Here is a 71,909-nt window from a genome sequence, read left to right as displayed (position 1 = left end):
AGTGTAACTATAATTCCACTTTAGAGGTGGAGAAACTGAGGTTTGTGGCCTTAGGAAACTTGCCCAGGTCTGCATGAGTCCTCAGCCTTCTCCACTTGCCCATGCACTGCTTCTACTGTCAAGCTAATGTTTGAAAATAAAAGTAAACCAATAACAACCTACCTTAGCCTAACATAAATTTAAGCCCACATTTTTTCTTTCTCTCTCCTGAGATGTTAGAAATGGATCTCACTGTCTGGGTTTTGCTTTCAAACAGAGAATTAAAAATGTTTCCCACAGAATTCTGATGCTTTTCTCCAGATGAAATATTTGGTACCCTGAAAAGGTATTTGTTTGTTTGTTTTTTGAAGACAGCCTCCAATAAAAACTTTGACTAAGCCTGTCTTTCAGCTCTTTCCCAAGACAGCTCCTCTGGGGAACCCATCTTTGGAGGGATATGTTGGAAGGATTTCCCAGGACCTTCAGAAGGAGTCGAAGTTCTGGAAGAAAATTGTCTACCCACTGCATGGAAGGGGATTGGAAGCAGGCTTCATGGGCGGCAGCCGGAGGTGGAAATAGACAAGGGAGTCCAAAGTCAGTGTGCAGAAGGTGAGAGACAAGTGGAGTGGCTGCTGTCACCAAACACCTAAAAATATGAGAGTGGCTTTGGGACAGTGGAGGACGGCAGCTGGAAAGACCTTGAGGACAGTATTAGTACAAATCTAAAGGGTCTCAAAGAGGCTGTTCGCAGAAGCCTGGTGTCCCTCGAGAAAGCTAGCCATCAGGATTAAAGAAAAATGAGGGAACTGTTATTGGCAACTAGACAGAAGAGGATCCATTATGCAGAGGCGGAAAGTTGAGCAACACTCTTGTCTGCAGTAATGGGGAGAACAGAAAGCGCACCCTTTGAGTTGGGTGATCTATAGCTAAGATTTCCAGGCAGGGTTAAAGGTCACCCTGACGTCTTCTTGCTGTAAAATTTGAGAGGAGAGAGAGAAGCTCAAGGGAACAAAAAAGTTAAATATAAAGGACACAGACTCTGCACAGCAGTTTGGAAGGTCTCCTGCTTCTCCAGATGGAAATCAATGTGAAATCAAGAATAGCTTCTGGAAAAAAATAAAATTCAGGGAATGGGCAGAAAAACATGGTGTAATGACAAAATTGAGAGTATGACTGTAAAGTCCTTTGATAAGCCCTTGGAAAAATTTAATGTAATGCCTTAGAGCATTTTGTTCATTCAAAACCAAAAATGAAAACAAAATCCAGGACTTTTAAGAATCCTTGGTAGCTTTGGCAGAAGCCAAAGGGAGAGAATGATTTATCCCCAAGAGGTTTGTGGATGTGACTTTTTATTTTTCTAATGGCATGAACTGCAGTAAGATTCATAGGAGGTTTCCAAAGGTTTTAAGAAAATTGTACAAGCAGAAACACCACTAGCTTGGACTGAAAGAGACAGAGAACATACCAGAAAAAAGAAAAAGAAAAAGGTCTTTGGACCCCCAAACTTTTACAGGCTGAAAATAATCTGAGAAAATGTCTCAGCTGCAAGTATAGGTTACCTTTTCAGGAAAAGGAAGAATGGCTGTTGGGACAGAACCAAGACCGCAGCAGGTAATTTCCAGGGCTTGGTCTCTCATCAGGGAACAGACCACACGTTCCCATCAGATTTCAGAGTTGCTTTAGACCAGGGACTCCCGTATGTCTCCTGTTTCCCCCCTTTTTGAATGGGAGTGTCTCTAGTGGTTATTCCATGCCCGTCCCACCACTGTGTGTTGGGTGTAGGGGAGAGGGCAGGTAACTTGTCTCGTTAGTTCCCGGGTGCTCAGATAGAGAAGACTGCCCTGGAGGGAGGGTGTGTCTCCTGGGACCGTCCAGCACAACCTCCTTGGCACTTTGCACACACTGTTCCCTCTGCCTAGACTTGTCTTCCCTCACCTCCCCGCCTGGTTCATTCCTATTTGCACTCTAAGATTCAGCTCAAAATGACCGCTCCGCGAAGCCTCCCCAGTTTCATCAGCTAGAGTTAAGAGCTATGTTTCTGTCTTTCTGTAGGATTTGCTATGGCTTTTGTCACCCTGAACTGAAATGGTTTACATACTTTCTTCCTCCCCAGCTGGCCCATGAGTTCAAACGTGGTAGGGATTGTGTCTTATCATTTTTGTTGTTTATCCAAACTTATTGCAAAATTAACACGGAAGCTCAACCAACATCTGACATTAAAGCAATAAACAGGAGGCTACAGGTGGCCTAAACGCTTCGATGAAGGAGAGTGAGTGAAGAAAACCGAGGCCTGGAGAGGAGTCCTGTCCTGGAGGCCAGTGTCACCGACTTGGCGTTTGGGAAATCTGCACGCACTTCCCAGGTGGTGAGCGAGCCCAGGAAAGAAGTAGCTTCATCCTTTTTGGGGAGGGGCTGGGCACCTTGTTCTCCTTGACACGTAATCAGCGACTTAGAACTAAGTGCTTTCAGCATTTGGCAACACATTAACAGAGCGTGAAGGGGGATCCGGGGATTCTGGAAATCGGAGCATCAGATTCCTAGAGATCATCTCAGACCTAAAATCTTCTGTTTGGAGAAACCACCTTGGAAACTTCTGTTAAGATCTATGAGACTAGAGACTGACTGTGGCCCCTTGTACCTGCTGGCACGTAGCAGGCACTAATTTTTTTTTTTTTTTAATGGTTGATTACCGGCAGATGTGAAGAAGGAAGAAGGGAAGGGGATGTTTTGGAAATTTTCTAATGTTGCTTAAACGGGTAGCGGTTTTTAAATGAATGGTGTGCGTTTATACACCAGTGGGTATGATACATACAGTGGGTGAGTTTATACCTACAGTGGGTATGATATCGTAGGGGAGGTTTTATACCATCAGGACAGTGATATCCAATGGCTATGTCCCTCGGACCTTTTTCCAGAAGGCCTCCTTCATCTGGATGGGACTCTGTCCTCCCCTAATTCTTAGTAATACTCCCTCTGAGAGAGTCTGAGACTCTCATGTCCCCTGTCGTCATGGAAACCCCATCTGGATTCCAGGGAACCAGAGTCTTGAGGAGAGATGATTCATGTTGGGCCCAAAATAAGATTTATTGAAATGATTGATTTTTCTGTTTCTCCCTGAGAGAATCTCAAGGTCAAGACCTAAGAACGATCACAAATACACAAATATGTATCTCCTCAACTCCACAGAACTTACACAAAGACAGTGCAGGGGGGCCACTTGTGAGATGCATCTTAAGAGGGGCTGGCAAGACCTCTCCCCAGCCCCTAAATCCCCCTTCAGCACAAAGCTGCCCCTGGCTAGGTCAGTGGCTTTGTGAAAAGGAGAAAAGTCGGCCCTTCCTTCAGGAGGACACGGCTCTGTGCCAGGGGGCGTGGCTTGGTGAGCAGAGTGCAGATGGGGTTACCGTCTCACTCACCCCTCAGCTTCAAGTTCTACGTCAACAACAATCTACACAATCGTAAAGGAAACTCCTATCGTCATGGAGTCCAAAATTCCATCACGAGGATCCATTCTACGTACCTGGATGAAAGCATCGTTCCCCACGTCATCAAGTGTGGACACCCCCAGATACTGGGTACCCATCCAGCTCCTGTCGGCCATCTATCACTGCATTCTCTTTACCAAACGACAAGAAGCAGTGGCAGAGATGGGGAGGGGACACCAGGCAGAGACCTGAGCTGTAGAAGATCCCAGGGGAAAAGACTGGTTTGTGGGAGGCCCTGGAAGGCCAGGAAGGCCGAAGTTCAGGAAAGGGGCTGGGAGCAGTGGGCTGGGGGGGAGGGCAGCAGGGCCAGACCACATTCACCTATTTCTTTTTTTTTTTAATAAATCTTTCCAAAGTTTGAAATGTTATTTTTTAATCTTTTTTTTTTTTTTTTTTGCGGTACGCGGGCCTCTCACTGTTGCGACCTCTCCCGTTGCAGAGCACAGGCTCAGCGGCCATGGCTCACGGGCCCAGCCACTCCACGGCATGTGGGATCCTCCCGGACCGGGGCACAAACCCGTGTCCCCTGCGTCGGCAGGCAGACTCTCAACCACTGCACCACCAAGGGAAGCCCTTTTTTAATCTTTATATTTTTTCCAATATTTGAAAATTTGCAAAACTTATTTCCTTTTAATCATTTTAATGTGGCTACTAGAAACTTCCAAATTACATACGTGGCTTGCGTTATATCTCTATTGGGCGGCACGGGTCTAGAACTCAGCTCAGCTCCTGGCACTTAGCAGATGCCCGTAAATGTGATTTGAAATGAAATGTGCCACAGTTACCTGGCTCAGAGCTGACTGCTGCGTCCTCTTTAGACAGTGCTGCTTTTTCTTCGTGGCTATTGTTTGCTCTCCTCTGTCCTTTTCTCCCCCAGAGTTTTATTGAGATATAATTGACATGCATCACTGTGTAAGTTGAAGGTGCACAACATAATGGTTGGACGTCAGATATTGTGAATTTTGTTCTCCTCTTCAAAAATTCATAGTTGCGGGCTTCCCTGGTGGCGCAGTGGTTGAGAGTCTGCCTGCCGATGCAGGGGATGCAGGTTCGTGCCCCGGTCCGGGAGGATCCCGCATGCCGCGGAGCGGCTGGGCCCGTGAGTCGTGGCTGCTGGGCCTGCACGTCCGGAGCCTGTGCTCCGCAACGGGAGAGGCCACAACAGCGAGAGGTCCGCATACCGCAAAAAAAAAAAAAAAAAAAAAATCATAGTTGCTTAGCACAGAAGATCAAGCCAATAAGCAAAAAGATATTTCCAGATATTTTTTCTTTAAGTGGAAAAAATCCCCACGTCCCACTCCCTCATCCCCTTCTCTGGGAGGGACTACGACCTCTCAAGTACAGTGAGATGGCTGGTTATACAAGGAGAAAAGACAGTTTATCGAATTTCGATCCTTTCTGTAGACGTTGAAATCGATTCAGAATTCTCAGTTGTCAAAACTCCAAATCCTTCCCTTTGAAGCCCCACGACGGCTTCAAAGTATCTATGAGAAATAGTGCAAGGAGCAGAGTAAGTAGTTAACCGTCTTCTCTTAAATAACATTAAATGAATAAAGCTTTGAGGTCAGATTAGGAATGCAGAGGAAATAGCAATCTGGGGAAAAATTTAGCGTTTCTTTTTTTTCTGAATCACAAGGAAGAAGAAGAAAATCTCACATAAATTAAATTTCAGGTTTTCAGAAGTCTGTGACGACTCCTGGCAACAGGGAGCAAAGTTCTGGAGTTAAATGGGCTGATAAGTTCACCTTCGCTTCCGAATTCTCTTCCCCATGTTTTGCATATGTAGTTTTACCCAACACGTGCCTGGGCCAGACACAGGAGCCCTGCCGTGACGGTGCTGGACCAGGGGAAGCTGGGCTTGTGGGAGAGGGGATCACCGTAGCTGGGATTTGGGGGAAGAGGTACAGGCAAGAAGCGGGTGTAGACAGGTGCCAGAGGAGACTGTGGTTTTAGGCATTTGTTTGTTTGTTTAATTACTTGTTAGAATGGATTGCATTTCTTTGCCCAGAAGAGGTACAGGTTTGAGATGAATTTTAGATGTTTTTAGAACAAAAATGTTACTCATTTTTTTTTTTAGCTTCTGTTATTCATTGAATCTTTACCAGTAACTGACAAGCTAATTTAGTATATACTGTTCATTTTATATGTTCTCCACTCTTCATAACTTTGATCATGTTAGATTTTCCACCAGAAATATTCACCTACATTTTCTATCAAGATGCCTATAAATCTATTCAGTGCTTCAAAGCCCAATTCAAACAGCCCCTGTTCTTGAAGACTGTCTGATTTTCCAAACATGATAATTTATTTCTCCTCTAAACATTCAGAGTTTTTTTAATATCTACTGTGGCGATTCCTTCTTACTTTGAATTGCTGTTATTTGTGTGCTTTTTTCCAGCTGCTCCGTGGCATGTGGGATCTTCCCGGACCGGGGCACGAACCCGTGTCCCCTGCATCGGCAGGCGGACTCTCAACCACTGCGCCACCAGGGAAGCCCTGTTACTCATTTTTGAATCTTCTGTTTTTGCCGTAGCTGTGCAACCAAGCTGGAGGAAAAGAAAGCGCGAGGAACTCCCACCAGACTGAAACCCTTTTTGTTGCTCGCATGTCACAGAGCCTTCATTCTGTTCCTGAGGAAGAAATAGTATCCAGAAGGATTCCCGAAAAGCTGGACAATTAGGTAAATATTTTTGCTCAAAAAACATGCCATTTGGTGCCACTTTCCTTGATAAATTCTTTCCCCTGTCAAAAAGGGAGCAAAAAAAAAAAGTAACCCTTCCCCTGAGATGAAATCATAATGAATAGAAAGATACAATCGGGTTTTTATAGTGTTACAACAGTTAAGCATACTAGAGCTTGAAGTCATTAAGCTTTTTCCATCATATTTTAAACTTTTCTAAAAATAAAAAAATAGAGCTCAGTGTAACATCTGTTCTTTAAAAGGATACCCTGTTATTGAGGAAGGAAATGAGACAGTTGGTCCCTAATCACGTTGCCTTAATAGTTGTAAAAGTCACACTTTTACAAAAGGGATATGGGTTATCTTAACCAGCTTCATGCAGAGTTAGCATAATGGCCATGATATAAGACAAGCTTCATGGAAAAACTGTCTCCACTCTTTTCCCCTTATTTCTAAACGCACTTGATCAATATGATACACTACAGTTGATCACAGCAGACCTTTAGATAAACAATTGGCCATGGAGGTAACATTATGGCCGTAAACCACATGTACTTGTGTCTGCTCAATCTTTTACACCATATGATTCATTCATTCATTCGTTCATTCACTCAGTACACATGTGTTGAGTGCATTGTATGGAGAAGAAATAACTTAACCCTAGAGGATCTGAAGCCAACTTCCCAGGTGAAAAGGTTTTTGATCAAAGTCTTGGAGATTACACGTGTGGCAGAATGGCCATCCTGACAGAAGAAACAGCACATATAAATACACGGAAGAATGAGAGCACATGCTATGTTCAGGGGGCAGCACTTAGCTTCAAGTGAGAGAGGCCAGGATGCCCGCAGTGGAGTGGGCTGCACCTGGATTGCAAAAGGCCTTGAGTGCCAGCCCAACGGGTTTATATTTTACTTTTTAAGAAACAGATGATATGAAATGGACCTCCAGTCAGGTAAGCTCCCCTTCATCTCATATTTCTCCATATTCTCTGTGTTCTAAGCACAAAGCAATGAAAGACAAAGTATGAAAAGAAAAAACAAACCTAAAAAGATATCGCCAAACTCAAAAGGAAGAAAAAATATCTTTCTGGATCACTCAAAGCAGTGAGGAGGGATGAAGCCATGGCCTTGCAGGCCACAGTAGAAAGGAGCCTGGCTCTTTTGGGGTAACAGAAGCTAAGTGTCCACGCAAAGGATGGTGGAAGCAGGCTAACTGTCCAAAGACAGGGTCTGACTCTCCCAGAAGGTATACGATGAGGGAGGTGGGACCCAGGCTCCCAACAAGGAACTGATCCAGGTTCTGTGAGTGACTCTGCAATGTTCTTATTCTCACTGTGGGGCAGGAGACCCCAGGAAACCATCATAAACCTGGCTGTGGACTGAGGGTGCTGGGTGGAAGAATCCACAAAGCTTTTCAACTGGATGCAAGAGAGAGGGAACAAAACAAAAAGCCTCCCGTATAAAGTGAGCGGGCAAACTTTCCAGAATATACATAGGAAGTGAGTGCTAAGAAAAACAATCAACAAAATCAATAATTCACGCCAACTGAAAATAATTTTACAAAGCAGTCTGATGAAGGCTTAAATAGAAAGTTAAGATAATCAAAGAGATGAAAAAGAAATTTCGTTCATTAAAAATAAACAAGATAATGAGAATTCATAATTCTGTACTTGCAGTTGGATTAAAGGCAACAACTGAAAGCAGAGATTATCAAAATGAACGAGAGAGAAAGAGAAAGAGATCCAACCATATACTAGTGACTGGAAAAATACACCTAAAGCAGTATCAGTCCAAAAGACTGAAAACAAAGAGTGGTCAAGAGAGAAGATAGATCATTCTAATTCCAAAAGAATGTTGAGCAGCAATATTAATATTAGACAAAATGGAATTTATGGCAAAAAAATAAGGAAAGAGAGAGACACCATATAGTAAAAAGTGAGTCATCTGCCAGGATGATGTAGCAACCATGACTTTGCATGCACTGAGCAACATGGCTTCAAATGATACAAAAGGGGGAAACTGATCATTTTATACAAATAATAGGAGATTTTTAACATTCTTCCAATAGAAAATGATGAATTGTAAAAAAAACCTTGTAAGACTATAGAATATTTGAAGAAAATATATGTAAATTTATTTAACAGCTTTATACAGAACCCACACACACAATAAATAAAGATTATAATTGATTTTCATGTTAACATGGAACATTTGCAGACTTGACCATGTCACAAAGAAGATTTTAACAATTTTCCAAGAATTTATATCATACATGTTTTCTGATCACTATGCAATTAAATTCCATACCTACAAGCCAGGGAAAGAGGGTTTTGTTTTGTTTTGTTGTTTTGTCTTTTTTTGTTTTTGTTTTTGTTTTTGTTTTTAGTAAGTGGAGAAAAAAGCATGTCTGGTAGCTTAAAAATGCTCTCCTAAATAACTTTTGGGTTCAAGAAGAAATCATAAAGTCCAAAATAATTTAAACTAAGAAAAAAGGAAAGGATTACATAAACACATGTGATGCAGTTAGCGTAGACTTATAAGGTTCAATTAAGACCTAAATTTAATTTATAGAAAGAAAGAAAGGTAAAAAGTAAATAAGTCAGGGCTTCCCTGGTGGCGCAGGGGTTGAGAGTCCGCCTGCTGAGGCAGGGGACATGGGTTCATGCCCCGGTCCGGGAAGATCCCACATGTTGCGGAGCGGCTGGGCCTGTGAGCCATGGCTGCTGAGCCTGCACGTCCAGAGCCTGTGCTCCACAACTGGAGAGGCCACAACAGTGAGAGGCCCGCGTACCGCAAAAAAAAAAAAAAAAAAGTAAATGAGTCTACAGTCAATCCAAGAAGCAAGGGGGGTAAAAAACAGGAAGACCCTAAAAAGAGAAGGAAGGAAAAAATAAGGGTGAGCTAGAAAACTAACAATACAAAAGATCGATAAAATTAAAATTTGATTTTTTGAATAAAAGAAAAAGGTCTAGTGTGCATAATAAAGAAAAAGGCACGAAAAAACAATACCAAGAACAAAAAGGGGAACAGAACTATATTGCCTTAGAAGGGAGATTAAACAGATCGTAAGAGAAAATGATACATTTATGCAAATAAAATTGAAAATTAAGAAGAAAGGATTAAGATTTTTTTTTTACAATGGAATAAAGGGAGAATGAACACCAGGGTGAAATTAGCAATCTCAGCCATACTTTCCAGGCCTAGTTTATTAAGTTTCTAAAAAATTCGTTAAGTCAACGATAAATTTTATTGAATGTTTTTTCTTCATCCCTTGAGAAAAGCATACAATTTTACCCTTTACATTCAGACGGCGGCACAGCATAATAAGAAGAACCTGGATCTCTGAGATGTCCCAAACGGACTGGATTTCTTGAGCATGAAAAATAAATTTCTATCTTGTTTACTCCACTGCCATTTAGTCGTTTTGCGTTACTCTCGGCCAAGCCTAATCCTAACTGATAGGAAAAAGGAACACGTTAACCTAGTAAAGAATATTTATTAAAATATATTACAAAATCGCATCTAGTGGCAAAGTAATGTGAGCTGGGCCCCTGGAGTTTTGCCTTGCAGGGGTCCTGAGGAGTGAAACTCAGTAAGCACCCGTGTCCAAGTCAGGAGGAAACAGAACCGCTCACTCTAACTGCTTCTTTTCAGTCCTGTACCAGAAGTCTTAGCTAATACAATCAGATAAAGAATTTAAAAGCAAAAGGAAAATGGTCTTTATTAGCAAATGATGATAGTCTTAAGAAATGTTATAGATAAACTTTTGGAATGAATAAGAGTGATCACTAAGCTGAATGTAAGACCAAGAAACAAATCAGTAGCCTTCCTTAATCACCAGTCTTAGACGATTAGGAATGTAAGTTTTTTAAAATGTCTTATTCACAAAACTGAAGAAGGTGCTTGTGGAGAAGCAGATGGAATATTATTGAAGGAAATGATAAAAGACATGGTATATTAATTAGGATGCTTTCACATGCAAGTAACACATGCCAACCAGAAATGTCTTAACTATGAGAATATTTATTATTTGGTGTAACAAGAAGTCCAGCACAGGCAGGTGCAGGTTAGTCCTGCAACGCAAAGACGTCATCAGACGCTCAGTATCTTTCCATCTTTCTGCGGCAGGGCTTCTACCCTCAGATTTGTCCTCTCATGGCTGTAGTTTGGTTGTATTAGCTACAGTCTACGTGTAAAGTCCCCTTCGTACAGCCTCCTTCTGAAGGAAGTAAAAGAAGCTTTATCTCTTCACACATCCGTGTTTATCAAACTGTTCTCATAGAATGCCACCTCTAGTCGCACTCCTCGGGATTAAGTTGTGAGGTCATGCCTACCGGCAAGGGAGGCTGAGAAACATCTCATATTTTCAGTCTCTATCGTGGGAAGTGTGTTCTTCCAGTAAGAAAGGGGGTGGGGTGGAGCAGGTTACTGAGGAAGAGGCCACTCCCAAATAAACGGACGGAGAGACCCGATAGCATTACTGCTCCTCCAATTTAAGTCTATGAATTCAGGGCAATTACAATCAAAATGGAAATGAGTTTTTTCCCCAGGCACTTGAAAAGCTTATACAAAAATTAATATGGGAGGAAAAAAAGGGCCAAGAATAGCTCAGACAATTTTGGAGGGGAACAAAATTGGGGACACGTGCCCAACTAGAGATCGAAATACCTTGTAAAGCCATAATAACTAAAGGTGAGAACACTTATGACAACACTCACTTCACAAAACTGTTACAAGAATCACGTTATAAGGCCTACGTGAAAAAGGCTTTGTTGACTGTAAAACGCTGTCTAGATGTGAGACGGTACAGAGGACAAAGGTGTATATTGCATCTCTGAGCTACAACGCTGCCTCCAGCAGTAAAATTAATGACATCGACTTCTTTACTCCCTACCTGCCATAAATTCTTCCCGTGAGTGGGCTCAAAGGAGGGTAAGAAAGAAGCACGAAATCTCCCAGTTGGAGGGAATCTTGGAGGCTATTATTTCAGTCTCCCACTCAGCGGAGGAATCCTATCTACAAATTCCGGCCCCAGGTGGCCATCCTGTCTTGGCTTGAACACTTTCTGTGATGGAAGGGTTACTCCCTCTCAAAGCATCTCGGTCCTCGGGCAGGCAGCAGTGACCGTTAGAGACGGAGCTGAAATCAGACTCCCTCCAACTTTTTTCCACTTGTCTCAGTTCAACCTTCGGGAACAACACAGAACAAATTCACTCCCTTCCACCCTTGACAGCAAATCAAGGGTTTGAAGAAGGCCATCAGGGCCTTTCCCTGGGATGAACATTCTCAGCTTTTTAACTGTCCCTCTAAGACCTTTCCCTAAACAGGCTGGCCTCCCTGGGGTGCCCACTCCTTGGTCAATATCCTTTTCAAAGCTGGTGGTACCTCCCTGCCACCGCCTCCAAATGGAAACAGCTTAAATGTCCACAAATGAGTCACTTTAAACAAATTAAGGCATATGCATATGATAATGGATGGTGTGACTATTAAAACTGTGTTTTCAAAGAATCTATAATGAGTTGGGGGGAGGAATTCAGGATATGATGTTAATTTAAAAAAAAAAAAAAATTTTCCCTCCATATTCCTCCGTCTCACACAAAAAAAGACTTGAAGGACACATACCAAAACGATACCAGTAGTTATCACTAAATGGTGACACTTAGATCATTTTTGTTTTCTTTTTTTCACCTTTCTACATTTGTAGGTTTTCTACCATGACTATACTTTTCTTTTGTAATTAAAAAAAAAAAAATTACAGAGGCCCACAAAGCTGAATGTGAAGGAGAAACATGGTGCCTGGAACAAACACGGATGCTCTGATGCGGGCAGCCAATGGGGTGCTCACCACCTTGGTGTGGCCATGACAAGCATTAGTTTTTGGGAGGCGTGTCAGAAATTTGTCAGAAAATTGAGCTTTCTGTTAACTAAAATCCTCAAGACTTTTTTTTTTTCACATGAACTCTCGTCAATAGTTTGAATAACTGAGTCTTTTTTTTTTTAATCAAAATGAAAATCTTTCATTTTCCTCCATTAAATTCCATGTGTTTGTTTTGGCTCCTTGCTCAGCAAACCATATCCTGTTTCTGCCATGCTGTGTATTACTTATACGTTTCCATTTTGTGTCAGCCCTCATTTGTATGTTGGCCTACCGTTCACGTCATTGAAAGATATTTAACAGAACCGGTCCCCACAGAAGGACCAGAGGCATCTTGTACTGTACACCTTTCTTTGGATGACTTGGCTCAATCATTCAGTGCTTTCTGGATACAGTGGGTTGCCTAGTTGTGCCTTTACCCAGCTGGACATCATCTCTTCCTTATCTATTCATCTTACCATGAGAAACTTTGCCCAAATCCCTGCTGAAAGATTCAGTACCTCTGGGACAACCTGGCGATTTTTGATAACCTTTCAAGAAAAAGAATATGAAATGGTGTTAGTATGATGTGGTTTGTTGTACACAAACTTGTGCTGGCTTTTTGAGATTTCTGCTTCCTTTTTGCAGCGATTTCAATCTAACTCTTTAATAACCCAGGTTAAGGTTTGCTGGGGATCAAAGTTAAACTCAAGGGTGCAAACCTTCCGGAAGCTACATATTCCCCCTTTTGATAACTCGGACCGTTTCCCATCACTAATGCTTTGGCATCACTCCTGAGATCCCTGAAAGATTACCGACAACGGTTCCGTGATGAAACCTACAAGTTCTGTCATCCCCGGCGATGAGATTTGTCAGGACCTGGAGACCTGAGCTTATTTAAAGAGGCCAGGTATTTACTTCCTGCAGAGCTTCACACCTAGGGCTGTAGTTTCCTTTTAACCATGTTGAAGATCCTTCTTGGAGATAGAGGAGATGACAGCTACTTAGGAGTGGAGCAACTCTGCTTTGTATCTGTCATCTTCTAGCGTAACACCGTCTGCCCCTGGCCCTTCCCTATTCTCCCAGGTCAAAGCACGCTCACACAGAGCTCTGTTAGCTGTTCCGGAGCATTTTTTTGCAAGTCTCAGCTAGATTCTGAGCCCCAGCCTTGCTAACACGATGGCTGCAAACCCATGACACTCTTTGCCGTTCTCCTCTTGTTCTGTGCTCCTCCCTTGCGCTGTTATAAAGGCTCTTGGAGAACCTGAGGCTGCTGGAGGGCTTCCTTCGCTGGCTCTGGGTCTTCCCTTTGCTCCATTGCGTGGGAGATTGTACTGTCAGCATTTAATTTCGGGAAGAATTTTTTTTTAAGTTGAAGGATAGTTGATTTACAATGCTGTGTTAGTTTCAGGTGTACAGCAAAGTGATTCAGTTATAATATATATATGTATATATATACATATATGTATTCTTTTTCAGATGCTTTTCCATTATAGTTTATTATAAGATATTGAATACAGTTCCCTGTGCTATGCAATAGGACCTTGTTGTTTATTTATTTTATATACGGCAGTGTGTATCTGCTAATCCCAAACTCCTAATTTATCCTTCCCCTTTGGTAAAAGGATTCCCTTTCCCCTTTGGTAATCATAAATTTGTTTTCTATGTGTGTGAGTCTATTTCTGTTTTATAAATAAGTTCACTTGTATCATTATTTTAGATTCCACGTATAAGTGTATATCATATGATATTTGTCTTTCTCTGACTTACATCACTTAGTGTGAAAATCTCTAGGCCCATCCATGTTGCTGCAAACGGCATTATTTCATTCTTTTTTATATATATACAGTAGTATTCCACTGTACATACATCTTCTTTATCCATTCACCTGTCGATGGATTTTTAGATCGCAGGAAGAATGTTTCTTTAATACATCCTCTGTCCTCTTACCTTTAAACAACAAAACACCAACATAATAAAATAAAACACAATAACAACGGCAACCAAACAGCTCCCCTTTAGGCGTGCTTCTCATCACGGATGCAAACGAGGTCTGATAAGACGCTGGAAGGGGCATTTAGGCTCCTCTGGTGCATTTTCTTAGAAAAACATATGACAAATGATGAAAAATGTTGCTTAACTTGCTTCAAATACGAATGTGGAGGAGCTATTCTTTCCTGTGTATTGTGCAGTGGGAAAGAGGGGAGAGGAGTGATGGAGAAACAAGGGAAATTAGTATTGAGTACCAACCACGTGGTTTCATTTAATCTTCATATCAATCCTGGAAGCACCGTCCCAATTTTAATGGTGGAAAAAAATGAAGCTCAGGCTTAAGGAACTTGAAATAACTTTGTTTGTGGTCCAGAAGGTAGAGCCAAGGGTTGAACTCAGAATCAGTGTGATTCTGCCGTTCATGCTTTTTTCTACGTAACAGGTTGTAGGTAAGCAGCTCACAGGACAATCCAGTCCAGAGATGTGTGTTTTTGGACCACCCTGTATTTTAAAATTTTTGAATATATTGCCAACATTCACAATGTAGGAGATTTTACATCAAATTCCAGATTTCCAGCTTCTTTTGAAAATCTCTGGACCCACGTTTCTCCCCATGGTGACCACTGGCCAAGCTGAATCATGGCGATCCCTTTAGAGAGACCGTGCCCCCTCCAGGTTGCCATGATCTCCGATCCTATCCTCATTTACATCCTCTACTTGATCCTGCTGGTATCTGCATTTGCAATGCCCTAGGCCATGCTGATGCTCTACTGGTTTTCCTGGTTTCAGAGAGAAAGACTGCTGCCGTATGCAAAAGAAGGGAGCAAAGGATACGAAAATCACAGATATGTCTCTTACACTCAACTCAGCCTCATTATTGCCCCGGAAAGGGGGCTCCCAGAAACTCAAGATGTCCCCAAAAGAATGTGCTTGTTTGTCCCAGGCTCCTCTGTTCCCAGTTATGTACTCAACTCTCTGTACTGTTCCTTAAACCACAGCGTCTAGTAAGAGTATCATTTAAGACTTTGTAACCTCCAACAATGGGCAAAAGAGTTTGTTCCTGTGACTGTTTAAACGGAGGTCTCAGGCATGATCAAACTCTGTGCTGTCCCAGAATCTCTGGCTAAGAGATCTCTCCATCCATAGCTGGATGCTACGGACAGAACAGTAAAAATGTACGTAGGCTAAACAGGCCAGACAGTGGGGCTATAAATAGGCCAGACAGTGGGGAACCAGGCTGGGGATCAGGAACCCGTTTCCTGCTCTTGGTCCTGTTCTTATAAGGACACCAGAGTGTAGGACATTACAGTGATACAGACCTGAAGAGGCAAGTCCGAAACTGGGGCTAGTAAGTTTGAATGACAAATGCAGGGGAAAATATGAAGGCATTTTGAAGGGAGAGATTCATTCATTCATTCAGTCATTTGACACATGTGCCTCATGTGTCCACTACATGTCAGACACATTTTAGGCCGTGAGGATTCAGGAGTGAATGAGACAGACAGAAATTCCTGCCATCACGGAGCTTACTTTTTTTTTTTTTTGGAGCTTACTTTTTTATAGGGAAAGACAGACCATAAACAACCAAACAAACAAGACTAAAAAGGAAATATATACAATGTCAGTTGATGATAAGGCTGTGGAAAAACTCAAGCAGGGCAAGGGAGTTAGGGAGCTTTTTCTGAACGCTCGTGAGGCAGATCCAGTGGAGCCTGGGGTGGGGGGAGAGGAGAACTGCTGGGCCAGTGAGTGAATTTGAGGGCTGGGACCCCGCACAGGCGTGGGGGAGCAGGCCAGCCCATCCCTGGGGATGGTATAAAGGCAGAGACAGATAGGCTGGTACACGGGGTGACCGGAGCTTCTATAGCCAGGCTGGTCACCAGGCTGAACACGGGGCCTGAAGGGAGGGGACAACTCAGGAGCCGGGACCAAAGGCCCACGGAGAGGTCGGTAAGGGGAGACGTCTTTAGTTCCAGTAACTGAATCTAGAGGACAGACCTTTAAACCATGAGACACAGGAGAGCTGCGAGTCACAAGGAAATGAAGACCGTGGAAGCTTCCATCAGAGCCTGAAAACCGGGGACGGGGTGAACCCTCTAAGAAAGAGGGGAGCAGAGAGAGGAGCCCGGGCCAAGGGGGTGCCTTGCAGGAACCCCCGCTCAGGGAGCCGTGTGTGTGTGTGTTTGTGTGTGTGTGTGCGCACGCACTGGGGTGGAAGAGGAAGCAAAGAGCCTTGCTTTGTCTGTCGGTTCAGACCTACTTTCTTGCCTGAAGAAGTGGAGACAACGGAACCTGCAAAGGAGTGGAGAGCATCGCTTGAAGGAAGGAAGGAGCCGCCAGCTGGGCCACCAGCCTCGGGAGGCCACGCAGAGGGGGATGGTGGCTTCGAAAGTCTCCAGACTGAGAAGAGGAAGGTCCCCGGCTTTCGAGGGAACAGCTGCAGTAGAGGAAGGTGGGCAGGTGCCAGTCGCGGGGGCTTAAGATGTGATTAAAGGACGGAGTGGAGCCAGCACGTGGGTGGCAGGTTCCACATGTTGAAGTGGAGTCCCTACCGAGTGAACAGAGGAAAAGCCATACGGTGCCTCCAATGACCAAGCAAGACCTTTTAAGGGAGTTGGAGGATGACAACAGGAAAGGGACCCTTGGAGCGGGCGGGATGGTGGAGACGGTGGTCACCACGCCCACACGCGGCCCTGGGCTGTTTCTGTCTGGGCTTCCTCAGCAGATCCGGCAGCTGCAGGACATGTCCAGACCCTTCACTTGTCTCCGAGCCTCCTGGCAAGATGGTGCACAACAAGGACATGGGAAAAGGAGAAGCACGGTGTCCTAACATCTCCCAGATCTGTCTGGGTGGGAGCCTCCACGGCTGGCACGAGATAGCGTGAAGCAGAAGGTGTGGGTATCGGTCTTGTGTTGCTTTCCTCATTCTCTTTTTGACTTATTTCCCCACTTGTCCCTAAGTCTGGATGCAAACGTGTGTCTCTGGGGGGCGTTCTAACAGAGCTCTATTCAACATGAGAAGTCCGACGGTTTCCTCTTGCGGATGGTGACTTCAGGGCTGGACCCTGCCTCATTTGGGAAATAATAACACGTTGTGCTTTGGGTCCCAAAACATCCTCCTAGAACCACCTTACGAAGGCCTTCATGGACACGCATAGCCAAAACCTTCAGCCACAGTAGAGCAGGACCACTTCACGCCCCCCTCCTGCTATGTACTCCTCTTACGCTCTTAGAGAAGGTCTTATTAAACCTTTTAGAGCTAACGCACCAGTGAAAATGTTTACTCTGGGAAAGAACTTCTGTTTTTCTTATATTTTAAAGATACATGTACTTATTTTTTTATGCATTGATTAATTTATTCATCAGTACGTTAAAGTGCAGAAAATAAAGTTTAAAAAAGATCGCCTCTCCTCTTAAGGGAACAGCCATTTTCATGTAATAAAACAGATATTGCTGATAGTACGTGAAACATGCCAATCCCGGCCCCGTGTCTGATGTATGTGATCAGATTTAATCTTCAGAACAAATTGATGAGGGACGTAATTACTGTCCCTATTTTATAAATGTGGAAAAGGAGGCTCAGAGACGTTCACCGGCCCAAGAACTGGTAAAGGGCAGGGCCAGGGCCCCATGCCCCGTCTGCTCCCCTGAACGCATGTTTCTACATCATTGGGATCCCCTGATGGGGTTTAATGAGCATCTGTTCACCACGCGGTGATGCGGGGCTTCCCTGTGGGAGGAAATCCTGCAACCCATCCCTTCTCATCCTGCACTAGTGATGCCCTGATTCCAAGAGGACCTGGTCTACCTCCATTCCTGTCTCAGGAGAGCCTCTGGGGGTGGAAAGAGGCAGGAATGGAGCCTCCTGCTGGTGGGAGGCCGGCTGTGCAGATGCTCAGGGGCTCACAAAGCAGCCCCGTCCTGTCCCGGGGCCCCTGGAAGCCTGACCTTGCCCTTCACTTGCTCAGGAGGAAGGAGGGGCTGATCTTACCCTCCTCCTTTGAAAGATCCAGCAGGGGAGTGGGAAGTATCAGAGACCAAGCCGGAAGGGAAGGGGAAAGACCGGCACAGCAGGGGTCCAGGCAATAACCCGCCTGGAATTTGCAACCTGGAATGCTGGGGGGACGAGGGTCAGGGGTTCAGGCACGGGAGGGATAAGGCTGGCTTCCCAGGCGTAGGATTTCCCAGGGAAAGTACTTCCTTAGCTCCTAGTGACAAGGTTTGGCAACAGCAGGAGCTGTGGCTTAGGTGGTGTCATTTCTGGATGATCGTTACATGAAAGGGAGCCAGGGTGCAGGAGTTTATGTTCCCACGTCTGACGATCCGTCCAGCAACACATGTGGCTGGGCTGTTCCTTCACACACTTTTGCTTTTGCTTTCCTGGAAGGAGTTCCAGTGTTATCGTTATGTTTAACAGTTATAAACACTCCCATGTATTACGAGCTTACTAAGCACCGGTTTCACTTCTCTTTGCCTGGGAAATTTGCGTTTATCACCCCCAACCAGGGCAATGAAAGCGCTGTACAAACACTGCTTTACAAGCTGGGAGTGACTTGTTAGTCTGCAGCTCCATTATAGCAAGTAAGCGATGCGGCCTCTCCGTCCCTGACTCCTGGAGATGGAAGACTCCCCCTAAGGCAGAGGTAGTGACCCCAGGGAACTGAGAGAGCCTCTTCTGCCCTGTGTGGGGAGGGCTTAGGAGCGGGGAGAAGGTGTTTGCTAGTGTGGCCCAGGGCACTCCCCACAGGAAGAGAGATGTTCACTTCCTCCTAAGTTCTTGGCTGTAGCCTCACTGATCACTGTCACAGCTCTTCTCATATCACAGTTTTTTGGCAGCCTCTCCCCCAAGACTGTGAACTTCTTGTAAGCAAAGTCTCTGTATCTTTTCTGTATCTCTGCATCCCTAGCGCCATGTCTGCAGCAGGGTCTGGTCCCTGGGGAATGCCCAGTGCATGTGTTTCTGACATGCTCAGGAAGCATGTGAGTAGCTTATTTTTGGAAAGACTTGACTTTTCCTTGGTTACAGTCTCATCACAAGTCTTTCCTCACAACTCTAGTACTTTTATGACAGTGGTGTGATCCTGCAGTGTTCTGTTAAGATTACTCACTACAGTTTACAACTTACTACTGACAAGTTTCTCACAAATGGGGTGCGGGGGAGAGCCTGTCCTGCCTTTCCATGTGCTAATGTCTTTGCGGGTGTTCACCTGGTACTGACGTAGGACACACAGAAGTAGTTCTCCCTTACTAAGAAATGTAACTATACTATTTATCAGGTAAGTATAAACCTGGCCTCCGACCCAAAGCTTTAGGTATAGGAAAGGTTGGACTAGCATAGGCACCAATGAGTCAGGCTCCATCCTGAACCAATTAGTAATTTTGTACATTCAGCAACTTTTCTCCAATCCCTAATCTGCCCTGGCTTCCGGAAGAAAGTGAGCCAGTTTGGGCTTCATTATCAACTGTGTTAGAGTCCCTTTTTTGTCTTGAAATATATCAAGATGTCAAGAGTTCAACTACTGGAGCTCACCTTTCCTTGACTCCTAAGATGAAAAAGGCACTTCCTGGTGTTAGGGAATTACCTCGATGTTCTTCTTTTTTTTTTTACAGCATAGAGATTTTTTTTTGGTTTAAAAACATTTTTTTAACATCTTTATTGGAGTATAATTGCTTTACAATGGTGTGTTAGTTGCTGCTTTATAACAAAGTGAATCAGATATCCCCATATCTCCTCCCTCTTGCATCTCCCTCCCACCCTCCCTATCCCACCCCTCTAGGTGGTCACAAAGCACCGAGCTGATGTCCCTGTGCTATGCGGCTGCTTCCCACTAGCTCTCTATTTTACATTTGGTAGTGTATATATGTCCACGCCACTCTCTCACTTCGTCCCAGCTTACTCTTCCCACTCCCCGTGTCCTCAAGTCCATTCTCTACGTCTGTGTCTTTATTCCTGTCCTGTCCCTAGGTTCTTCAGAACCTTTTTTTTTTCTTTTGGATTCCATATATGTGTTAGCGTACGGTATTTGTTTTTCTTTCTGACTTACTTCGCTCTGTATGACAAACTCTAGGTCCATCCACCTCACTACAAACAACTCAATTTTGTTTCTTTTTCTGACTGGGTAATATTCCATTGTATATCTGTGCCACATCTTCTTTATCCATTCATCTGTCGATGGACAGTTTAGGTTGCTTCCATGTCCTGGCTATTGTAAATAGAGCTGCAGTGAACATTGTGATACATGACTGTTTTTGAATTATAGTTTTCTCAGGGTATATGCCCAGTAGTGGGATTGCTGGGTCGTATGGTAGTTCTACTTTTAGTTTTTTAAGGAACCTCCATACTGTTCTCCATAGTGGCTGTATCAGTTTACATTCCCACCAACAGTGCAAGAGGGTTCCCTTTTCTCCACACCCTCTGCAGCATTTATTGTTTGTAGATTTTTTGATGATAGCCATTCTGACTGGTGTCAGGTGATACCTCATTGTAGTTTTGATTTGCATTTCTCTAATGATTAGTGGTGTTGAGCATTCTTTCTTGTGTTTGTTGGCGATGATAATGGCCTGGAATTCATTCAACATCCAGGAGGGTTTATTGAGCACCCCGGGAGTGATGCAGAAACACTTCCCAAGGGAATTGGTAATAGGAACTGGGTCTTAAAGGAGGAGTAGAATCTGACTGAGTGAGGTGGCTGGGAATAATAGTCCACCTTGGGGAAGTGACCTTAGGACGGGGAAGAGCCCACACACACTGAAAAGTGGGCATGTCCACCTGAATGGAGAGAAGGCTGGTACCTGGGGAACATGGGTGGGATGGAATGTCAGGCCAGGTATGTTGGCTCTGAGTGGCACACTGAAGTGTTTGGATTCTAAACCAAAATGTATCCTCAAAACAAAAAAAGGAGGACCTACTTACAGCACAGGGAACTCTACTCAATATTTTGTAATAACCTATAAGGGGAAAGAATCTGAAAATATATATATGTGTATACGTATATATACACATGTATATATATCTCTGAATCACTGTGCTGTACACCTGAAACTAACATTTGTAAATCAACATTGTAAATCGACTATACTTCAATTCAGAGAAAAAGGTAGAACTATTTTACTGAGAGGACACTGAAAGCCAAGATAAATGAGAACAGTTAGTTAGAAAATGTTAGCTGGCTCCAGACGTAGAACAGAGACCATCAGACCTTGAAGGGGCCTTCAACTTCATCTGGTCCAAATGCCTATTTCCCAGATGGGGAAATTACAGCTGAAATAAAATCAAAACCTGCCCGCGTGCGCTCAGCGGATAAAGCCAGAGCTAGAAACTAGTGTGGTGTTTTTTCCCCGCCCCTGCCCCCTTAATAAATTCAAATCTCCAGACTTAGACAAATCACATCCCAGGTTGCTCAAAGAACTCCCAGAACCCTTGTCAATAATGTTTGAAAAAGCATGGAGAATAGCGGAACTGTTAACAGACAAGAGAAGAACAAAGTTGTCCCGATTCTCAAAAAAGGGGGAAAGGGGCACATTATAAAAACGAAAAGCCAGTCAGCTTGACAATTATCCCTGGCAGAATATTCTAGAACAGAATTTTAAAAAGCTATTTACTCCACGACCATTATTATAATGATAGAAACGAAGGGGGAAATAACCCACAATTTGACCACTTTAACCCATCAACTGAACAGATTATTAAGTAGACTCTTTGTAAGTCTTTAGAAAAGCAGAGATCGCTCAGAGCCAACCCGAAATCTCAGAAAACAAAACACGTCTTCATTTATTCCTTTTTTGATGGGGATGTTGGACTAGTAGAAAGCAGTGACGTCAAAACCATACTTGCTCTTAGCGCGGCGCTTGACAAGATCCATCATAATCTCCTTGTGGCTAAGACGTGAACTGGCTCCCAGCCAGTGGGAACAGCCATGGCTGGTGTAAGAATTGTACCTAGACTGCTGATTAGTGTGTATATCAGCCTGAAAGGACGCTATGGTGGTGAGCCATGGACGTCTCTCTTCGCTCTTCCCTGAGAGTATTTTTGTCTTACAGGGGACACTTATCAGATTTTCACATGACATGGCCAAGGAGGAATAGCTAATATGAAGGACCCTTGCTGTGTTCTGTGAATTACGTTAACTATACTTTTCCCACAAAATTATCATGCTTAAATCGTACCACCCTGGGAGGCAGGTAGGAATGCTATCTCCATTTTAGAGATGAGGAAATCGATGATTTGAGATGAATTGGTTGCTTAAGGTGACACAGCTCAGGAGGGGAGGGAACAAAATTTTGAATCCAGGTTTTTGTCTGGCACCAGAGTCGGAATGAAAAGATCGTGTGTAATTTGGACAGACCACAGCTATGAGCTTAAATCCACATTGTATCACAGAGCTTAACACCTGCATTTTAATTCTAAAAATCAATTGCATATCCAAGGATTGGGCCGATCCGACCTACCACACCCATGGGAATGACCTGGGGGTTTTAGTTGCCCACAGGCTCCATCGGAAAAAAAAAAACAGTGAAGAGAGTTAACCAAATTTTGGCTGCATTTATTGATAGTGTTTAAATCAAGGCAGCTAAGGGTCCTGCTGGCTATGTGATCAAAACATATTTGAAGATAAATGAGAGAAAAGTAACCAAGAAAGATGCAGAAACTATGTTGTACGAAAAATGGTTGAAGAAGCTGATACTATTTTAGGCTGAGAAGGCCGAAATCATCACATATTCAATGAGAAGTCATATAAAAAAAACAGCAGAACGGGATCCGGGAGTAGAAGTTATGAAGGGCCAGGCTTTGGCGCAATCCGAGGACGAACTTTCTAACTGTTGGAACTGTCCGGAAATATAGGACAGTGGTCAGTTTGCAGTTACCATGAGAGTTAAACAGACTGGAGAGCCCTCGTTAATGTGGAAGTGGTTACCGTGGGAGCTGAGAGGGAGACAGAGGCCACATGTTCTTCCCTCCAAACCCCAAATCCCGACCCCGCTTAGATGTTCGCTTATCGGAACTTGGTTAGTCGTTAGAGTTCAAATAGTGAATTATTCATCAACTGACCCTTCAAATAATCCTCACACAGATCCAGATTTGTTAAAACAATATGGTCTCTTGGGAAGTAGGAGAGTTCCTACTGTAATTCCTAATTGCATTTGGGGCTACCCGAGTTCAGGTCAGCATCATCTCACTGGCAAAGACCCATCCGTATCAGAATAAGAATCTAAACCTTATCACCAGCTCTGTTTTTGGACACTACTTAGTTAAGAGATTTATAGTTCTTTACTAATACATTTACCCCGAAGTATATTATACGGCTTTCATTCAGTCCGGACCATTTCGCTGATTTAGGGTAAAACAGTACAGTTAGATCATCGCTATTCCAGAAAGCTATTCTGACATGTGCCTGACAAAAGCTGATCTTGGTCATCCAGAAACAAAGGAATTCTCTGGTTTATTAGGAAGTTTGTGCTCACATTTTAACATCAGAGCCATTCTTGCCTGTCTGCCAGCGCCATCTAGTGGTTCAATGAGCACATTTTTTCCAGCCTGGGAGTAACAACCCAGTTTTGAATAATCTAGGAGGGACCACCCTTCTTTTCTGGACCCCAGAATATTTGGATTGGAAGAAACCTCTTGGGCCCCAATGTTTAATACCCGTGTATCATCCAGGCAGGCCTTCCCCAAGATCCCACCCAGAGATATCAATTTCTAGTCTAGTCTCCAGAGTGAGTATTAATCCAGGAGGCCAGAGCTCCCAGGAAGAGTGAAAATGAACAAATTGAATGGGAGAGATCATAGTGATTTTTCCCGTCTATTTCTTTTTCATTTCAATGTTTTTAGAACTCAGGGCAGGTTAAGACTTGATGCAAAGGCTTGTGACCGGAGACTTGCAGAGATGTTGCAGAAACAGCCCCGGAGAGTAGGTGGCACTAGATAGGAAAATGCACAAATATCCTACAAAGTGGTATAAGAACTTAATTTTTCTTTAGGGCACTGATTTTTGAGAAGTGGTTGCTGGGCAGATATTGTTCAAGTCTATGCCAATGACAAGACTCGTCTTAAACCATTTCTTATTTAACCCACTGGGCTTTGAAGAGAAGGATATTATGTGTATTCCTGTTCTTGTTTCAGGTTATTCAGGATCGAGGATAATGTTGAGGATATTCTATCAAATTATTATAAGCACAAGACAAGCATCCTCCCAAATGCTACACGGAGATGGAGGTGTTTGGATTGGATGATGCTAAGATCACTTTTCTCCTCTGAGAGTTTCTTATTTGGTGATTTGAGACCGTCCACAAGATCGATAAGGTGTGCCTTTGTATTAGGGGCACCCAGCCCATGAGATCCAGAACTCGGCAGGGTAAGAGCCTCCTTGTTGCTTTAGGCGCACAGGTGAGTCAAAGCAAGGTGAACTGGACCAGAGATCTGATCGCTCCTGATTCTCAGCTACTTCCTGTCCCTTGCATTCTTTACATGGTTTATCTTATATCTTTGTCAAGTCTTACATGTGGCTCTCTTTTTAGTATCCTCCAGTAAATGAAAAGTTCCTCAAAGGCACAGAGTGTATCTTTTGCTTCCTGTATCTCTTGCCTGGCATATCGGACCCCAGCATCTCCTTATGGCATCAAATCATGGGCTGTGAGACCTGGCAGCCACCTTGGAGATTACCTGGTCCACTTACCTCAGCAGATGAGAAACAGAGGCCCCAAAAGGGATGTGACTTGCTTAACACCATTCAGCTCATCAGAACCAGAACTTGGATCAGCCCCTGAATCTCCTGACTGTCCTAGACATTAACACGGCACATCCCATAGTGGCAGAGAGGCAGGACGCCTCCCCACCCCCAGCTGGGAGCAGCTAACCACGAGCAAGAAACTGCTCCAAACCCTCATGTATGTGAATATTGCCTTCTACTCCGTAATATGTACGTGTTTGTTTTAACATTAAAATGTTAGAATTATTTTTTCTCGTAAGGAAAATTGATACTGAAGTTATAATGGGAAAGAGTCGTTTGTCTTCCTTGGCATAAAGCTGTAACCCTCAGAGTCAAAACAGAGTTGTAACTTTTATGCTTGGAGCTGAGGAACCGTGAACATCTTTCTGAGTGTGGCTCTGGGTCCCTGAGGATAGAGGTCAGGAGGAGGGGAAACCAGGGAGGGGAAAGCCAAGATCCTATCTTTTTAAAAAATTGATTGTTTTAACAGGCTTATTGAGCTATAACTCACATACCATACAATTCCTCCATTTAAATTGCATAATTCAGTGGGTTTTGGTTATAAAGGTGCTTTGTCTTGAGTGAACAGCTACAAACACACATCCCCACACAGCGCCTGATGGAGTAGAAGGAAAGGCGAGATCTAGTTTTTAAATGCCATTTACGCTCCACCCTGCCTCCTCAAGATCTGTAGGGCGTTCTTAATCCACAGAAGCACCCCTTCACTGCTCCCCAACTCCCCTTCCCAAGCTGAACAGAAGCTCTAACCATAGACAATTATTTAATTTTCTGGGCAGAAGCAATGGGCCGCAGTGATGAACTTGCAGGAGAGGCAGTTCTAGGGTTGGTAGAGAAGCGAGCAAAGGGCCAGGGAGAGGGTTGTAGGTGATAAAGCAGGGAACAACACTGCTTTTTAAAAAAGAACATAAATTTGTCCTAGCGGAGTACTTGAATTCCAATTGCGATTGGGTGACGGGGCTGGTTGTAGAAGGGGATGGCTAGAAACCACGCAGAGTAGTGATCAGGAACACAGGTTCTGAGGCCAGGAACCGAGGTTCAGATTCTTGTGTTTGGACAGGTTCAATCATATCTCTGTGCCTCAGTTTCTTTTCGGGTAGAAGGGGTTAAAGAGAGTACCTACTTCACAGGGTTGCTGTGAGAATTCTATTTGTTAATTACATAAAGAGCTTATAACAGTGTCAGGCCCTAAGTTCGTGTTATACCAGGCCCTGTTCCACACCTTCTCCTCAAACACATACACACACATACACACACACACATGCTCTCTCTCTCTCTCTCTCTCTCAGTCTTAGGAACTCTGACCAGCTGTTCCCTCTGCATGGAATCCTCTGCCCAGATATCACTCAGCTTGCTCCCTTACTTCCTCAAATCTTAGCTTCTCAATGAGGACCATCTTGAATACTCTCACCATCCCTTACCCGTATCTGTGTTTTTTCTATAGCTCTTATCACCTTACAGCATACTATACAACGTGCTTGTTTATTACATCACGTTATCTGTGTCCATCCCCCCACACCCAAGCCCCAAGCCTGCCCCACCTCATCTTCCCCAGCACGTAAATTCCACAAGGGTAGGGATTTTCCTCTATTTTGTTCACTGATACAGCCTAGGAAGCTGGGGACAGTGCCTGGAACATTGAGGGAGCTTGCTAAATATTTGCTGAATGAAGAACCGAAGAGCAACTCATATTAGATAATCTGCTGTGGTTTCCTGACCTCCCTGGATGGGATTCTTAGGAATGTCTGCAGTGACCCAAGCACAGGCGGGACACCCTCCAGCTGCCCTTTCCACCACTCAGGGCTTGTACTTGCCTCCCTCTCTCCTAGTGACCCAAGCGCAGGCGGGACACCCTCCAGCCGCCCTTTCCACCACTCAGGGCTTGTACTTGCCTCCCTCTCTTCTAATTTTATAAATGATATCCTATTGACGTGCTTTCCTGCTTCCCGCTTCTCACCTTGAAGCTTCTCAAACGCTAAGTCGTTTCTGTTCTCTCTTTCCAGATCATTCCTATTAAGTTCTTTTTGACAATGCGATGACCAAAACCCTAGAGTGGCATTCCTGGAAGGAAAGCACCAGCCAGGAATGTCACAGCCCGAGAGCCTTTTCAGAGTTCTCCATCCTCTAATTAGGATGGCCACACATCTCAGCTGCCGCTTTGGACTGTGCTGTGAGCTGCATGTTGATGTCTACATCTTCCCCCCCCCACCGCCCCCCCACACCCAGCAGCAAAAACTAATCATCAGTGGTATTTGCAAGAGAGCCTTTCCGTTCAGTATGAGTGAATTATTTAACACTTCATTTTTTTTTCAGTTGAATTTAATTCCTTGTCCTGTTTCCTAATTAGGAAGATTTACAGGATTCATTCTGATTTTTTGAAAAAAAAAATTCCTTCCTAGGGACGCTTATCTCGGCTTCAGCAAATGTTTCATCTGCTTATCTCACCTCTTAATTCCTGCTGGAGTTGTTAACTGTCAGACTCCAGCAGCAGGGCTGATTCTGGCGCTGCCTCACTGTTGGCTCTTTTTCAGACTGAGGCTGGGTCTTTATATTCAGGGCCGAGGGGCACAAATGCAGCTTTTTCTCCCTCACTCCTGGACCCGCTCGCGGCCCCTCATCTCTCCCTGTGCCTCTTCCCGTCTCCTGCTTCCCCCTTTCTGTCGAAAACAGCCTGTCCCCCATATACATTCCTAGCTAGCCCCCTCCATTTCTGGCTGTCCATGTGGCCGTTAAAAATAAAAAACAATTATGAAAATAACATTTAAAAAATAGATAATACTATATAATGCATCTCACCAGTTACTTGGTTCTTTTTTCTCTTTCTGTTGTCTTAGGGGAGGTAGATTCCCCCCCCCCCCCCCAAATTGACCTTGCCATTCTCTTCCTTCATCTGCCTGTTTTCTCCATCTGATTATTTTCTTGCTTTCCAGACATAAGATAGGTCTCCTCTGCTCCATTTCCCCCCCTCTCCTTTCCCCTTGGGCAATTCCTCCCTGCTCTCCTAGCATTCCAAGATCTAATCAACTCAACCAGGTGTGAGGGAGGCTGCCATCCCTCAGGATCCCTGGGCTGGGTTTAGCGTAGTTTAAGTTATCATCACCCAGAACACACACAGGACACATGAAAGATAAAGGAAAATGTCTTCTATTTGTCTGGCTTTCCTGAGAAAACTAGTGACCGTGGTCAGGATGCATAGTTTCTACAGCTGTGGCACTTAGCCTGGAACGATGATGCAGAGGGAAGCCGTCCCAGCCCCAGACCGTGTCACAGAGAGTCATCTCTTGGAAGACCATGAGAGGCTGAGCCCCATGTCTGAACCCTCCCTGGAAAAAGTTATGGGAAAGTGTATGATGTTGTTTCCTATGAGAACATTCTAGAAAGTCCCAGATCCATTCCACTTCTTCAGCAAAATAAGAGGTGGATTATCATCAGTTATGAACCCAAATACCTAAGAGGCCCAGGAAGGTAATTTAAACAAGGAAAAGAGATACAGGTCAGGTAACTCAGGTAAAGCTAAGAACCCGTTCCCAGTCCAAAGGGGTCAGTATGACCAGTCGTTGGCACAGGAGGATGGTGTGTAAGGGAAGCTGGAGAAACACATTATTTAATGTGAAATTTCCCAGTTTTAAAATGGTGGGCACTTATCAAAACTTTTAAAATACTTTGTGGGCTAAAGCTCATTAGCTCTGTTTGTGACCCCTGGACTAAAGGATCTAAGGTCCCTTCCCACACTTGCTCTCTAACAGTGGTCATAAATCCAGAATAATAAGAATAAAGATAATTACCAGACTTTTCACAGCTCTTTTCAGTTTATGAAATGTGTTCTCTTCATATTAGGGATATGGCAGTATATTTTAAAAACATATCCACCTGAGATATATATCCACGTCAGCTGTGTTCTCTCCATCTCCCTCTCTGACCACCAGCCCAGGCAACCCCAAGGCTTCAAGGAAATGAAGTATAGCTCCAACCGCCCCCAAAAGTTAAGGACTTCATCCTAATCTTTCCAATTAAACTTGCTTTGTAAAAATCCACTCCACCTTTGAAGAAGAGCTAGTTCCTAAATTATTTAAATTGCTACTGTTCACTTTGCAAAACTTAAAGACAATCACCAAAACCCACCGATAACAATGGATCAATTTCATGACTTATAAATAAATTTTATTCCTAAATAAAAGATTAACAAATTGAATGCAGCAGTTTTTTCAAAGAATAATGAATATGTGACTAAGCAGAGTTTATTTCAAGAAGGTAAGGATGGGTTGAACATTAGAAAATCTACTAGTATAGTTCATTATATTAATGAGTCAGAATAAAAAAGGAATATAGTGATAGAGGTCAAGAGACAGTTGATAAATTTAACATCCTTTCCCAATTAAAAGCTTATAGTGAACTAGGAATAGAAAGGAATTTCTTTAAAGATGATAGTGTATTTAAAGAATATCTAAGGGCTTCCCTGGTGGTGCAGTGGTTAAGAATCCACCTGTCAATGCAGGGAACACGGGTTCAAGCCCTGGTCTGGGAAGATCCCACATGCTGCAGAGCAACTAAGCCTGTGAGCCACAACTACTGAGCCTGCGCTCTAGAGCCCACGAGCCACAACTACTGAGTCCTAGTGGCCACAACTACTGAAGCCCGCATGCCTAGAGCCTGTGCTCTTCAAGAAGAGAAGCCACAGCAATGAGAAGCCCGCGCAATGAAGAGTAGCCCCGGCTCACCGCAACAAGAGAAAACCCGCGCAGCAACAAAGACCCAACACAGCCAAAAAAAAAAAAAAAAAAAAAAAAAAAAAAAATATCTAGCACCAACCAGGGGCAAACGTTTACCATACCTAACTAAAAACTGAATGCTCATTACCTTGTCCTGCATTCTTCAAAAATTTTCTGAAATTTTGGCCAATGCAATACTAAGAGTGAAAACTGCATTATTTGTAGGTGATGTGATTGTTAACATAGAAATTGCAGAGAGATTGGCTGACAAGCTATTAAAACTAATAAGACATTTTCAGCGTGGTAGGATATAAGATACACATAGCATTTCATAGCTTGTACGCATGTTACACACATATACACTTGAAATAATCCACTGTGATAGTTAAGTAGTTTTCAATTTTTTACTATTCCAAAAAATACAGCAATAAACATTCTTGTACAGATTATTGTGTACATTTGTCTATTTACCTCCTTGAAATTAGTTCCTAGAAATGGAATTGTTTAATAAAAGATTATGGAAATTTCAAATTTTGATACATAATGCCAAACTAGACTCAAGAATAGTGTGTGTTGGGCTTCCCTGGTGGCGCAGTGGTTGAGAGTCCGCCTGCCGATGCAGGCGACACGGGTTTGTGCCCCGGTCCGGGAAGATCCCACATGCCGCGGAGCGGCTGGGCCCATGAGCCACGGCTGCTGAGCCTGCGCGTCCGGAGCCTGTGCTCCACAACGGAAGAGGCCACAACAGTGAGAGGCCCCGCGTACTGCAAAAAAAAAAAAAAAAAAAAAAAAAAAAAAGAATACTGTGTGAGCAACTAAGACCCAACACAGCCAAAAATAAATAAATAAATCTTTAAAGAAAAACAATTTGCACTCTCTAATTTATTCTGGTAAATGGATTGGGATAGGGATCTTCACTTTATCTTTTTTTTCCCCCTCTTTAATTTTTGCCAAATGCTAAACCAGTTGCCCCAGTATCACTTCTCGAATAATCCTTTCTTTCCCCACTACTTTGAAATAGAATTACTCTACATATTGGAATGAAGGATAGCTATATCATAGTAGGTGAAAAAGTCTGTAGGTATTCTTTGATCAAGTAAAAAAATTTTAATGTGTGGAGGCATAGAAAAATTCAGAAGGAGCTTAAACTGTTCCTTTTTCATTTCCTATGGGTAGATGGTGCTTCTTTGCCTGGAAGATTCTTCCCCTCTTGTAGCTCAGGTAACTTCAATAGAAGGGCATCCTTGAAGTTTTGGCTTAAACCTCTTGGTGGGGGGGTTGGATTGGGGGGCGGCAGACACCCTGTCCTAGGTAGGCACCCTCTCAAAGAACCCTGTACTTGCCATACTACCTGTAGACCATCCTGCACCTTTTAATTTTATCTAAATTACTTCTTACTTTTTTCTCTAGACTCTAAGCTCCATGAGGACTGCATATGGGTCACTTGCTCATTGCAGAGCCTAGCACAGTGTCAGTATCTGGCAAATAACCGTCACTCATTGAGCACTTCCTGTATACCAAACACCATGCTAGGTGCCTTCAATGAGCACACTACACGCTTAGATACTATTATTATCACTTCTGAGCACGAGGAAACCGAGTCGGAAGCTTGTCCCACAGACTATTAATTCCCAGGCCTGTCTGCCTCTTGGCCACTACACTCCCTATACGGTGATCAATAAATATCGGAGGTCATCAATAAATATCGAGGCTTGAGGATCACTTGGAGGGGACTTTGCTGGAGGAATGCAGCCCTGGAGGGTGGCTGGGCTGGTAGCCCTTTAACAACCGCATTACAACCCAGACCCTCGCAGGCCCCGCCCACTCCGCGCCGAGGCCGGAAGGGAGAGGCACTGGCGGGGGTGAGCTTCCGGGGGCGGGGCGGGGCGGGGCTGGCGCTGGTTGGCCGGCTTCGGCCGGAAGTCGGGAGGTTCGAGGGGGTCCGAAGACGCCGGTTTATGACGGGGAGGCTTGCGTGGAGGTTGTCTCTCCGTTCTTTCGCTCCCTGAGCCCTCGGGAAAAACCCAGCACCCCGACCCTGTGGCCAGCCCCTTCCGCCAGGCTCTCTCCGCTCGATTTCGCCACCGTTATGTGGGAAGCGAATCCGGTGAGTAGCCGGGCGGGACGGGGCGGACCGATGGGCGGGGTTGATGGGAGAGGGCGGGAGGGTTTCCAGGGAACTACGCCCTCCCCCGCAGGCCGCGCAGACCGGCTCGTGAGTTCCGGGGACGCGAAGGCCCCGGCCCCGGGGGCTCGGGCAGTCGCCTTGCGAGCAGTGAAGACGGTTCGGTGGGTCCCCAGCGCCGTGCGGCTGTCCCGTCCCACTGATTGGACTCGCTGTGGTTTCTCCGGCCCCGTCCCTCCACCGTGTTTGTAAACTTGGCGTTTTGCTCTCTGGCTGGAGTTCCTGGGCTTCGGACCTGTGACTGACTTAGGCTCAGGTGTACCTGCCAGCCCCACCCCCATCCCCGTCCAAAGCGAGGGGACTCGCCCTCTGGGTCCTGAAATGGGCCTAAGGGGAACCGCCGGGGCTCCTTTTCCCTTCCTGGTGGACAGCCATGGAAAACTGGGGTGGTCGAGCGTGTGTTCTAAGCCTCTAGATGGTGAGGTTCTTAGATTTTTTTTTTTCCAGTGGACAGAAACTGATGACCTGGAGCGTTTCCACTGCAAGTCTTGTGTCTCCCTCCGGTATTTGCATTGTGTCTGCATGCGTTTTTGTTTACCTTGCTTTTGTACATTTATTTATTTAATATGCCGCCTTCAAAGAGTGGAATCCGCTTGCCAAGAGTATTCCATTAATCTGTTAGAATTGAAATCGCCTAGTTACACGGCAAATAGACACTATTTACGCCTTTGAGTTGACTGGAAAAATGGCAGAATCACGTATCAGCAAATTGTTGACCTAAATATGTGCAACTACCCCACGTGCTGAGATAACTTCCTAAATTTAGTTTAATAACCCTGTTTCCATATTTGCAGTAACTCCTTTGCTGTAATCATTACTTCTTTTTTTTCCCATTCCTGGCATATATTTCCAGATAGAGAGTTTGTCTGTAAATTTGCTTCTGTTTTTACGTTTTTACCCAGTAGAAACTAGTCTGTTGGTCTGGATTTTTTTGGTTGCGTATCATGGTTACATCCCAGGCCATCGAATAGCGATGATCATTATCTAAGACCCCCCCCCCTTTTTTTTTTTTGGTTCAAACATACAGTCCTTTAAGGCCACATCAGAGGAAAGTAATTGCTGGGGTTCGATTTTAGCAAAGATAATTTCAAATTGTGAGAATGTGCTCTCTCCTTATATATTCAGTGTCACTATCTGTCATCAATAAGTTTCATTTTCTATTATTATATGTGTGTTTGTGTTGTATTCAGTTTTTATTGGCAGTCCTTCTCCTTCCTGGCTTCTCCATAAGATACCCTTTAGTCATCCAAGTACATGTCTTGCCCAAAGTCACATGTCTTAAATCCTTCACCATGTTAGAAGCTCCATATGGGCAGAGACTTTTGTCTGTTTTGTTTACTGCGGTATCCTCAGACTAGGGAACAGAGCCTGACACATAGTAGGCACTCAGTAAATATCCACTGAATTAACAAAGTGGTTGCATCAGTACTAGAAAGAGTCCTTTGCTCCCGTTGTTCATTCTCCCTCCTCCATCACATATACAACAGAACTGGCTACTGGGTCACTCATGTGTTTGTGAGGATTATAAAGGCATTAATGAGTATCTCATATATTTGCTTTGTTACAGCATTATCTCACTTCTTTGGAAGGAAGGCTTGGTTTTCTCCGAAATCTCCCTAATGATTTTGCTTGATTTCAGTAGAGCAGACTGACTTTTGTTAATAGTGGTGAACCTTCCACCTACAAGCCCACATTCTTCTTTTGACCCTTATCACGCTACTCTGATAGATCTTAATGCTCCTGTGTTTTCTTACCGGTCCTGTTTTTCTTCCTCTGAGCATATGAATGTTGTCAATAAGGACAGTTTCATTTTGTAAAAGTACAGTGAACATTCTGCATATGGATTTCCTCTTGTAATTTGTTAGTTTCTTTCACTAGAAGAGGCATCTGAATAGTCTGTCCAGCTGTGCTTGTGGGATGAAAATTAATTTTAATGTTTCTCTAAGCCAAACACAATTGGAAAGATGAAAACAAAACCCACAGTGCATCCTAAAGATAAATACAGATGACTTTTGTATTACCCACCAATTTAAATTACTGTTTACCATTTCTTCCCATTGAATGATACAATAAATTCTGCTTTGTGGAGGAAGGCCATAGAGAGCTGCTTTAACTGAAGACTTCTGCTAGTTTCTCCCTGTATTTTTTTAGTAGCTTCCATGACTTTGATATGCCACCTGTGATCTGCAAATTTATCTCCTCTTGCAAATACGTCTTCAGTGTGATACTGTATTCCGCTCGCAAGTGTTTTGAGGAAATACTACACTGACTCTGGCCATGATAATGCTCAGAAGCAGTCGTCCCTTCTATGTGGAAAGTCTCCAGGACATGGTTTGAGTATGGAAAATCACCATTGAACTTGGAACATTTTCTTGGGCGGGGGAACCCAAAACAAGATAACCAAGGAGCTATAAATAAACTTTATCTCAGTACACCGTTTTATTTTATTTTTCAAGACAGTCATGAGGCCAGTGATGATTCTGTTCAAGCCTGTCACCGACCAGGCCCCTTGAGGTCCCTGCCGAGGCAGAAGCAGGTTGACAGGGCTCAGGCACTCAGTTTTGGTGTGAGATCCTGGCAGTTCTCCACCCACCTGGGGGGAGGGCATGGCCCTGGACTGATGTCCCCCAGTGTAGGAAAATGGCAGATCTGTAGGAAGGAGTTGGAGTGGATGCCGTCACTGCCTTGGCTCTGTGTACCCTGACTTTGCCCTGCTTTTTTCTGTATCTTTGCCGCTGTCTTCCCCCTCTTTGCAGGAAACGGAGTCAGTATCAGCATTACATAGGAGGGAGTTTCAACTTCTCTCTGACGACAGAAAATGAAAAATGACAAACATCTGTTACGATAACAAATCATCTGTTGCAGTGATAGGACCTTACTTTGTAAAGAGTGATAAACTCTTCAAAATTCCTTTTCGCTTATTAATTCATATGATTAGAACAATCTCATGAGTTAGCTAAGGGAGAAGGAAGTGACTTCCCCAAGATCTCGCAGGTGGGTGAGCCACAGAGTCGTTTAGCACCCGTGTCCTCTCTGCCACCACCCTGCCGCTCGGTTGGGGCAGTGATAACGTTTGTAAATCGGTCCAGCGCTTTACCTGCTGAGCCTCCCTTTTCTCTGTTATTTTATATTCACAGCTGCTTCCACGCTCGCTTGGCACTGTGATTCTCTCCTTCCTCTGTCCAGCCTCTTGAGAGAATAGTCTTATACTTCTTGTCCTTCGTACTCAGACCTCAGCCCCCCCAGCCCCGCCTCTGCCCCAGCAGCTGACTTGCTAGGGGGTCACTGAGAGTTTCCGAATCACCACACACAGCGCCCACCTGCACACCTCACTCTCTTCTGTCATTTTGCAACAGTAATGCCACTGGAGATGTTTCTCAAAACGCTCTTTTTTTGATTTCCTGGGACTGTATTCCTTTGGATTTCTTCTCCTTTCTATGATTCATCCTTGAATCATAATCTTGGGTGAGCTGCACTGCCTTCTTCTGCCCCTGAAATGTGCCACCTTAGCCTTTTTCTTCTCTCGGCACATCCTTTTTTGGTGAGGCCCAAGGCTTCAGATATCTCTTTAGTGACTCTACCTGCCAAATGGACGTCTTTAGTCCTGACCCCCTTTCTGAACTGGGTGATGGACAGCTCTACAGGTTGTCCCTCCGGGAGTTCAAAGTCAGTATGTCTAAATCCAGCTCCCTCAGTCACTGAGTCATTATTTCGCGCAGTCAGTCAACAAACACTGAATAAACATCTATTGTCTGGAAAACACCATTCCAGGCACTAGGAAGGGGCAGGGCAAACCTGGACTAAGTCAGAGCCTGTCCTCCAGGGCCTGGAGATACAGTTTGAGTGGGGACAGTGTTACCAGAGGGCATCTGGGGGCCTGGGAAGGTTTGTTGAAGTAAGTTACACTTGAGCTAGGTGTCCCAAGTCCCAGGAGTGGTCTTGTGGGAAGGGCAGAGGAAGCAGCATGGCCAAAGGCCACGGAAGTGAGAGACAGAATGGCCGCTACAGCTTGGATGGAGGAGTGACGTGGACAAAGCGCATGTCCTGTGGTCGTCTCGGTGAGGACATCGCGAGAGGAGGGTGGGACGCTGCAAGGACAGCAGCTGGCATCTGTGGGACATCCTGGCTGAGGAGGCAGCATATGCTATAGATGTACCTTCGGGCTGGAGGGGGACAGAGGTAGGATGTGTTCCTGGCAGTGAAAGTTCTAGAGAATGTAGTGTCTATGAAGGTGTGTTCTTAGGGTCAGCGTACGCTCACGGGTTCATAACTGACAGTTTCATCTTTGTGGCATTCTTTGTAATTGTTCTAGCAGTGGGTTGAGCTGAGCTGACAGAGGAGTGTGACGTGCCAGTGTTTGGTGGCTGGGGGCAGTCTAAATTGAGTATGGGGTCATCCAGTACCTCTGAGGTGGGGATTTATAAATGATTGTTCTCTTTTTTAGTGATGAGACTAAGGCTCAAAGTTGGGTGCACTTTCTGAATGAGGACAGCCAGGTTCTAAACCCAGAACTTTCTGGCTCCCGAACAGGTACTCTTCCCAGTCCAACTTAGGATCTAGGATTTAAAGTGAGTAGAAAAGACCCTGTGGGAGAGTCACAGGGACTCAGAGCTAAAGGAAGCGTTCTCGAACTGCAGGAAACCTTGACGTTTCTGTGACACCAGCTCCTGTGCACCTGGACCTTTGCTAGTGACGTAGCCCATGAGCAGGAGAGAAGTACTGTGGCCTCTTCCCAGGGTTGGCACGGCAGATGCTGCACAGGCTAAGGAATGAGTCTAATAGTTTTTGGTATCAGGGGAGAAAAAGAGTTTGGGAAGCAGGCTGGAGGCACGTGTTTGTGGTCGAGGCCTGAGGGATGGGGTGAGGCAGTTTGCCCATTGTGACCCACCTGGTCTGATGCTCAAGCAGGCTGCCGAGGTCTTTGGCTCATGCAGCTCCCCCTCTAAGAGTTAGACCTGCTTTGGAAATAATGTCTGAGGGCAATACAATACTCATGTATTTATTTAGCACCTACTATAAGCCAGTCAGCTCTAAATCCCAGGGTTTACAGTGGTGAGCAGAACAGAACAGGCCCAGCCCACACTGATTTGCAGTCTGTGCAGGGTGGCGACGTTAAGCCCATAATTACACAGTACCATTGAGCTCCAGTTGTAGTAGAAGCTCTGAAAGAAAAAGTACGGTGACGTGTAATAGGAGGAGCTAGTGCTGGACTTGGAGATCAGGTCAGGCCACCCAGTGAAAGTTACTTCTACAGAGATCTGAAGGACTGAGCAAGAGTTAGCCACGGAAAGGCTGGGTGGGAGGGGAGGAGGGCTGTTCAGACAGCCGAGACAGCCTGAGCAAAGGCCCCGGGGCAGAAAGGAGCTTGTGAGAGAAGCCGCCGTGGCTGGAATGCGGCGAACCAGGAGTTAGGGCCAGCGGGTAGGTCGGAGCAAGCCGTGTGTGGCTTTGTGGCACGTGTTCAGGATTTGAAATTTATCCTTGGAGGAGTGGGGGCCATCGAAGTGTTTTACACAGGAAGTGACGTGAACATACTTGCGTTTTGAAAAAGATCATTCTGGCTGCTGTGTGGAGCACGAGTTATTTATTAGAGAGTGTACGAGGCAGATGATGGCCTGCCACCGATAACCGTGTCCACGTCACCGGGAACTGGGAAAGTGTTCGGTCCCAGAGCAAAGGGGAGTTAAGATTGCTGATCAGCCGACTACTGACAGGGAGATCATCTTGGATTATCCAGGCTGGGTCCTTAAAAGTATCCATAGGAGATGCAGACAGAAGGGAGTCAATGTGAGGATGTGAGGATAATCAAAAATACCAAGGGCAGCGGGGGGGGGGGATTGGGAGGTTGGGTTGACACATACACACTATTGATGCCATGTATAAAATAGATAACCAACGAGAACCTACTGTAGAGCACAGGGAACTCGACTCGGTGCTCTGTGGTGACCTAAATGGGAAGGAAATCCAAAAAAGAGGGGATATATGTATACGTACAGCTGATTCACTTTGCTGTACAGTAGAAACTAACAGAACATTGTAAAGCAACTCTAATCCAATAAAAATGAATTTAAAAAAACAAAGATATACAAGGTTGCTGGCTTTGGAGATGAAGGGGACCACGAAGCAAGGAATGTGATAAGCTTCTAGAAGCTTCCCAAGGAATGTGATAAGCTTCTAGAAGCAGGAAAAGCCAAGGAAATAGATTCCTGCCCCCGCCCAGCCCCCCCACCGACAGCCTCCAGACAGGAATCACTAGTTGATTTTAGTCCGGTGAGTGGTGAGTCCCACGTCAGACTTCAGCAGAACTGTAAGATAAGAAATTGTGTTCCTTTAAGCCACTAAGTTGGTGGTAATTTGTTCCAGCAGTGATTAAAAACTTAACACAGAGAGGGAGGGAGATGCAGGAGGGAGGAGATATGGGAACATATATATATGTATAACTGATTCACTTTGTTATAAAGCAGAAACACACCATTGTACAGCAATTATACTCCAATCAAGATGTAAAAACAAACAAACAAACAAAATAACAAAACTTACACAGAGAGCATCAGAAGGTCTGTTCGAAGACACTTAGGAACCTATAGTGTAGTCCGGGGTGAGGGTGAAGGGGACTTGGACTAAGCGGGAGAGAGACAGGAGTGGATCAACCCAGGCTGCATTTCGAGTGATGGAGGCTGGGTTCCTGGCCCAGGCAGCCGGGAAGAAGGACCACTTCCACTGAGATGGGGAGACTGGGAAAGGGGAAGATGTGGAGGGGACCAGGAGTTTGGTTTGGGGCCTGTGATAGGTTTAACGTGCCTGTGAGGCATTCAAGTAAAAAGTCAAAGGGGCAGTTGGATAAGTGAGTGGAGCTCAGAGGAGAAGGCCGGGCTAGAAATGGCTGTTTATGGCCTCAGCCTGTATAGACAGAAGGTGCTTAAAATCTTGGGAGCAAGTGAGATCACTAGGACAGTGTTTCTCAAATTTTCGGCACCCATGCAGATCACCGATTTTAAACAATATTTTATTGTTTATTTTAATTTTATATTGTGTATTTTAAAAATGAATAATGTTTTTATTGTTAAAAAGATGACATTTTTGCAGCCTCTTACAAAGTATCTAACTTGATAGGTAGCTTGAGATGTGGGTTAGACCCAGACACTTGAATTTTTTACCCTATATTTCTATTAAAATAGGAAATCCCGTGCTGTAATTATAGATTGTCAAGATTTGCAACTAGTGTTTGCTGGCCCTGTTAGATGTTTTGGAATACCAAGATAAAACACAGACTGAGAAATTGTGGGAATTCTGGGACTATACCTAGTCCCTGAAGACTGTTCCTAGAGCTGTGGCAGTTGCCAACTTGATGCACTTACAATATTAAATAACTGTAGGGGTGGATGTTTCACCCAGCCGGAATGTTTGGAAGCAGGGAGTGAATGGATTCTGGGACTACTTCAGTCTCCGGAAAATATCTGTTCGTGTTTTCTTGTGACGTTGGCTGTGTTCTTTATACAACCACAATAGTAAAGTCAGTCTCACTCTCTGCTGAGTAAAGAAAACCATCAGATTCTGGGAAGAAATCGCAGCCTAGCAATCGAGCCATTTGCAGCACAGTTTGCTGACTTTGAGAAATCTGGTATCTTACTCTCAGCATTAAAATTTGGGGTATTTTGGCCTTGAAATAGTAGGTTCCAGTTATTTATGTTGCTGACTATATTTCAGCATCTACTTCAGTAGGCCTTAGGAAATCAAGAATGACCATTGGTATTATTAGCATCATGAAGAAACGTTTTTATCTCATCCCTCCTTTCAGAAACTCTTGTCAGCACTGCTGTCCTTGACAGCTAGTAAACTTAGGTGGGAAGAGTAATCTTGCACACACTGCCGTTGCTTTCCGCAGCATCTGAGAGCACATGCTCTGAGTTGCCAAGATTTGCTGGTATTCAGTTTTCACTGTTTCCTTCCACACTCGGTTACAATCAGGAGGCACATTGGTGCCTTCTGACTGGCCCAGACGTTTAAAGCATCTTTTAGGAACCCAGCCGCAGCTTTCCTTGCTATTCGTATAGCTCATGCTCTGTCAGTCTTGAATGGATTGCACCTTTTTCAGCCCATGTCACACCTCACAGAAATACCATCGCCTGAATGAAAACTGACTTCCCTTGTACCGTGAGCTTCCACCCACAAGCAGAACAAAAAGTTGTCGAGTATTTCTACCCCGTTACATACTACCTGTACTGCAAGAACGCATTTGTATTTTTGCTCAGGTAGTTTGTTCAGTTTTAAAACTAAACATGTTGAAACACTCAAGTGGTAATAATTGCTTTTCTATGTCATGTGCCGTTGATAAGATGTGACTTCCAACAGAGTCATTTAATAAAGAAATTTTGTCAGTAGTTTATTTTTTTTTGTTACAACAGTTAAATTGGGCATTAAATTTGGATTGACAGCTTCTCAGCAATATTCAGATTTTTACCGGTTTTAGCTGGGTGATGACCCTTTAGTCTTGGTCCTTTCTCTATCCTTTTCAACAAAGCAAATTGACTTGGGGCTCTGTTAGAAGATTATGTGAAAATTTATTTGGTTTTACACCATTGTATTTGCTGAACACTAGCTGATATGAACGCAGTAACACAGACTGAACATATTGAGATGCTATGAAAATAAAAGGATTTTTGTGAAAATTGTAATTCATCTTATATTTCAGCTTTGCAAACTGTATGTGATCAAATTTCTTTCATTACTTTTTTTGTGTGAAAAATGCTTTTGAACTACTTTCTAATTCTTGAGGACCATGTTTTAAAGATGCTGAGAAAGACAAAAAAGGGCTAAGACTGAGCCCCAGTAACCTACAAGTTATAGGCTGAACCGAAGTAAAGTTGCAGAGGATTGAGAGTTTGTGGCCAGAAATCTAAGATGACCTGGAGAGAGTGATTTCATGGAAACCAAGAAAAAAGTAATACAGGACAGTGGGTAAACTGTGAAATGTTACAGGTCAAATAAGACAAGGTCTGATAAAAGTGCATGGGATTTGGTAACTTGAAGCTCATTGGAGATCCTAGCACGTGCTTCCTTCTGTGTGTGTGTGTGTGTGTGTGTGTGTGTGTGTGTGTGTGAGAGAGAGAGAGAGAGAGAGAGAGAGCGAGAGACGGTGGTGGGAGATATTAGCCCAGAAGCTAGAAAAGCTAAATTAGAGTGGGTTTTGGCATGCATGGAAAGTGAAGAAATAAACAGTGTGTGTAGACACACACAGAGTTATAAGCCACCAAAGGAGATAAAGTGGAATCCTGAAAAGAAGGTATATGATAAGGGGAGCAAAGAACAGATGGGACAAAGCAAGATGATAAACTTAAACCTAACCATATCAATAATCATACCAAAATAAATGCTCTAAACACCCCAATTAGAAGGCAGATTGTCAGATTGGATTAGAAAGCAGGACCCAACTGTAAGTTGTCTACAAGAAACAGACATTGAAAGCAAAGACACAAGTAGGGGGACTTCCCTGGTGGCACAGTGGTTAAGAATCCGCCTGCCAATGCAGGGGACACGGGTTCGAGCACTGGTCCGGGAAGATGCCACATGCCATGGAGGAACTAAGCCCGTGCGCCACAACTACTGAGCCTGCACTCTACAGCCCACGAGCCACAACTACTGAGCCCGCGTGCCTCAACTACTGAAGCCCGTGTACCTCGAGCCCGTGCTCCACAACAAGAGAAGCCACTGCAATGAGAAGCCCGTGCACCGCAATGAAGAGTAGCCTCTGCTCCCCACAACTAGAGGAACCCTGCGTGGGACAATGAAGACCCACCACAGCCAAAAATAAATAAATAAAAAATAAAATAAATAAATTATTTTTAAAAAAGTAGAATAAATAGAAAGAGATATAGTGCTAACACTAGAGAGAAAGCTTGCGTGGTATGTTAATATTAAAGTAGGTTTTTAGAGATAATATTAGTGATAAAGAATGTCATTTCCTAATGATAAAGAGGTCCGTTAATCAGTAACAATCCTAAACATTTATATACCTAATAATAGAGTGTAAAGATACATGAAACAAAACTAATAGAGCTGTAAGGAGAAATAGGCAAATCCCATTATAGTTGGAGATTTTAATACCCCTCTCTGAATAATTGATAGAATTACTAGGTAGAAATAAGCAAGGATGTAGAAGACTTGAACATCATCAACCAACTTGACCTAATTAATATTTATAGACCAGTACACCAGCAACAGCTGAGTACACATTTTTTTCAACTACACAGAGAACATTTAACAAGATAGACCGTATTCTGGGCTATAAAAGGAGTCCCAATACATTTAAAAGAATTCAGGTCTTATAAAGTACACTATCTAATTAAAATGGAATTAAATTAGAATTCAATAAAAGAAAGATCTGTAAAATCCTCGAGTATTGGTAAATAAATAGCACGCTCTAAAATAACCCATTGATGAAAGAAATAAAAAGGGAAAATAGAACATATGAAAGCATATCAAATTTGTGGTGTGCTGCTACAACAGTTCTTAGAGGAAATGTATAGCTGTACTGATGCTTATATCAAAAAAATGTCACAAATCAATGACCACAGCTTCCTCCTTAAGAAATGAGAGAAGAGCAAGTTAAGCTCAAGCAGGAGCAAAGAAATAAAGTTTAGAGTGCAAAGCACTAAAGTGAAAACAACAGAGAAAATGAAACCGAAAGGAAAGAGGGGATACAAATTACCGATATTGAGAATGAGAGAGAGAATATCACTACATAGTCTACAAACGTTAAAGGATAATAATGGAATGTTATGAACAACTTAATGTCAATCAGTGTGACAGCTGAGATGAAATGGACATATTTTCTAAGACACAAACTACCAGAGCTCCCTCAAGAAGAAATAAATCACATGAATGGCCCAATATCTACCAAAGAATTTAAATTTAAAGAAAAAGCCTACCCACAAAGAAAACTCTAGGCCCAGTGGTTTCACTGGTGAATTCTAACAAACATTTAAGGAAGAAATAATACCATTCTGCACAAACTTTCAGAATATAGAAACGAAGGTAATACTTCACAACTCACTCTATGAAACTGGCATTACCCTAATTCCAAAACCAGTCAAAGACATTATAAGACAACTACAGACCAATATCCCTAATGAATATAGATGCAAAACTTTGCAAAATTTTTGCAAATCAAACCTAACAGTATATAAGAAGGTTAATGCATCATTATCAAATGATGTTAATCCCCCAAATACAAGGTTTGTTTAATATTTGAACAGCATCAGTGTAACTCATTATATAAGCAAACTAAAATGAAAAACTGTGATTATTTCAATACATGCAGAAAAAACATTTGACAAAATCCAGTATCTATTCCTGATAACAGACCCTCAGCAACCTTGGACAAGAAGAGAACTTGTTCAGCCTGATACGGGGTGTGCAGAAAAGGTTAACTCAGCAGGCCTGGGTTGCTCAAACCTTGCACATTCTCAAGAAAGGCCTGTTTCCATGACTGTCCTTTGCCTAGCTCCAGAGAACTGAACTCCTGGAATGGTTTGTCTCATGAGTGTATCTGCATGCCTGAGAACTTCAGCCATGCTCCACCAGTCTGTCCAGAAAGTTTATACTAGCAGTGTGGTTTATGGTGAGTTCCTTCCCTCTGGAGATCTGGAACTTCAGCAGCTGAGGACATTCACACAGGCACTATAGGCTTACATGACCAACTCCCAATAAAAACCCTGGACACCTAGGCTCAGGTGAACACCCCTGATAGGCAACACTTTGCAGTTGTCACACATGGTTACTGGGAGAATTAAGTGTGTCCTGTGTGACACCACTGGGAGGGGCCGCTTGGAAGCTTGTACATGGTTTCCTCTGGACTTCATCCCACCAACTTTTTCCCCTGTGTTTATTTCACTTTGTATACTTTTACTGTAATAAACTGTAACCATGAGTAGAACAATTTCTGAGTTCCTACGAACTAGAGAGTGATCTTGGGGACCTCTGATACAAGGGGCATCTGCAAAATACCTGTATCTAATATCAAACTTAGTAGTCAAAGACCAAATGCTTGGGCTTCCCTGGTGGCGCAGTGGTTGAGAGTCCGCCTGCAGATGCAGGGGACACGGGTTTGTGCCCCGGTCCGGGAGGATCCCACATGCCGCGGAGCGGCTGGGCCCGTGAGCCATGGCCGCTTAGCCTGCGCGTCCGGAGCCTGTGCTCTGCAACGGGAGAGGCCACAACAGTGAGAGGCCCGCGTATGCAAAAAAAAAAAAAAAAAGTCCAAATGCTTCCCCACTAAGATCAGGAACAAGGAAATAATGCCTGTTCTTTATTCAGCATTGTACTGGTGATTACAACCAGTGCAGTAAGGCATGAAAAAAAAATAACAGGCATCTATATGCTAGAAGAAAGAAGTAAAGCTAGCTAGCTAGCTATCTAATGCCTATAGAAAATCTGAGGGAATGTCCAAAAATCTCCTAGAACTAATAAGTGAGTTTAGTAAGGTTGCTGGATACAGGAACCATATCCAAAAATCAGTGTATCACTATGAACTAGCAACATTCAATCAGAAATTGAAATTTAAAATGCAGTTCCATTTGCAATAGTATCAAAAATATGAAATACTTAGTCGTGAATCTTGCATAAGTGATATGCAGGACTGTACACTGAAAACTATAAAACATTGAAACAGTTAAATAAGACCTAAATAAGTCAAGAGATGTACCTCATTCATGGGTTGGAATACTCCATATTGTTGAGATGCCAGTTCTTCCAGATAGGTCACTATGCAATCCCAATCAAAATTGAAAAGATCTAACCAAAGCAGTTCTGAAAAAGAAGAATAAATTTGGAGTGCTAACACTACAGTGTAGTATTGGTATCAAGATAGAGAAAATGTTTATTAGAACAGAATAGAGGGTCCAGAAATAGGCCCACAAACAAACAGACAACTGATTTTCTATAGAAGTAAGACTCAGTGGAGAAAGGATAGTTCACTCAGTGTTTGGTCAGAGGTTATGTTTAACCCCCTTGTGCCAGTGAGGCTGCCCCTGTGTTGAGGGATCTGTGTGCAGCCTTGGGAATGCTGTCATGTCTGCCCCGTGACCTGTTCTGACCGCCCCTGGGTAGACACAGCCTAGAGCTTGTGCACAGCCTTCCCGACTCCCACCGTTGACTATAATCCCAGGAGGGCTTTCTTGGCTGTCCCTGGTTCTCTATATTAAATTTCTGCCTACTGTGCCATTCTGCTTGTATCAGATTTCCGGGCCTCTCCTTAATTGTTTTTCATCAAAGATTTCCATTTTTTTCGATAATGCTCTTAGACGTGAGGTTCTCTATACTCGGTTACACGTAGAATCAGTCCCCTCAGGCAGAGTCATGGATCTCTTTGTCCTTAGGATGTGCTTTTCCTCCTGCAGTAGAACCCCTGTGTCACTGGAGCTGGAGTTGGGACCCCACTCTTCCCAGAGTGACGCCCTGGGCGGGAGGGGTGGTGGCAGCCCCTGGTCTACCTGACTTAGCCCTCCTGCCATGAAACCACTACCCTAGAAACCACCCTGTACCTGGGTGGGAGCAATCAGGGCCCAGTATTCACAGCTGGCTGGGCTTGGACTGGAGCTTCCACCAAATGAGTGGGGACCGGGTAGAGGAAAGGAGATCGGTCCTCTGTGTTGCCTGCCCAGAGTAGACCTTCTGCACTTGTGGGCAGCCTGACCCTTCCAGGGTCAGGAGGGAAAGGGAGCTGGAGGAAAGGGAGCCCCTGTCTTCTCATCTGCAACACTGAGCCGGTGGGGTGGGGAGTGGTGGACCGGATCTCGCCCCAAATGCCTGTTCTGGAGATCTAGTAGATTTTCTTGAATAAATATTTCTCTATTTGCTAGATGATCTTAAGACAGTTTCCAGAGACGTTAAATGTTGGTGTTCTTTTAAATAATGCCCACCAGTTAAAATGCAGTTTTGCTGGGGAGGGGCCCACTGCACTCCTTACTCTGTCATTCCAAAAGTTCCACCCTGTTTGTAAGCTTTCAGTATCCAGTTTTGGACCTTCTTCCTATAAGAGACAAGGAAGTTTGCATTACAACTATGATTTCCTCAAGGTGTTACGTTTATCCTAACAAAATAAATTATATTCTGTGTATTTTAATAAACTCATCAGAAAGGTTTTAACCAATCTGGAAGGTGGCATTATTTTTCTCCCATAGAGCAGGATTTTGATTTTAAGCCCATCTTCCACCCGGCCTTTCAATTTGATGATCCAGATTGATTGCTCCCAGGCTCCATAAATATTGCGGTTGGAATAGCTAGCATTGTAGACAGGTTCCACCAGCATACCCATTGCACTGGAAAATTTACAAAATGCTTTTCCAATTTATACTAGCTTTTTTGTCCTTCTTAGCCTGAAGTGCAGGAATTATCATCGTCTGCCAATTAAAAACCGGAAAAGCATGGCAGATTATGGTGTCGTGGCTGATCTAATTCATTCCACTAACATTCATTCACTGCCTTTTCCCTGGTGGACACCTGGCGCACACTCCTTTTGTTGCCTGTAAGTGTATTCTATCCTAGATCCATTACTACGCTGGTTACAGTATTTTAAAGTTACGCGTTGAAGCTTAACTTAACTCTTTGAGCCTAATTATACAGAATAGCCATTCCTTTGGAGGATGAACTTGTAGAAAACCATGAGTCAGTCTTATGAACTGAGTCTGAGTCTTTGGAAAGAAAACCATAGCATCTGTGAAGCAAAGCAGTCACATTCAGCTTTGGCCCCAGAGGAAAGAAGGAACAACTGTCCATGTAGGAAAACGAGGCAGGGGACTGACAACTTAGGGAAGAGCTGACAGTCCGGAGGCCTCGGGTGTTTCTAGAATCTTCTTTGAACTGCCAGCTCCATGATCCTAGACACATAATTGTATCTTCTCTGCTTCGTTTTTTTCCCCTAAAGTTAATTAGAGAATGACTTCTCCTGTGCTTTGGGTTGTAGAGGAAAAAATTAGTGTAAACTGACAAGGAACTTTATAAAATTTGAAGCACTTCAGGGCAGTGGTGGCTGTCTGTGGTGCTGCCCTCTCCGCATAGGGATGAATATGAGATGAGTCTGTCCTACCCACCTCCCCCTGCGAGAGCTGCTTATGACAGGATGCTCTGCAAGGACTTTTGTGAAACACGTCCACTTGTAACCTGGCTCAGGGTGTGGTCTTGGGAACAGTGTGACGTAGCAAAGCACACATGTTGCATGTATGCTGTGTAAAGGGGGCTCCTATTTCCCATTCCCTTTTCTCCTACATGGAACTCATAAGCCACATATTTATCTTAACTATTTCCTTGAATCTCATCCTTCCAAATTTTTCTGGTTATTTTCAGAAGAAAAATAAATTTAAGTCACTCTCGCTTTCTTTGTCTCTCAGTAAAATGAGCAAATTATGTGAACAATAAGTAATAGAAGGAAGAGCAGGTGTTGTGAACAGTTAACCTACACAACTGATCTTAAATTTTAAATCACTGCCTTTTTTATTGGGTTAAAATAGATAAGGTAAATAGTGGGCCCCAAATCTGCATCTCTTGCTCCTAGGGTGTTCTGGTTTTCATTTCTTAGTGGCCAATCCACTTTAAAACATGAAGGAAAAATCCCGAACATAATCACAGAGCATCCCTTGGAGAGAGTTTCCAAACGTGAATGAGAAAATAACAAGTCCCATTCCCTGAGCTCAGGTACTGTGCCTGGTACTTCACTGCGGTACCGAGCATCACCTCTCCCAGCAGCCCCGGGAGGAAGGAGCCTTTCATCTAGGTTCTGTGAGGAGGAAGCTGTGGCCTTAACAAGGCCATGGAAGCTTATCCCACGTTACACCACTTCTGTACACTTTAAACAATGAAATGTAAAGCAAATATTTTCCAAATTACCCAAGTATAGTACATATTCTTTGTTAAAAAAAAACAACAAAGATATAGGAAATCACATTTTTAACAAATCAGCAGAAACCATATAAGTTTATGTGTGTGTATATGATGGAACGCGCGTGCACACACACACACGCACGCACGCACACGCACGCAGAGAGAGAGCAAAGCCTGACAGTCGCACAGTAAGCAAACAGTACTGATTAACCCTGGCGAAGGAAGGTGAGAGGCGCCAGGAATGGAGGTGATAGTCAGAAAGAGTCTAGCTTTATCTTAAAGGTTCTGGTGTTTTGCAAGGAGAGATTTTCATGTATCAGCTGTGCAAATTTAAATTAATAATTTAAAAACCCTTAAAGAATGAGGACAGAAAGCCGCATTCCAGATAAAGTTGAATCTTTGACTAACTTCTTCGTCCCTTTTCTGATGGCCTTTTCTTCATCACAGTCTCCACCCAAGAATGTTTAAAACTTTTCAAAGATAATGTGTACATAATATAGGCAAGATTATAAAGTCACTGATAAGGAAGTATAAGGTAGTATTCTATGGTGCTTACGTGGACAGACCCTGGATCCAGACTGCCTGGCTTTGAATCCTGGCTTCCACGTTGTGTGACCTCCTCATTTATAAATTTGAGGTATTAATAGTACATATCTTAAAGGGTTGTTGTGAGGCCCAGATGACTTATTGTTTGTGCAGTACTGAGGACAGCACCTGGCACATAGTAAGAGCCCTATAAGGGTTACTATTATTATGATCCTAATATTCAGGAAAAACTATGATAAGTGTTGATGTATCCATCCAGACTTTTTCTGTGTGTATGTACATATGCGTATACCCACATCTGTATTTCATGTGGGTAAATATAGATGTATTTTTTATTAAAATCGGATCATACTATTTCTATTTATCGTAACATTCTTTGTACTCAACACTATATGTTATAAACTCTTTCTGTGCCACTAAATGAAATATGAATACTTTATTTATTTGGCCACGCTGAGCAGCTTGCAGGATCTTAGTTCCCCAACAAGGGATTGAACCCAGGCCCCGGCAGTGAAAGCGCTGAGTCCTAACCCCTGGGCCGCCTGGGAATTCCCGAAATATGAATATTTAAAACAAAAATCAGTTGTATTTGGTCTTAACTAGTTGTGATAGTGGATCCTTTTGACCAAATACGTGAACATTTGATAAGACAGAAATTTCTTGGCATTAAACTGAGAATCTGGAGTGCTTATAGGTGTTGATACCGCTTACTTAAGTGTTGCGTGGACATTGATATATCCACCTAAGTGTCTGATTGTTTGTCTTATTTGTTAAGTGTGAGGATATTCAACATTTTTTAAAATAAAGACCAGATTTTTTAATCAGATCGTGGACAGTTTAAACAAAAAATTAAATTTGTGGTTTATTTCATAATCCCAAACTGAATCTTTCCTTTTTCTTTCTAAACAGTCCACTATGGAATTTTTCCTATAAGCAATTAACCCAAAAGACCCAAATCATTTCTGTAGCAGTTGCTGCTAAAAAACTGGAATGTTAAGGCCCATGTCCAAGAAAGATGTGCAGATGTGATAAGTTAACATTTTAAAATGTTTATCTTCAGAGCCAGTAGGAGAGATAGAATGCTATTTGTCAACATCACTGTTGGAATACAGCTCTTTGTGAGAAGAAAAATGATATGTGAAAAGCACACTGGTTATTAAAAGAACGATTTCTTCCTCTCCCTCTTCCCGGCACTTCAGGAGATGTTTCACAGAACAGAAGAATTCTTATCCAAGACTGCAAACAGCGAGACAGATGAGATGGACACGTCGGACACGCAGTGGGGCTGGTTTTACCTGGCAGAGTGCGGGAAGTGGCACATGTTTCAGGTAGCGCCCCTCGGGCGGAGCAGGCGGGGTTTAGACTCACCGAGCACCGTTGTGCTGGTGTGAAAAGGGAGTCCGGGCGGCACCCGAAAGAAATCAAACCTCAGGGAAGTCAGAGGGTGGAACGAAAAGAAAAATCAGAAATTCTTCTGGTCCTTTTCCTTTCCCCAGGTTTTCACAGTGTTTACTTAGAAGAAACGGTGTGTGTTTTCTGTGTGTCCAGAGTGCAAGCGTGACTGAGGGGTACGTGGTCTCGGCACATGGGAGCAAGGCCAGGCCTGCTTTGGTGGACAAAGGGAAGGGGAAGCGACCAAGCCGGTCTTAAACGCCTCTGTGCTCCTGATGTTAGGTTAGAGGGTGTAGAGATGTCTTCTCCTCCAGCCTCACAGCAACCCGAAAGCAGATGCTAGCACTCTGTCTTACAGCCAAAGACAGTGCAACTCAGAAAAGTTACTGTAATTGGTCTTGAGTCACACAGCTCGTTAACGGTTAAGCTGAGACCTGAACCCATATTCAAGAGCTTGTGGATTTGTTTTTTTTTTTTTTTTTTTTTTTTTTGTTTACAAGGCTACTTAAGGAAGATTTGATTTGAGCCACTTAAGATGTGTAATTTTGGCAATAATTTGGAAACACTGTAATACTTTGGAAAAAGTCCTTATAACCAGTTACCGAAGTTTCTTTGCTGGAAATCCTTAAGCTATTTTCCATATGCTGTTTTAGCTGTGATTCTCCCCGTGTGTTGGGAACTAGAACAGGTGATTAGTAAGTTTCCTCTGTCCCTCCACTCTGTCTCCGTCCCCCATTACTGCCTTTGTGGCCAAGCCATTCCTGTGAACAGCTGGTAAATGAACTTTCTGGTTTGTCTTAAAGCCGGATACCAACATTCAGTGTTCAGTTAGCAGTGAAGATATCGAAAAAAGCTTCAAAACAAACCCTTGTGGCTCCATTTCTTTTACTACTTCCAAATTCAGCTACAAGATAGACTTTGCAGGTATGTCTTTTTCCCTAATAGTTGTGTGTTCTTAGTATGTTGGTATGGTGAAATCTGCAGTTCTGAAAATCAGGATTAGTTGACATACTTGCAAACAACAGAGTAAATCCTTTTTGTAAAAAATTCAACATTTAAAATCTTTTTGAGCGACACTGCCTTTTATAAAGGTTATTTATATGCTTATAGATACTAACATATATGGAGACTGTCATGTATTTTCCTGTAATGCTTCTCTTCTAAGGAACACAAAACACCTCTAAGCCATTGTTTTATTCATCATCCTCTCAGCTTTTCGAAATAGGTAGGATCGGTCAGATTTTAAGGATCAATCAGAGAGGTTACACGCAGAGTCACAGGTAGCTGGATTGAGTTTTAAGACCACAGTTCAGCTGAATGACCCATCTCTTGGTGTCTTTCCTAGAAAACTACTCTTCAATGGACATTGCCTCCTGCCACTTTCTGATTTTGTTGGCTCTTTCACAGATTAACCAGCTAATCTGGAAATCAGCCCCGCTTTATATTTCATCCATGATACATGGGCATGTTTTTAGGGACCCCATGAGAAACCTGTTGGACTCACCCTGCAGTTTCAAGCTGCCAGCCTCAGCTGTTTACTGCTTAGAGGCAAACAGAACCTGGAGGGGGAGACTTTCTTAACAAAAGCGCCTTTGGGCTGCCACACAGCTCAGGCCTCTAGGTGTTCTTCCCTATTTTCTGTGAGTAGAGTCCTTATGACAGAGTCAGTGCTATACTGTGGTGAGGGGGGGTGTTGAAACCCTAGGAGATTCCTTTGGAGGGTCCAAGGCCCAGTCATGCTGCAGGAGATTTGTCCACTAAGACACTGATGGAATCAGGTCTCTAATGACTGTTGTGCCCCCAGAGTGAGTTTTTTTTTTTAAATCAAGAGTTAAAGCCATTAGATTCTTACTCCTGACTAAGCATAACATATTTTACGACGTTAGGCAAATAGGCTGCCTTTAAGGGGGCCCGACATTTGTCTTAGACGGAAGGTGTCAGCAGACACTTCAGTCTTGAGTACACCTGTCAGTGTTGAAGCCATACTGAGCCATCGCGATGTGCAGACATCAAGCTTCACGTAGAGCACGGAGTTCAGAGCTTTTGGTAGGTAGCCCAGCAAGCTGCATTTTCTGAAAGAATATTTTCTAGTAAGCTGTATTTTTTGGAAGTTTTCTCTCAGACGGTGCAGTTTATTTAAGTCTTTATCAAAGAATTGGAGTCACATATGATAGCGCCAGCTCCCGCGCCTCTGTGTGATGACACAGTTTCAGAGGCACAGGTATTAGCATTCCCCGTGTACCACTTGTGAAGTTAGCCCCCATGGTTCTGCCACAAGCCAGCTCGGCTTCTCTGTAAAAATGGTGAAAAGCAAACTCAAAACGAGGTAGTATGAGAAGAACGCAGCACAGGCTTCACCGCATGTGCTGGGATGACCTTTCTTTTTCCCTGCGCGGTGGTCAGACGCCAGTGTTTGCAGAGCCTAGGAGAATACGGAAAGGACAAACGCACTTCACACAGCATTGGCCTGGATGGGTGAACCCCTTTATCTTGGAGTGGAATGATGCCAGTTAGACAAGGTAGACTGACGAGAATCTCACATTAAGACTTAGCACCTAACTTTGTGGGAATGAAGAGGGAGACCTAGTAAATATTGCCACAGCTGAGGAACAGAGGTAAGAAGAAAATGATACTTCAGTTAGTTCATTAGTCTTTCATCACTAGAATCTTTCATATAAGTCTGTGTTGAGTCTAGCTAGGTTTTCTGTTTTTTTGGTTTAGGTGTACAATTTAAAGAGAAGGCAAGAAATGTACAAATTTTTGAAACTCTGTGAATTGTACATGTTTTATCATGGTAATGTATCTTTTTTATCATTTCCAAAATTTTTGGAGAAATCAAAGTAACACTTTTCACTTAAGAAGCCAACCAGAAGATTCAGTACTGTAATTTCTTTCTCTTTCTAGTACTCTTAATTTTCCTAAGTTGAGAACTCTCCTATTTTCAAGTCAGTTTAACCCAAGTATGGTACAGAAAGGGATAGACCTTACATACTGAGCCATGTATGAGGTTAGCTTCCTCCTGTGTGAGCTTAGGTCAAGCAATGAAGCTGCTTTTTACGCCATGATAAACAGATGTTGGTCAAGTATCCCTCATCTACTGTGCTTAGTAGCTACTCCCAGAGCTCCCTGATTCCCTGACCATCATGTAGTGTGGCTAGAAATTTTCATGACAGTTTATAGCACAGTGTGTTTCTGTGACTTATCTAACATCTTTGTCTTTTTGCACAGAAATGAAGCAGATGAATCTCACCACCGGAAAACAGCGCTTAATAAAAAGAGCCCCTTTTTCTATCAGTGCTTTCAGGTATTGTGGAGAGAACGGGGTGGAAAGCAAGAGTGGGCTTTTTCTCTCTCTTGTCTTCCTTAATATTTAACAGAGGAACAATAAACTGAAAATGTTTCGGTAGGTTATTTTTAATAATCTTAATATCGATCTTTTCTCTACTGAATTTCACATTCATTGATGCAAGAGCAGTGTTGTTATTTTCTGCTGGCATTTCCTTTCCTGTCGTCCTTTTCATTTCCCCTTATATATTTGTATTTTTCAATTCTTTAGAGCACTTTGCATGGTAGTTACAAAATGCTTTATGCTCTCTGCTATAAATCCTTAACATAACCTACTGAGGTAAGTTTTAATTAGCTTGGAAAGACTCTCACAGGACCGTCCAGTTATTTGGGCCATAAATCCTAGGTAATTACCCACTGTGTCTTCACCTGCACTGAACCCCATTGGGCAACTCCTAGAAGTAATTTCAAATCTGTAGTGATTAAAGGGGACCTGGGAAGATGGGGGTGCATGGGACAAGGGCACAGCCTCCTGCCCCCTGGATCTGGGTGGCGAGTTTTCCTTTTTCTGTCTCCTGCCGTCTATAGCCTGAAAAGAGAGTATAAATGCCAGAAGAGAATAAATATTTGTTACTCATATGAATGGAGTTGAAGGGCATGTCTCCTGTTTTCTGGAACGATTCCTCAATCAAGTATTGAAATTCCCGTTGTTCAAAGAATTTAAAGTGAAACAGAAACAATGCTAGCATGTGAATTGTAGGAGACGCCCATTTGTTCCTTTCAAGGAGATATTTTGAAAGGATTAAAGATAGAAATTTTTAAAGTTTCTGTCAGTTAGCTTCTTGAGACTTTTGGCTTACATTTTAGAGTCATGATTTAAAAGTTACTCAAGTGCTTATGTAATGAATGCTCTAGTACTTCTGGGGAAGGGAGAGAATCTTACTTCCTTACCAGCTACATCACATCCTCATTCTTAAGTGTAAGGGTTTTAATAAAGGAATTACTTATCTTCAAAGGGTATGGAATCTGGGAGAAAAATGAGACATAATAATGGAAAATTGTTACTGTAACTGTGTGTTATTATATCTGGTACCCTTTGGTGGGGAGAAGCACTTAATGGGGTCAAGCACTTTGTTCTCTCACAGACTATACAAGCCATAGAACAAAGATAGGAGAGGGAGAGAATTAGCGACAACAGAGGACAAAAAGCAAGATAATAAAAGTGAAGAACAGTTAGGTAGGATACAGCAGAGTGATGAAGATGAGGAGGTATTGATATACAAATGTTTATTTATTACAGGAATACACTGGGCATTTTTTGACATGCAAGGTGAATAGTACATTTCCTATTGACAAGGAATTTATAATTAACTAAGGCTACAAACATTAAACAAACAAACAAAAATATTTTCCATGGCTAAAAGATACATCAGGCAAAGTAAAAATACAAAGAAAACAAAGAAGACCTGGGAAACGTATTGTTACTCGGTATCCCAGTCAAAGGGTTCACCTGTATAGTATTTGAAGTACTTTTTGGAATCTCTAAGTAGAAGACCAGCAACCCCTTAGAAGGATGAGAACAGAAGAATTCTTTGAAGAATTTGAACGGTTCATGCAACCTCACTCGTACTAAGAGAAATACAAATTATACCAGATTATTTCTTACCATCAGATTGACAAAAATTCTCATGTTTGACAGCACACTCCTTTGGAGAGGTTGTTGGCAAATAGGTGTTCTCTCCATTTCTGGGGGAAATGCCAATGAGTATAGCCTTCGAGGAGGGCACCTTGACAGCTTCTGTCAAAATCAGGAATAAATATATGCTTTGACTCAGAAATGCCATTTCAAAGATGTTATCCTGAAAATTGACTCGTGGCCATGTACAGTGACAAAGGGACAGACTTGTTCTTTGCAGCATCCTTAACAGTAGCAAAGAGTTGAAAAAGGCTAAATGTCATCAGTAGGGGACTTGTAATCAGTAGGGGTGGTATCCTTGCATATCAGTGGGTAAGAGAGCATCCACGCAACAGTGTCTGCCGTGTGCCAGGCTCTGTGCTAGGCTGCTCTCTCACCTGCTGATACGCAAGGATCTCTAAGAACATAGTCAGTGGAAAAAAAAAGCAGCTGCAAAAGACACATGATTATGCTACCATTCGTGTGTGCCAAAAAAAAAGGCTTGTGTTAACCTAGAGAAGTTCTGGAAGAATACCCAAGAGACTAAAAGCAGTGATTACTTGGAATGGAGGCGAGAGGTGAGAAGTGAGAAGAGCAAGAGGTGAGGAGACCAAGGACTGGAGTGGGAGGGAAACCATCCACCGTTCACTTTTTTATACCTATTCATCTTTAAATCATACGATTGTGTGATCTTCCCAAAGTTAAAATGAGTTAAAACATACGCTAAAGATAGACTTGAAATTTATGAATGTCTTCCATAGCCTGCAGTCACCAGAAAGGATTCCTATCAATATTATCAGTCACAGCCTTTTGCCATCCAGCTCGCCAAGATCATTGTCTTTTTCTGTGTTCACGTCCAGTGGCTTACACATGGTGGATTACTTTACTGGCTTCTGCGCCGAGTGAGTTCATGCGGACCGTGCCGGGGGATAGTGGACAATAAAGAGAGAAAGGTTTAGGTTTGCGTTAGATCTTGAAGGATGTTGAGCGCGCGGCCGAGGGTTTTGGATGGTATTTAATAGGCAGTATACATCTGTTAAAGAGGTTTGTTTTTTTAATCAAGAATTTTTGATTTTCTTCTTGGAAATTCCTTTTCTTCACCTAAAATCTTCCTCCATTTAAAAGAAATTCTGAAAAAATAAGAAAAACAAGACCGAATTAAACGACTGTTTTTGAAATTTTAATGTTATGTAGGATTAGACGTTTCCCATCAGATTTCTTAATTCAGCCCCTAAAAAGCTGCACACAAGCGGATATTCAATAAATATTTTAAAATAAAGAAACCAAGGACTACACTTAATTGCATTTGTCACAATAGCGCAGCGTGGCAGTTCAGCTCGGGAGAAAACGTCTAAGTCATTGACAGTGATTCTAATCAGCTTCTAATATTTTGTTTTGTCTTTTCTGTTTAAAGTTATATCTGTGAAAATGAGGCCATCCCCATGCCACTCCACTGGGAGAATGTGAATACCGACCTGCCCTACCAGGTGAGAGCAGCGCTGACCAGCTGCAGGTGGGAGAGATCGGAAAGGACCCCAGTAAAACTGTGCAAACTTCTCTTTCCAGCTCATTCCTTTGCACAATCAAACACATGAATACAATGAAGTTGCTAGTCTCTTTGGGAAAACAGTGGATCGCAACAGAATTAAAAGAATTCAGAGAATTCAAAACCTAGACTTGTGGGAGTTCTTTTGCAGGTGAGACAGTTTCTACTCTGAACCCGCTCCTTGGCCTCTAGACCTTTACAGTCTCAGGGACAGTGAAGCACAAATGTTTAATCATAGTCATTGGCAGTGGCACCACCACGTGAGCTGTGTAGACGCACTGTGCGTGTTCTGACCTGGTTTTTCAGCTCTCTTCCTCATCCTCAGGGAGAGCTGCTCTGTAAGCCAGCACCAGCATCCCGTGCAACACTGTCCGACAGCCTCTTCTGCACTGCTTTCAGAGTTTCGAGCTGGGCATCGTGGCTGAATCAGCATTACCAGGGGGTCTGGGGAGCTGTTTAGTTCTGTTACTATGACTTTGTTGGCTCAGACTTCCCAGCCTGTAAGTCATTTGCTTGTTTTTAGTTTTGAAGGACATTGTAAAAGGTACCTTCAAATTCCCTGCTTAGCCCAGAGTTTATGTTCTAGATTTGAAATCTCCATTCATTACTCAATTTAGGTTGGAAATGACCCATTGGATTGCTTGGTGTGCACTTAACCTAAAAATAAAGCCCATTACAAGAAACTTAACAGGTATTGTCCACATGAACACATCGTGCTGTAGTTTTTTGAATAACATTATAATATAATGTAATAACAGTAATAAGCATTACTTAAAATAAGTGATTTTCTGAAATACTTTTATTAAATCTGTGTTCAAGGTTTGATTTCTAATATTTTTTAATACAAGCATTTAACCTTTAGTCAGGGAAATTTCAAATAATAGAGTCTAATGTCATGAACCCTGTGTATCCATCATCCTGATTTAACATTTATCTCGATTTACCATCATAATCTATCTCCTCTTTTGCTATGTTATTGTTGTTGCTGAAGTATTTTAAAGCAAATCCCAGGCCTTAACTCATTTCATTCTCATATACTTGAAAATCAGGCTGACTTTTGTTTGGTGATAATATGCGGAATTCTTTGATGCTTCTGGTAGGTCAGTTCCTACAGCCTGAGTAAACTCCAGGTTTTATTCTCATAATAGTTTATATTATAAAATAAGGGTTTTCAGCTTGTATTCTTTGTAATTTTGAGTCTTTGGGCCCAGCCCACTTTTATTTCTGACAATACTGAGTTTAACTGAGTTTAGGTTTTTTTGTTTCTTGGTTTTTTAAAATTTATTTTGGGCTGTGTTGGGTCTTCGTTTCTGTGCGAGGGCTTTCTCTAGTTATGGCGAGCGGGGGCCACTCTTCATCGCGGTGCACGGGCCTCTCTCACTGTCGCGGCCTTCTCTTGTTGCAGAGCACAGGCTCCAGACGCGCAGGCTCAGTAACTGTGGTGCACGGGCTTAGTTGCTCCGTGGCATGTGGGATCTTCCCAGACCAGGGCTCGAACCCATGTCCCCTGCATTGGCAGGCAGATTCTCAACCACTGTGCCACCAGGGAAGCCCTGAGTTTAGGTTTTATTCAGGGGATAATGGAGGATGGAAGCCTCCGTCTTCTTTGATCTTATTCTCTCAGTGAGTAAAGTAAGTTTTCCTAAAATGTTCTGATGAAGACTTAATTCCTTCTTCTTAATCGGGCCTCTGAGGTGGAATTCCTGTCAGTCTTCCTCGTAATTTGAGACCTCAATTAATTCCTAGTGGTAGAAATTTCCAGCGAATCGCCAACACATCATATACTAAGAATCTCAGTGGAGATGTTTTTACTCTGTAGATGCCATTCATGATGTTATGTGAGGTCGGCCTATAGAAATCTGTGATGGGAAATGAACCTGCCACCTGCCATGACAGCAGAAAATACTGAGTCGCATTTTAAGGACAGCCTGTCATTCTGATCTGTGCCTGAAGGACGAAAATAAACTCATCCACCCCATTGTCACGTAACCTGTGACTCACTGTACAGGTGGGAAGCCCACATGAGTCCAGCAGATAGATGTCAGTTTGCATGTTGTCCAGGCCTTCCTTCCTTCCTCCCTTCTTCCAGAAACATGTTCCAGAACCAGTTTTGTGCCAGGCACCGTTCTAGGCACTCGGGATGTAAGAGTGCACAGGACCAGAGCTTGGACAGAAGTAGGTTGTGTGTGGGGTGTCACGGAGCACTTCCTAAGCCAGTGTCATCTAGGCTGGATGCGGGAGGAGAGGGGAGGGCACCCCAGGCATCGGGAGCAGCACGGGCCAGAGATCGATGACAAGGGGGAATGTAGAACATTGAGAGGATTTCAAATAGGACAGAAGATAGGATGGGTGGCGAGAGAAGATGCTAGAAAAGGACTCAGGAGGTAGAGCATGCAGGGGTTTGTGGGAGACCCACTGGGTGGTCGTGTGATTTTCTCCATCAGCCTCATGAGTTGGACTGACCTGGCGTCTGGGTCAGAGGGTTGGCACAGACCAGGCCACGCGGGGCCTTGTAAACAAACTAAGGGGTTTGGGTTTTTTCCCTGGGGTAGTGGAAAGCCATTGCAGGACTTTAAGCACGAGAGTGATGGAGCTGATGTGCATTTTAGAGAAATGATTTATCAGGCTGCACTGTGGAGAAGGCGTTTAAAGCAGTGGTTCTCGGGTGATTTTGCCCACCAGGGGCGTTTGGCAATGCCTGGAGCTGTTTTTGACTGTCGTGGGGTAGGAGGCGGGGCCACCACTGCATCTGCGGGGTGGAGGGCAGGGATGCTACACATCCTGCGAGGCACAAGCCAGGCCACACAACAAAGAGCTCCGCAGCCCAAAACAGTCAGCGGCGCTGAGGCTGAGAGACTGGTTTAAAAGGATCACAGAAGGGTGACCAACCAACTTAGGAAATTGTTTCAGTCGTTATAAATGTGACACACTGGATGGCCTGAGGCAAGGTGCTCTCGGTACCACTGCAGTGAAGACTGTTCTGAGATATTAAAGATGTAGAATGATATTGCCTGGTACTCGATTTAATGTGCGTGATGGGGACACGCACATTAGGGGAGGTGGGGGAGATGGGAAAGATAGCTCCAGGGATTCAGACTTATTTGTTCTCATTGACTGAGGGAAATGGGTAGGAACGGGTTTTGGTCTGGGGAGGACGGGGCGGGGTTAGCAGTTGATACATGGGTTGGGAGCTCAAGAGAGCAGTGTAGACAGAGATAAAGGTTTTGGAGTTACTGGAAAGTGTGGGGTCATAGAAGCCAAAGGAATTGATAAGATGACCAGGTATTTTATGTCGATTAGGAAAAGAAGGGGGTAAGGACCAAACTCTGAAAGGGATGAACAGAGGACGAGAAAGCTCAGGGAGGAGACTGAGAAGTAACCACATAAAGTGGAAGAAAACCCATAGAATGTGGAGTCACAGGAGCCAAAGGAAGAACGTGGGTGACACAAGTATGTGTCATCCTCAGGGTCACATACGGCAGAGATGCCAAGAAAGATGAATGTTGAAAATGTCCTTTGGATTTTGCAATAAAATGTCCTTGGTACCCTAGGCGAGAGCACCGTTGGTAGATGCTATACTGTGTGTACAGCAAACGTTGACAACTGTTTCAAGGCGCTCGGCAGTGAAGAGTGAGAGACGTGAGAAGATGGTGATGTGGGCGTGGGACGCGTGCTTGGTTTTGTTTTTCGAATTTAAAGATGGGAGAGACCTGAGGATATTTACATTATTATAGGAAAGGACCTATGCAGAGGGAGAGTTTAAAAGACAGCAGAGGGCTTCCCTGGTGGCGCAGTGGTTGGGAGTCCGCCTGCCGATGCAGGGGACGTGGGTTCGTGCCCCGGTCCGGGAAGATCCCGCATGCCGCGGAGCAGCTGGGCCCGTGAGCCACGGCCGCTGAGCCTGTGCATCCGGAGCCTGTGCTCCGCAGTGGGAGAGGCCGCAGCAGTGAGAGGCCCAGACAGCAGAGAGAGGGAGGGGTAATGGGGTGGGATTCAGAGAACGCGGGTCAGAAGGAGAGAGACAGAGTGGTCCAGTTAGATATACAGATGAGGATAGGGAGGGGATCAGAGATGAGGTAGGTCAGGGAGTTCTCCCTGATACTTTGTTTCCTTGGAGAAGGAAGCAGTGAGGTCTCCTGCAGAGAATGAGGTGCTAGGGAGGGGGATGTGAGGGAGAGAGAGGAAAAGCAGAGAGAGGAAACAGCCACTGTGGAACACGGAGGGGAGAAAGAGCTAACCTGGGAACCATGGGGTCTCCATCAGTGTCGAGGGCTGAGCTGACGTGGGAACGTGCGGATATGGGGTGGGAACCATGGCGATGTTGTTTGATTGATTCCAGCCTCCCAATTCTAAAGCAGTGATGGGAGACGGTTGGATTGGTCCAGGGTTGGGAAGGATAAGGCAGCAGGAAATAAGAGCAGGGAAGGCTGCTGCTTTGTTAAGAATGCTGATTTAGGTGCTAGGTTCTCCATCCTGGCTGCCTGTCAAAATCACCTGGGGAAGCTCTTTAACCTGTATGGGCATCTGTCACCCATCCCAGAGCCACTGAATCAGAGCCTCTGCGTTCTGACAGTTTTATCTTTAAAAAGGTCTACAAGTGATTCTGGTGTTCAGCCAGGAGGGAGAACCGCTGGTCTAAACTGGACGAACCTATTTCAGTCCAGAGCGCGAAGCTCTTCCTGCTGCATTTGGAATGTGGGGCACACCCAGCCTGGCCCGGTTGGCACCCTAGTCCCTGGGGGGGGAGGGTACTTTTAAGACATCTTTGAGAAGTGGGTGCAACAGCATTTTCAGTAAGTTCAGAGATGAGTGTGGGGTTGGGCAAAGGTGGGCAGGGTGGTGGAGAACCTAGTTTGGTTTCAATCTGTGACTTTCCCTGAAGGTTTAACTGGAGCCCAAGAGGCCCTAGAACCCAATGTTAGCCTTTCTAGATCAAGGTCATAGTGTGAGTCTCCGCATGTCCTGGGTGCCTTGGCGATGGGCACTAAAGTAAACCGTGCACACCATGGGGGGTGCAGAGCTGTGATCACCCCATCCCATAGACGCTGTACCTATCCAGTGACTGAGCAGAGTTTCAGTGCCCACACTTCCGGCTCTTTCACTAACCACCGCTTCATTTATCTTATCTAAGAGAGACTCGAGTGAATTTTCAAACCAAAGTTCATTCTAATCTGCACCTGAAAAGTAGTGCTGAGTGAATATCCTGATTATAGCGTGGATTCTAGTCATTACAGACCGTGAAGCTTAATATTTGAAGGACGTATGTTAAAGACATGTTTACTTAGAAAAAACCCGAATGAATTCACTGATGCTCCACTAACCAAGAGGACTGCCATAGTGGTAGGTGGATAAGCCCCTTAGACAGTGTAACTTGATTTCTACGAGTGGTTGAGAAAGGTCCTTACGATGGAGGCGAGATGGAGAGCTGGGTGCCGGGTGACCATACAAAGGGAAAAAGTAACATCTGGTTAAAAGTCTTATCAAAGAGTAACTTGAATGGCATGCATGCTTTCCTCTTGAGCCCTTCCACATCTCTGTCAGGAATGTGGATGAAAATGTAGGAGACTTGCTTATCACGCTTGTGGAAGGTTCAAAACTAGAAGGGGAAGCTTACTTGTAGGGTGAATTAATCAGGAGTCAGAAAGACCTTGGAAGATTGAAACAGTGAGTCTAAACAAATGTGATTATCTTCTCTTAAAAAGATTTTTTTCTTAGTTAGAAAAGCAACAAATGTGCATTGTAAAAAAAACAAGGCAGACAGTACATAAAGGTCTAAAAAGAAAGTTGGCATAATTTGTTCTTTGTGAAAACATGCTGGCTTTTTCTGAAATAAATGTTTGTTTAATGTACATCCTCCTAACGTCATGCTTAATGGTCTGAGAAGACTGTCTCCAGTAGATGAAAGCGTATGCATTTGAATTTTGATACATGCTGCCAGAGGGCTCTGAGAAGGACATTTCCATTCTCTCATCATTTAAGGGCAAGCGTCCTTCCCCCAACCCCGAACAGTCCCTAAGCTGCCTGCTCTTTATAAATTCTGTACTTTTAAAATTACTATATCAAGATAAAGCTTAATTGAAATAAACCTATTGCGTGAGATTTAGAAATCAGTTGCACAAATCTGGCGAGCGGAGAGAAGCCTGCTTTGGGAAAGCGCCAGCAGTTTTAACTGACTGCAAGCTTCCATCGGTAGCATGATGCCTGGTGCAGAGCGAGCTCAGCTGGGCGCCGTCCCAGGACATCTAGGCCCTGTTTCTGTTTCTTCCCAGCGTTTTCGGACTAGGTGTCCAGCAGATTCCTGCCCACTAAAGGCTGTCCAGGGTGGAGAAAGGCCTAGAAGCTATGCCATGGGAGGAATAGTTGAGACAGTGGCGTCTGTTCGCCTGGGGAAGGAAACCTATCAGTGTCCAGAGTTATTCCTGGATACTTGGAGTTGTTTTGTGTTAAGTGTTTGGTTGTTCTGTGTTCAGAAGGGAATAACTGAGACGACAGTAGAAGGACCAGGGAGGCAGGTTCTCGTTCACCGTCGGGGGGTGACCATCTCACGATTACAGCTGATGGCCAGTAGATTGGCCGCTGTGCAGGGCGGGGAGCGCCGGGGGCGGGGCAGCTCTCATTGCAGAGCTAACGGGGGAGGGTTCTTTTTCATCTTTAAGACATCTTTTGAATGAAATATGTTTAAATGAAAATGCAGCCAACAGTTTACAGACACCCATGTACCTACCAATCAGATTTGACATTTTAATATTTGTGACATTTTCTTCATCTTTGTGTCTGGGTTTTTTTTTTTTTTTTTAAGATACACAGCATTAGAGATCAAGGTGGAGTGTTTCCCCCATCCCCATCCTCTCCTCCTTCTTTCGCCCTCAAGTTGCTGTGATACCTTCTTATCCATGTTTTTATATTTGTTATACCTATGTTTGTATACCTCTACAATATGCATTATTATTTTGAGATAGAAGTCTCTTTTTGCATCATTCTTTTTACATTAAACATTATTTTTCAAGAGGTATCTATGTTAATACTTATAGATCTAGTTCATTATTTTAACTTTCATGTATAAATATATAATTATTCATTTTGCTGTGAAAGAATTTTAGGCTGTTTTCAGTTTGTTTGTTTTTTTACTATTACAATAAGTCCTACATTGAATAGCATTTTATGTGTTGGAAGAGGATTGTCCATTGGCAAGAGGTTTGAACTGGATGGCTTCATGTCCCTTCCAGCCCTAAGATGCAAAGTTCCGTTCAGTTTAACCAACATGTCCTACTGTGGGGATAAAAAGATTAAGGCATGGTGCGTGCTCAAGGAATTCACTGTTTAAAGACTCTGTGAACTATGTATTATTTACTGTTTGTAGTGTCATTTTTAGGCATCTGTAAAGCTTGGCTGGTTTAGGCGATCAGTCACTTTACTATGATGGGGCATTGTCTGGGATATCTATAGTTTTTGGTATAATTTTCAACATTCAGTGTCAATATTAACTAATAATTTTTGATGAGATGATTTATGTGTCCAAGATCATTTGAGATTATTTTTTTTTCCAGAGCTATTTGTCCACTTATGATGTATGTTAAAGAACTGTGTTCTGTTTTACCCTTTCTGTTGAGGTTTGCTCCTTGAAAAATTAATAATGCCACTTATGGTAGATATCTGTGTGTTTTGTGTCTGTGTATTGTGTTTTTAGGAAAAAGGCTCAGCTCAAGAAAAAAAGAGGCGTGCCCCAGATTAATGAACAGATGCTGTTTCATGGCACCAGCAGTGAATTTGTGGAAGCAATTTGCATTCATAACTTTGATTGGAGAATCAATGGTATACACGGTGCTCTCTTTGGAAAAGGTAACTATCAGAACCCAGTTGGAGCGCTAGAAGAGAATCTCCTCTCCTGAGAGAGGATTGACTGTTTGTATCTCAGGGGCTTGAGAGTCACTAAGATAAAAGTTACTGTACTGGGTTCCTGGCACACCCTCAGAGTTTCTGAGACACCGAAAAGCCAGTTCCTGCGTGTGCAAGATGGAAGGAAGACTTTTTACACCTCTACCAGATTAGATAACCCTCCAAGTCCCAGTCATTCAGATGGGGCATCATGTCCAGATTAGCTGATTTTTGCATTATGACGTTTACTTTCCATGCATAAGTCCTTTCCATGGATAAACCCATACAGTGAACTGTTTTATGTCAAGTACACAGCACTATAAAATAAATCAATTAATGTGTACATTGTACGTAGGTCTATTTTTTTTGTTTTGTTTTTAAAAAAATGATAGGTAGGAATATTAATGAGCATGGGGGAAATCCTCGCCTTTTTTCTAATGTTGTGAAAGTCTAAGTTCTCCAGTTTGTGCTCACTACTCAAGCAAATTAAGGAGAGAGGGGAGGGGAAAAGGTAAGGGGTGGACATTTCTTTGCTTGGTCCTTATTTTGTACCTTTCCTCCAGCAAGAGAACTGGCTACCACTCAGGATCAGGAGGTGCTACATTTTTTTCTTTTTTTTTTTTTTTTGTGGTACGCGGGCGTCTCACTGCTGCGGCCTCTCCCATTGCGGAGCACAGGCTCCGGACGCGCAGGCTCAGCGGCCATGGCTCACGGGCCCAGCCACTCCGCGGCATGTGGGATCCTCCCAGACCGGGGCACGAACCCGTGTCCCCTGCATCGGCAGGCGGACTCTCAACCACTGCGCCACCAGGGAAGCCCATGAGGTGCTACATTTTTAAGAGTAAATTAATTTTTAAAATAACGACTTTAAAGGCCATCCCATTTATTTAACTGTAAGAGGATCAGAAAGGTGTTATATTAAGTCCCGTCGGATTTGGGTAATAGGAGACTTTGCAGTTCATTTCCGAAATGTTTTAGGGTAAGTATTCCCTTCATGATGTCAGCCTCCTAGGCCTACCACTTTGGAAGAGTCGGATTCTTCGTGGAGGTTTCCTCTTTAGGCAGCGGACAAGTGAGCTTGTCCTTTTGGAACGTTCAGGTGTGAATAGGATCACACTCTCCAGAAATCTTTTCCTGGATATGGGGTTCTCTCAGCTCCAGAAATATTATTGAGCAGTTACCCGGTAGCACAGAAATGTGGTGTCTTGGGGTTTGAAATCATCTCTGCAGACCCTTGGCTTCACTGTGCTCTCCAGTGGCTGCTTAGATGGGTGGGTGGTGGATGGGGAAAGGATGGAAGGAAACAGGAGTGGGAGGGAGGTCCGAGCAGTGACGAGGCAGGTCCTGTCACTTGTAATCACAGAAGCCATTTGTATCCATCTTACGTACTGGATTTCTTTATGAGGCTCTTTCTGAAAACACAAGTCTGGTTACTACGTTTTGGTGGGGACGGGGATGGTGGTGGTGGTGGGGACTCTGGTCTGTACTAACAGATCTATCCCAGTGGCAGCCTGCATCACAGCTGTCCATAACAGACGGATTTCTGTTCTTTTCTTTAAAACCTACCGGCGAGGAAATTCCATGTCTATTCCTGTTACACAATTCTGTGTGTCTCTCCCCCTAACAATCACAGTGTTTTTTTTGCTTGTGTTTCATACACTCCTTGGAGTAATCTTGGCTCTTCGGGCTCCTTTTTGTTTAAGGAACCTATTTTGCTCGAGATGCTGCTTATGCCAGCCGCTTCTGCAAAGATGACGTAAAGCACGGAAACACATTCCAGATTCACGGCGTAACCCTGCAACAGCAACATCTGTTTAGAACGTACAAATCTATGTTTCTTGCCCGAGTGCTGATTGGAGATTACATAAACGGAGACTCCAAATACGTGCGCCCTCCTTCCAAAGACGGGAGCTACGTGAATTTGTATGACAGCTGTGTGGATGACACCTGGAATCCCAGGGTCTTCGTGGTGTTCGACGCCAACCAGATCTACCCCGAGTACTTGATAGACTTTCATTGATTTCATTTCCAAGCTTCCATGGTCGAAGAAGTTTTATTTTTCGCAGGGAGATCTGCTTGCCGGTCACCTAGCTGCTCAATGTTAATTATTTGATCGTTTTGAAACAGATATGAAAGAAAGGGGCCGCCCTATAAAAAGACATACTGACTTTAGGGTTGGTTTGTTGTTTGTTTTTGTCCATTACTCATCTTTGTTACAGATCGATACCATTGCTGTTTTAACACCTGGGGTGAAAGACAGCGCTCAGAACGCAATCAGCTGAGTCCCTCCATCTTTAACGTTTACATCCGTGTCTTCAGGGTAAATGTTTTCAGCTCAAATAGACTGATTCATATGTATGTTCAAAAAATAAAAATATAGGCATAAAGGTGTCCCTTCAGAGGAACTGAGCCTTTGTAAACGAATTCTGAGATGATGGTGCACCGATCTACGTGTTGCCTTGTTAGTCTTCCGAAGAGGGGTGGAATTCAAAACCTTGAAGCAGCCTGAGTACCTTGAGGGAAATAGAAACAAGAGAATCGTTGGCAGTGCTGCCAGACAAGCCAGAAGGGGAGGATCAGGACAGGGCGCCCTGCTCCCGGTGCCTTCGGGCGGCAGGCTGCACACTCGGCCTAGCCCTTCTCCTCCTCTTCTGCTGAACTGACTGTAATCAGCCCGCGCGTCATCCCCCAGCGCTCCTGAATTCTTGTACCAAGACTTACTGCACAAGGCTTTTATTGCGTCTTCAGAATGAAACTTTTATTTATTATTTAAAACACTTACTTTCCCTTTGTTGTGGGGTCCCTACAATGATTACTTCTAAGAGATTTTTTTTATCTGCCGCCCCCCCCCCACAGCTATTCAGCAATGATTTATAAAATCCACACTTCTAAATCGTGTCTCCCCATTTTGAATCGTCTGCAGAAAGCCTGGGATGCTTGGAACAAAGCTGGGTTATTCTTGAGCAGCAGTTGACAATCTGTTAACTCTCTTGAAAAGTTAGGTGTAATGCATAATCGCGCCCAGTGGAAGTTTGCTTACCTGCTGCATCTGTTTGGCTCTTCTGTTTTAAGGAGGGCTGAGTGATGTTGGAACAACCCCTCAAGCTATTCTAGCAGAGGCTGGACAGCAACGAGGCAGAGATGTTACACAGGAGTTTGGGTGTCAGGTGGGGGAATTGGCCATACGACTGTTAAGTGTTTTTCCAACCTTGATTTTCTATGATTCTACCTGAAAAAAAAAAAAAGAACACTGGTATCTTTTCTGAGAAACCTTTTTCTAACTCAGTTTAATACGAAATTCCCTCTCCGTCATCTTCACTCCGTTTGGGCTGAAAGGTAGTGAACGTAATTTAACTTCTCAAGAAAAATCCAGTAAATGTCTATGCCTGGGACGCTCGTTCCCTCACTTGAACTGGGAAGGCAGCTAGAAATAATACAAATAAGGAGTAGGGAGCATGATTAGGTGTGTAATTCTTCAGCTGCCACATACCCGCAGATCCTCATCGTAGCCCAGAGTACACGTGATCGTGCAGCCGAAAGTAAGTCGTGCACAGGGAGTACCTAGTGCTCAGGAAGTTGCATGTCCAATGCTTTGCAGTCAAGTGACAACCAACGCTTCCCAATTCTGATGTGCAGACCAACAGCCGGTTTCGATGAAGCGCTGTTAGTGTTTGGAAAGGACACATCTTAGAAACACGCCGAGGTCATCAGGGAAATAAAGGCGGGAAAGTCACCAGGCTGCCTTGTGGGAGGTGGCCCACCGCTGCTCCGGACTCACTCCCAAAAGAGGACCTTAGAGACATCAGGGAGTCAGATTCTGAAAAACTCTTTCTTCTGCTTACTTGTTATTTGCATACAAAATGATGTCAAAATGGTCTGCACTTCAACACGGCTACCTTTTTTTTTTTTTTTCCAACTTAACATGATTGCCTCTTGTATCACTTGAATGGGATAACTGTTGTAGCTTTGGGGGTTGTTACTCCTTTGGACACGTGCCGATCTGATCTACAGGAGACTAAGAGCCCAAGGTTGAAACTTGCAAGGCAACCGGTGTGAACTCTGCACTTCGCTAGCTGGCTCATCTCTGGTAGGCAGAGTGCCCTGCGATAGACACTGTGAGTAACAACTGTGCTGTTATTCATGTCTGAGACCCTACTCCAACTCCCCTTTTATAAGAAAGGGCTGATCGTGATCTTTTTAAACGTGATAGTGTTGAGTTCATCAATGTTAGTGTTCTCTTTGTTTTCATCAGTAGATCGAGTTGAGAATCGTATCTTCAGTGTAATCAGACCAGACACCGCCGTTTGCCATCTTTTCTCTTGTCCTCACATAGTGTTGGGGGTGGGAGTGGGGAGAGAAACATTCCAGAGTCATGAATAAATGATTTTTAAAATTCTGCATTAAATACACTCCAGCTGATCGTAACTCTTCTTTTCCACTTTGGTAATATCAGCCTCAGGGTGAAAAAAAACTGTGTTTATAAGAAACAGTCTCCTAAATCTTGGCGGTAACGAACAGGAAGGTTTTGTATTAATGCCAAATACAAAATACAACAGACTGTTCCAGTGAGGGTGGTCAAGACTTGGGAGCCATGTTGGATGTATGAATGTATTGTTTCTACGTGGAGTGATTAAAGCTTTCCGTAGCAGGTCCTGGAGGTCTGTGTGTGCCATGATTCCTGTGTCTCATCTCCACCTTGCGTTATTTAAGTTTTCAGCTCAAACTTAATGGACTCCAGAGGTGGTGGTTTCCTGTAACTCTTATGTAACCAACTTGCAGGTGGGGGAAGACCCTTGCTCTCAATTTGAATCATCACGAGCACTAGCTAAGCATATAACCCGTGGGGAACAGCATTTACTCCGTGCAACTGAAAATTCTGAAATAGACCAAGGCCTGGCGCCTTTGCTCTCAGTGGCTTCTGGCACAGAGGAGCATTCTGGAGGGTGTCGGCCGTCACCCGAAGAGCAAGCTACCTGAGTCCACCAACCTCCAGCCACTCCCGGTATGTCCTTTTGAAGTACGTTAGACATTTCACTTAATCATTTAAGCTTCTGTTGGCCAAAAAGGAAGGTATCAAAGATACCTTAATTGTAGAGCTGCGAGAAATGCAAAGCAGAATGACTAAGGCTTATCCTACCCATGGAAAGAGTCAAGATTTCCGTTCGCTAAAACCGTGTCCCAGTCTGTCTAAATGCCGGACTATTATTGAGATTCATTATGATGAAAATTCACCTGAGCTTTGATGATGTAGAAAAGTGGCACCTTTACAGAATTGTGCCTAAGCCATCCAGGTATTTGAGGTCACCTCCCGGGTCACCAGGAGCAGTGCTAAAAACAGTCTTAATAGTGAGCAGTCCTGCTCGTGCTTCTGTCCCAGACTGCCCTCTGGCCCCAGGGAAGGAGGTTTTATTTATTGTTCAACAAACATTTTATTTTGCGTAAAACAGTCCACTTCTAGATGAAAGTATACATTCTGTACTTGTAAAGAGAAAAAGGAAAGGTAATGAAAAGATAGCAAGGAAAAGAAAAACAAAAACCTTGTCAAACATAATTTTTGATCAGAAGCTTTAGCAAAGTGATTTTGCTTCATTTTACCCCTTTGCACTAAATGCAGGAAGAGGTTTGGTGAAACAAGCCGCCCTGCCTCACTCCCTGTGAATAATTGGATCATGATGCTTGGGCACCGCTGATGGAAGAAAGGAACGTTTTAAAGAAATATGAGGTACCTGGTTCTCGGGGGCTGCCTGGTCAGTGAGAGTGATGTATAAGGGAGAGGTGAGCCCAAACGTCTCGGAAAGGTGTTCGTAGCTCATCATTAACCTTCACTACTCCGCAGGAGTAGTTTTCTTCTCATGTTTTCCCAGACTCCAGGCTGGGAGCTAGCTGGGGAGCTGGTTTGGTCCCTCTCTTCCCCCGCCCCCCCTCCTCTGCTGCCCTGGGCTCCGTCCATCCCAGGTCAGAAGGTGTCTTGCTTATTCCTGACACCTGCCGGCTCCTTCCTTGCTGTGACTCAGCTCGGCCTCCTGCTGTAAGATTATGTAATGCGTTTTCTCAACTCTAATTTCCTGGCTTTTGTTCCTCAGCCCTGCAGGCTATGAACTTGGCTTTTATTTGAACTTTCTCCCTGTGTGGCTGTGGATCTAAGAAATTAGCACTGGTTTCTTGTGAGAACGGAGCATAGGGCCTTGCCAAAGACACTTGTGTTCCCTGCAGCCTTTTAGCTTTGCTGTACCTTCTATGGAGACGCTGCACAGCAGGCTGATTCCGGCCCTCATCTCACTATTTAAGCCAGCTCAGGAGAGTCACAGTCCAGAATTGAATCCAGATCATCTCTGCAATCTTAGCCATAAATCCAGATGGTGCTGCTTGTGTTTTCCTGTTCCTGTTTAAGAAATACCTTGTCCTGAGAGGCTCCTTACACTTTAGTATCTACTTGGGGCACACGTGGAAGCTGCAGGCATTCTAAGTCCACACTCGATGGCATTCTGAGAGAATCAGTATTCCGGCCCAGTTCCTCCTCTTTATTCCTTTAAGAGAAAGATCAAGGAACTTCCCTGGCGGTCCAGTGGTTAAGACTCCACGCTTCTACTGCAAGGGGCACGGGTTTGATCCCTGGTCTGGGAACTAAACTCCTGCAAGCCATGCAGCCAAAAAAAAAATCAAGCCCCGCCTTTTATTTTTTAACCTCTTTACTGCAGTATAATGGCTTCACAATGGTGTGTTAGTTTCTGCTGCGTAACAAAGGGAATCAGCTATACGTATACATATCAAGCCCCATCTTGAGAGTGCCGATCTGAGTTTTCTTTCTGGCTTTGCTCTTTGGCTCCGTGTCACCTTGGATAACTCACCAGAGGGGGAAGGTCACTTCTCAGAAGGTGAAGTTTGTGAAGGACTGACCGGACTCTTGTTAGAAGAAAAGCCCGTGGGTGGATTTCTCTAGGCAACACCTGACCTGACTGAAGCCCAGGAGGCAAGCGTTGGGATGGGAAGGGAAAGGGATTGACCTGGTTCTCCCCGAATCTCCCGCCACTCAGTCTGTTCCCCCTTGAGTTCACGACTCTGAGTTCCCGGGGTGCGCCCGGCAGTGAGCGAGCCCAACACAGCCCTGCCCTCGCGGGACTTACCGTCCAGCAGGAGGACACATCCTGAACTGTCACAAGAGCCACCAAAAGGGAAGCTGAGGCCACTAGGGAGCCTGTGACAAAGAGATCTAACCTATCCCGGGCGTCAGAGGAGGCTTCCCTAAGGAGTGACATCTGGATGTGGAGACCCAAAAGAGGGGTGGGCGTTAGTTAGGTGGATTCTGGATTCTGACCACACCCAGCTACCCTACCAGGCTCCGGGAGATGAGGGACGAGGTGTGGGTAGAGGCCCATGGAGCACTTTTTATCATTAAAGTGAAGGTGACAGGATCAAAGCCACTTAAAGAACCAGAAAGTGTTGCCCTAATGCCTGCACTGGCCCTGGCCCTGGGAGCCGGCCTTCAGGGAGCCCGGCCAGCGCTGGGGTTACCTGGGGACAGCAGCGGGGCTTGCGAAGATTTTTACTCAACTTACTAACTGTCCAGATGCATGTTAGGCAGAGTTGTTACTTCCTGCCCCCGGGCCTTTGCTCATGCCTGCCTGTCTGCCCCCTCCCGCCCTCCCAGAACACACGCTACATACCTCCTTCTGCCTTCAGAGTCCTGTTTATCTGAGGCTTGGGCTCTGGAGTCAGAGGACCTAGTTGAACCCTAGCGCCACCACTTGCCAGCTATCTGACCCTGGGGAGGTTACTTAACCTCTCTGTGCTTCACCTCCTCATGTGTCAATAGGGATAATAATAGTGCTACCTTGCATGATGAAATGACGTCTGTGAAGTGCTTACGATAACGCCTAGGGAAGTATTATCAGGTGTTAATATATAAGACCCCTCCTCTTTCAGGAAGTGTTCTGTAACGAACACAACTCTCACAGTCCTGGGATCCTTACAGGATCCACGCTGCACTGGGGGTTCCTTTTGTTTCTCCTTAACATTTACTTGGTCAATGCCCTTCGGCCAGACACTCGCAGAAGCAGCCCTGGAGCTAAACAAGTAGGGCTGTAGTGAGTGAGAGTCCAGACCAGGA

The 71,909-nt window shown here is 44.0% G+C and overlaps 1 protein-coding gene across 5 annotated transcripts; it reads left to right on the top strand.

The window, feature by feature from the left end:
• Positions 1 to 31,391: 31,391 nt before the first annotated feature.
• On the top strand, positions 31,392 to 65,974 carry PARP11 (poly(ADP-ribose) polymerase family member 11). 5 transcript variants are annotated; one of them, XM_082665840.1, is made up of 9 exons: positions 31,479 to 31,529; positions 32,055 to 32,110; positions 49,229 to 49,357; positions 50,225 to 50,345; positions 52,650 to 52,725; positions 55,796 to 55,868; positions 55,948 to 56,078; positions 63,615 to 63,766; positions 65,506 to 65,974. In XM_082665840.1, the coding sequence occupies exons 3-9, from the start codon at positions 49,232 to 49,234 to the stop codon at positions 65,820 to 65,822; spliced, it is 996 nt and encodes a 331-aa protein (XP_082521966.1). In that variant the 5' UTR covers positions 31,479 to 31,529; positions 32,055 to 32,110; positions 49,229 to 49,231; the 3' UTR covers positions 65,823 to 65,974. The 5 variants fall into 5 exon arrangements, with proteins under 5 accessions (XP_082521964.1, XP_082521968.1, XP_082521966.1 ...); XM_082665839.1 differs by lacking the exon at positions 31,479 to 31,529 and adding an exon at positions 31,632 to 31,711; XM_082665838.1 differs by lacking the exon at positions 32,055 to 32,110 and having other exon boundaries at positions 31,392 to 31,529.
• The last annotated feature ends 5,935 nt before the right edge of the window (positions 65,975 to 71,909 follow it).

Source organism: Grampus griseus (assembly GCF_964374135.1).
Source record: "Grampus griseus genome assembly, chromosome: 11".
NCBI lineage: Eukaryota > Metazoa > Chordata > Mammalia > Artiodactyla > Delphinidae > Grampus > Grampus griseus.
This window is presented reverse-complemented; position numbering and strand designations above follow the sequence as displayed.

What these genes read in the sequence shown, in the direction of transcription:
- PARP11 (XM_082665838.1), top strand. An exon ending in GGAAGTGGCACATGTTTCAG is followed by an intron (nt 49,358 to 50,224) that starts GTAGCGCCCCTC and finishes TTTGTCTTAAAG; the next exon opens with CCGGATACCAACATTCAGTG. An exon ending in TTGTGGGAGTTCTTTTGCAG is followed by an intron (nt 56,079 to 63,614) that starts GTGAGACAGTTT and finishes TTGTGTTTTTAG; the next exon opens with GAAAAAGGCTCAGCTCAAGA.